Source organism: Rhinolophus sinicus, linkage group LG01 (assembly GCF_036562045.2).
Source record: "Rhinolophus sinicus isolate RSC01 linkage group LG01, ASM3656204v1, whole genome shotgun sequence".
Taxonomy (NCBI): domain Eukaryota; kingdom Metazoa; phylum Chordata; class Mammalia; order Chiroptera; family Rhinolophidae; genus Rhinolophus; species Rhinolophus sinicus.
The window spans coordinates 55939946-56011391 of NC_133751.1; the positions used below are offsets into that span (position 1 = coordinate 55939946).

At 45.6% G+C, this 71446-nt stretch overlaps 1 protein-coding gene and 2 long non-coding RNA genes across 5 annotated transcripts; 2 read left to right on the plus strand and 1 right to left on the minus strand.

Annotated features, from left to right (window-relative positions):
- Positions 1-8887: 8887 nt before the first annotated feature.
- Positions 8888-21053, minus strand: LOC109442976 (uncharacterized). Of its 2 annotated transcripts, XR_002136646.2 has the most exons (4): positions 20835-21053; positions 18258-18347; positions 17026-17101; positions 8888-9479 (listed from the first exon to the last, which is right to left on the minus strand). It is a non-coding gene; the product is annotated as an uncharacterized LOC109442976 (long non-coding RNA). The 2 variants fall into 2 exon arrangements; XR_002136645.2 differs by lacking the exon at positions 18258-18347 and having other exon boundaries at positions 20835-21027.
- Positions 21054-21998: 945 nt separating this feature from the next.
- HES1 (hes family bHLH transcription factor 1) lies at positions 21999-24527 on the plus strand. Its single transcript, XM_019723255.2, has 4 exons — positions 21999-22361; positions 22520-22615; positions 22857-22944; positions 23607-24527. The coding sequence occupies exons 1-4, from the start codon at positions 22254-22256 to the stop codon at positions 24158-24160; spliced, it is 846 nt and encodes a 281-aa protein (XP_019578814.1). The 5' UTR covers positions 21999-22253; the 3' UTR covers positions 24161-24527.
- Positions 24528-27555: 3028 nt separating this feature from the next.
- On the plus strand, positions 27556-37361 carry LOC141571032 (uncharacterized). Of its 2 annotated transcripts, none has more exons than XR_012495504.1 (3): positions 27556-27952; positions 30529-30597; positions 35784-37361. It is a non-coding gene; the product is annotated as an uncharacterized LOC141571032 (long non-coding RNA). The 2 variants fall into 2 exon arrangements; XR_012495509.1 differs by lacking the exon at positions 35784-37361 and adding an exon at positions 32427-32936.
- Positions 37362-71446: the final 34085 nt, after the last annotated feature.

Sequence of the window (71446 nt, forward strand, 5' to 3'; positions counted from 1 at the left end):
CTGGTTGATCTAATATTTCATCTAGCTGGTTCGCTAAGACTATCATAGGTACTCAATCTGTAGTCACTGAATGGTGATAGGTCAGTTCACCTGACTGGGAAGTACCGAAAGAATACAGCACTCCTGCATATGCTTCCAGGTCCAGCTCAGTGGTCCCTGCCTAACCACTGTGCCCTTGCTGGAGCCCACCCCACCCCACCTTCCTCCGTGGCCTTGTGCTGACTATAGCTGCACCACAACTGCCATTCTCCCAGCCTTGATGCAATGTACTTGTCTGGCACCTCACTTCACTCTGAGCTCCTTGGGACAAGGTTTTGCATGTTGTTCATTTTTTAAAATCTGCCTTATTAGCACCGAGTTTGGGACATAATTCCTTCAACATGACACATAATAGGGGTTCAGCAAATGTTTGTGAATGAAGCAACAAACGAATGCAGGATATCTCAAGTACCAACGAGCCATCCAGCCCTGGGCCAGGTGCAGTGTGCCGGCATGGAGGAACCACGGGACAATGAGTGTAACTCTCACCACACTTCACTGCAATCCATCGCTTACTTGTTTCTCTTCCCTTATGGATCATAAACACCATGAGGGCAGGGGCTCTGTCTGTCTTATTTACTCAAACTCCCGGAACACACACAATGCCATGGAAGGGACTCGATAGATTTCTGTGGAAGGAATAAATGGATGGCAAGGGAAAGCCAATTTTCAGTTTTGCTTTCCTCTGTGATTACGCCCTGAACAAAATGGCACATTACATGTGTTTTTTTACAGCCTGCCCCATTCAATGCCCTTTCTCTCTCCCTCTCCCCACCCCCCCACCCCTTAAACTGATAACTAGGGAGAACTGTTGGAGCTTTCTCTCTTCAGTTGAAGATCACCTGGAGACCTAAGCAAGAGCTATGGCAGGTCCTCCACAAACAGGGCCTCAAAGATAAATGTTAATCCTCCCTGAGCAGGTGGCTGAGCAACAGGCAACAGAAACGATTCACCCCAGTAATCTCCTCGGAATTGAACTGTATGTCTTCAAACCTCCTTACACACTTTCCTTAGAAAATACAGGGAGAAACAGTGAAAAAAAGTGTTTGCCGGTTCCTGAAGTTTTGAGACAAAATCGGTTATGGGACATAGAGCTCCATCCTTATATTTTGCAAAAAGTTGTCACAGGCTGTCCCTTGCTCAGCTCTACCTCAGCCAAGTTCTCAGTTATAAATGAATGTACAGCTCTCTGGAGCTCTGGGCCTCTCCCCCAAGGTCAGACTTCCTTACTCACTCACGTACTCACTGGTCCCAACACTCACTGGAAACATCCTTTTTGATGTTGAAGCCTAAAGCATTCTAAATTAGACATTTTCCAACTTAGATTCTGGCTCACTAGGTTTGGGGTGAGAGTCTGGAATCTGCATTTTAACAAACTCTCCCAGGTAATTCTGATGCTGAGTACCCAAGGCCTATGCATTGAAAAATCACTATTCTAGTCCCAGAATACAACTCTCCTCCCTGCTTGCCCAGGCCACTGGTTGAGCTCTCTACTTCCCCATGACTCTCTCAGCTCCCTGGACAAACCTATCCTTAGTCATACTAGTATCACCAAACTGTGACATTGTCTCTATTTCCCCAGCATATCTCACAGTATATGGCCTCTAATAGGCATTCAGAAAATGTCTGTTGAATTAATGAATGAATAGGTGAATAAGTGAATGAGCAAATGAATTTAACATCGCCACAGAATAATTGCTTCCATTTCAGTTTCCCCCCAATTCTTCCAACTCTAACTTGAGAGAACCGTGACTTGCTATTTGAGACCATTTGTCATTCTCTTTGTCTTGGCGGCACTCTCTCAGAGACACTGACTGGGGAGTCAGCATCAGTGGAGAAAAGCAGTTCCACACATACGTCTTAAGGGAGGCCATCTGGTCATTTGCTAAAGCCCAGAGAATATTGTCTTCCTCAAAGATGTGTGCATCAAAGACATCCCCAAGTGTTGCTGCTGTGGTGCCCATGCCAGAGAGATGGCACCAGAACCTTCTCTCCCTCGCAGGAAAGCACTACTGAGCCAGGTCAGATCGGGGAAAGAACTGAGGGTCCAGTGGCTTGCTCTTCTCCACATCTGCTGCTAAGGAAAGACTTGCGCTGGAAACCCAGGATGGGAGGTTAATTGGGAAGTTTGAATTTAAACACGATAAGCTCCTCTTTCCTTCCCCATTCACATCTTCCATTCTCAAGGCTGGAAATAAAAGGACCCTCCCCCCTTGTACACGACTGCCTGACTTAATCAAAACCCTAAGCTGCTGTCATTCACCTGTGTTGGCAGCACAGTGACAATGATCAGCTTAGGTGTTTAGAAAAGTATGAGGTAAGTGGGGCTTGTGATGAAAGACTCACTGACAAGCTGACACCATGACAACAGCTTGGGGAATGAGGTCATTTGGTCCAACAGGTAGGCCTTTCTGTTTTCTTCACCCTGACAGTCGATGCCCCGCCAGTTATTCAGTAACCAGAAATGAGGTGGGTCCTACAAATTCCTGAATCTCCTTGGGGATGGAGGGGGAGGGGCTGTGCCTTCTTGATCAAGGGCACCTTAGAAGCTAGAGCTGGAAATTTGTCCCCAGGAGGAGGGGTTGATGAAACAAAACGTGAGGAAATATTTAGAAACAAGTAGCATCATTTCTGTGAAGAGATGAACAACGATGCTGCATCCCGTTTAATTCAGACAATTATGTCCTGCTCCTAGAGGGGCAAGTGAGACTCGCTCGCAGGCTGAACAAGTGCGCAAACGTGCAGGTCAAATGAAGAAGACAATTCTCAGCAAATTTGCTGTAAAAAGATGAGGGAGGGAGTTTTTGTTTGTTAGGGAAGAGGCTGTTCACTTTTTGATTTGTTTATCTTACTACTCATTTTACACCACATATATGATCCAAATACAAAGGATTTATAACTCTAAATACATGACATATTTTTGATGTGAGGCTATAATTAATGTTTGAAAAATGTACGTTCAAGCCAAACATATTTTCCTGTGAACATTTCATAGAGGTTAAAGGAAAAAGAGATTATAGATTTTCCTTTTCAGCCATAATATTGGGGGTGGGATAATGTATTCACTTCCCAGGGCTGCCATTAACAAAGTACCACAAACTGTGTAACCACCACTTTTCTGGATAAAACAATAGAAATTTATGCCTCAGTTTTGGAGGCCACAAGTCTGAAATCAAGGTGTCAGCAGGACCATGTTCCCTCTGAAAGCTGTAGGGGAGGGTCCTTCCTTGCTTCTTCTAGTTTCTGGGGGTGGCTGGCAAACCTTACTGTTTCTTGGCTTGTAGATGCATCACTCCCATCTGCCTCCATCATCACGTGGCCATCTTCTCCCCTGGGTGTCTCTGTGCCCAGTTTATTGAATTAAGGACCCATCCTACTCCAGGATGACCTCATCTTAACTAATTCCATCTGTAACCACCCTACGTCTAAATCAGGTCCCATGCTAAGGCACAGGAGGTTAGGATTTCAACTTTTTTTTTTAAGGGATCTCAATTCAACCCATAACAGGTGACACCCCCATCAGCTGTAATCAGCCCAGCTCATAAAAGGAAAACATGGAGCCCACAGCGTCCACAAGCTCCAGGCAGTCCTAGGAAGGCCCTTAGCTATGGCTACACCTATGATTCCTCCCAAACATGGAAGCAAGCCATTCATTCATCAATTCTTTCAGCAAATATTTACTGCGTCCTATATACACTAGCTACGGTGAGAGAGATAAGACAAGTTTCCAGTTATTGGTGAAGAATATTAGGAGTAAGCCATTAAGTAGTTCTTTGTTCAACTGTCTCCAGCCCACCCCGTTTAAATCTGAGCAGTTTGAGGGCCAGGTAACCTGTTCCAGGCAGCCTTTGAAACGGGTCCCACATACTCATAACAATTTGTGGGACTGGGCACTGAGGAGTCTTTGGGGAGACAAAAACAAGCACACAAGTGGTTAAAGCACAACATGCTACCAATTAGAAGAGAAAAAGTCCAAAAGCCAGGGAGGCATAGGGAACAATCATAAGATTTTAGAGCTGGAGAGAATTTTTGAGAGCATCTTGGTAGTTTTCAAATTTAACCACATAAACCAGAACACTTGCTTTGAAATAAATCATATGAGGACATGCAATGCGTGAGCTGGTAAAAGCCCAACTGTTCTTACGGGATGAGCGGGTTTGCAAGCGCCTGTCCTGCTCAGTATCAGCTCCAGGCTCTGCCCGCACTCCCTGGAGAGGAAAGTCCTCCGAGGCATTGGGTGAAAACCATTAGACTACGGATGGGGAAACTAAGGCCCAGAGCGGAGACAATGAATGCCATCTTCAGGGACATACACTGTGTGTCTACAGCAGAGGCAGGACCAGAACGTGGATCCTTCCCTGACGTCCAGTCCAAATCTTTCTGCACGACCTTGTGTTCTCAGGGCTAAGTGGACGAGAAGACAGTTTCCACTGTCCGGTCGCTCTTTTCATCCCAACTCTCCTTTTCTGCAGGCTACTCCTTGCCCCCACATTGCACTTCCCAGCAGGGACAAATCCAGGGCCAGCCCCGGAACATGTGCTCTCATCCTCTTTCCGTGGAGACCAGGAAAGGGACTAAATGACTTTTTGGTTCTCTTCCAGCTCAGTGATGCTACAGCTCCGATTGGGCTTCCTAGCTCTGTAGCCCAGGTGAAGCCTTTGAAACTCCCTGGGACTTACCCCACTCTATCCCTCTGTGTGAGGGAAAAATCAAGGTTAATGAGACAAACTGGGAGCCATCTCTTCACAAGTTTGTTCTGAATCCAGCTTTTTCTGGCCCACACAATTGAGAGGGACAGAATGAGTCAGGAAGGTGCATACACTTCCACCAAGCCATGTCCACCTCACTTTGGGACCACTTAGACGGCCATACCCCAAGAACAACACCCACTGCCCAGGTTTCTTAGCCAATCAACTCAACGCTGGGAGAACTTCCAAAGAGGCCAGGTGTCCTCATGAGGCATCCTGTCTACAGTTGTGGTCAGTTTGGCCTCCATTCATTGAATTACTCTCCAAAGACTAACTACAACCTCCAGAGTAACTCTCCTCTCCTGCCAGTCAAAGGAAGGGCAGTAGTTTGGGGAAATCTTCAGAGTGGTGTCTCTAGAGGTAATGATGGGAACTGTGTGTATTCAAGACTTGAGTTCAAGTCCAGACTCTGCCACTTACTACCAGTTGACTCAGGATCAATCTCTTGATTACTCTTGTATCTGCCGTGTAAATTGGGGGTTTACTCAACATTCATTCAACACTCATGTAGCACCGAGCACGAGCCAGATGCAATATAGAGCTGTGGTGACTGTTGCCCCTCCCCACTTCCCAGTCCTGTGTGAGTATCAGACCCTTAGGGATTTGAAAGTGCTCGTCAGTGGTGGTGATATTTACATGTCGTTTCTATTCTAAGACCCTTGATGGAGTGGAAGACAGTTATTTCCTCAGCATGTCCTTTAGTCCTCCAGACCACATTCTCTGATTTTATGCCAAAACAATGTGATTCGATCTCACATTTTTCATGATTTTCCATCACACCACCTGTTTTGAGGGCTGAGTTGGCACCTGAAAAACTGTGATCCATGAAAACAGGATGTCATGTGGGGTGACATGCAGGGTCTCAGCTCCCGCTCCCCACATAAGAATGCAGGACATGGCGAGGCCAAAACGAACACCCACGGAGCCACAGATAGGGAGTCATACCGCCATATTCTCACTGGCAGCCGGGCAAGACACAGGAAGCAGTATCCACATGATCCGCAATCCGCCGTCCACTTCCCTGCTGCCAACCAACCCCTGCTAACTGCAATCCGCGCTTGCTAGCTCAGCCACGGCAGTTATATCAGTGGCCAATGGCTCACTGGTTACAGCTGACGGCCAACTAGCCACAGCTAATGGCCATCCAATCACAGTTGACGGCCATTTACTACCTAAGCCAACACCTTTCCACATGAGGCCGAGAGCCTGGAAACTGCACTCCTGGCTCTGTCCCCACACAGGTATTCTACAATTTTCCTTTAAAAATGGTGAATGGCATGAATTTTGTCTTACGCACCCTCTATTCCTAGCAGAGCCAGGCACATAGTAGGTGCTCAATATGTCAAATAAATTAATGAATGAATGGGCAATCTTGCCTCCAAAGAGAATTAGTAAAATTGGAATTAATAAGAAGGAAAACTTTTCTATGAATCCTGTGTGTGTGTGTTTTTGTTTTTTACCAGTATATAAGCATCCTCTCTATACTTTCCTGACTACAATGAATGACCCCACATTGCATGGTCCCTCTCTGGCTATGGCATAAAAACCCTTCAGTCTAGTGGACATTGCACTGTCCAGCAGCCAGTCCCAGCTTCAATCTCCTGCCGTCTTCCTAGTACACCAGTTACACAAAAGGGAGTAGGCGATGTGTGTGTCCCCTGCCACCCTCATGCTAACTGCCGGGGGCAAGTGGAATATTTTCATCCAGCCTACTCCCCCTTTCTTTTTTCTTTTAAGCTTCTTCTAGTGATAAAAGCTGAAGCAAATTGAAATTGGCAGCTCCGTGGTCTTCAAGCAATAGGAAAAGTACTAGAGATCATGTGAACCACACTTTGAAAACTTAAAAAAAAAAAAAAATCTAATCTTGCCTCAATAAAAACGACATCATGTCACTGTAATCGGCAGGGGAAAAGGCTTGAAAGTTGCTGGCAGTGGCCCAGCAGAGTTCAGGGGTTCTGTTGGCTTGTGCTGAATTCCCACGGGAAAGGTAGAGGGAGAGTTTTGCCTTTCAGGTGAGCTTCTGAGGCACAAGGAGGGGTGGGGGGGAAATGATAACGCTCCCCCGGAAAACTCACTGTGATGTCCTGCATTGCTGTAATCACGGCTCAGGGACTGGCTCTGTCCACTCCCTCTCCCACTGGCCTTTCTTCCTGATACAGCTTTTGGCTGTGCTCCTCCCTCTGGCTGACATGGAGGGAGAGACAACAGCCAACCTGGGAAATCTCAATGACAATGAATCTCCCTGTCAGGGCACAGACCTACAGCCAAAGAGGGTGGTACCAAATGCCCAATTCCATTGAGTGCGGTGTCTCTGCAAATTCACCGCTGTGTGGTCTGAGCCAAAAACAACTATAAAAATGGTAGGTTGGCTGTGCTATAGCCAGCCCTTCTGCATGAGAGCTGCGTTAGCCCTGGGAAGTGCAGAGCTGGGGGCTGGTTTTCACAGCGCCTCAATTTACCTGCCATTGGTAGTTACTGTCTACTACCAGCCATTGACTGTACTTCAGCCATCCCCGGATGGGTATATAAGGGGTGAGTAGTAGTGACTCTTGGACAAGACTTGGGGGCTGGGGCCACAGGGGGAAGGGTTACTTTTGAGGATCTGCCCTTTCATACTGCTTCAAATTTTTAATCATATGCATTTTAAGTTAAATCAATCAGTAGATAAAGAGATGAAAATTCATCAGCAGTAAATGAAAACTCAGTGATGCCTGCTTCTCCCTATACCCCTCATCTGACTTCCCAAACTGGAGTACACAGGACTCCCAGGGGTACAGAGTGGCCCAACAAGAGGAAATCTGGAATTTTAATTTTACTTGAAGGGCTGGGCAGAGGGAGAGGCAGAAACACCATTTTTACATGAAAACAAATAGGACTATATGAAGTAAAATGCAACATGCACTTAGATGATTACAAAGAAACACAATATTTTTATTCAACCATGTGCCATTTACCAGCACACCAACCACCAGGCTGATGAAATATCCGGGTGCCGGTCTTCGTGTTTAAGGGGCCCCGAGGCCTCAGGAGTGTTTGAGGGCGTGTCTGTCCCAGGGGCTGCACATCTGAAGCAGAGTCAATTAGTGTTCCCAGCCAAGAGGGAAGGTATTCCTAGAGTGGGGCTGGGTGTGGCAAAGCTGAGCCTTGGAGGATGGGAAGGATCTCGTTTGGCAGAGGAAGGGTAGGAGACTGTGAGCAAATGTGGTGGGTTGGTCTGAGCAGAAGGTTGGCCCTGGGAGAGAGAGAAGTGTGTGGTGCAGTATAGAGAGGGAAGGAAGGCAGACTGAGACAACAGAAGGCTCTGATGAGGGGCTGGGGAGCTTAGACTTGAGGTGGCCCGCCAGTGCTTCTCAATCTTGTTCTTGAAGCCCCACTTCAAAGCAGAAGAGAGAGGATACATGTCCTTGGGGTTTCAGGAAGCTGCTGGCCACCAGGGAGACCTTTCTTAGCACTATTCGTTCTACTTTCAAAAGACATCCAAAGTTCCCCACCACCTCTTGGCTGCCATTCTGGTCCAAGACACTTATCACTCTTACCTGGATGAATGTCATAGTTTCCTAAACATGGTTTCCTTGCACCCATCCTTGCTAACCACAGAGCAGTCAAAGTGATCTTTTAATAATATGAAGCCATCATGGGACCCCTTTGCTCAAAATCTTGCAACGGCTCCTGCCTTCTTCAGATGAATAGCCAGGTCATTAGAATGTCCCCACAATGGCACCATCTGGCTCTGTCACTCTTTGCTTCGTACTCTCATCCCCGTTCTCCCGTTGCTCACTACGCACCAGTCACTCCGGCCTCCTGGCTTTCCTAGAGCACTTAGGCTAAACGTGGTCCTGTCTTAGAGCCTTTGCACTTGCTGTTTCTTCTCTTTAGAAGCCAGATATTCACATGCTGGCTCCCTCCTCTACTTCAAGTCTTCTCTCTAAGTCCTTCCCTGACCATGCCATTGATACTTGCACTGCCAGAGCCGTCCCTTCTCCCCTCCCTTACTTGATTTCTCTCTGTAGTCCTTGTCACCATTTAAAATACTATCTAAGTCATGTGTTTATTTTGCTTACCTATCCCCCCATCAAAAATTTAGGCTCCAAAAGAGTATGGATTTTTTTTTAAATTTCTGCTTTATTACACTGTAACATCATGCAATTCCTCCTTAAGAAGACTTCCAATTAATGTAGAGACAACGAGGGGCATAAGAAAATCACTATTAGATTACCACAGTTATTCATTGGCACGAGTGAGATCCTTCAATAGATTCTAAATTTAGTGGGCAGAAGTGGGAGCAGAAAAGCACATTTACATCATCTTGAAGTATCACTTCCCCCTCAAAAAAACATTTAGGAAATACAAAAAGAAAAGTTGTAGCTTTAGAGTGGACAACCCTGGAGAAACCATCTTAACCTCACGATCATGGTTAAAACTACAGCAGTGAAATACAACAACGTCACACAGCCCCCGACCTGCTGCCCTGGGAGGGCACACACCTCTGGGGGCTCTTCACAATAATGCAGTTCCTCTCTACCCCCGTGAGAAAACATCAGACAGACCCCAGTGGGGGACATTCTATGAAACGACTGACTAGTACACTTAGAAGTGTCATGAAAAACAAGGCAAGATGGTGGACCTGTCACAGAGTGAAGGAGACTAAGGAGACAAGACAACCAAATGCACTGTGGAATCCTGGATGGGATCCTGGAACAGAAAGAGAAACAAAAATACATTAATAGAAAAAATGGTGAAATCTGAATGAAGTCGGCAGTCTCTAGTAGTGTACCAGATTACTTTCTTAGTTTTGATGATCGCTCCATGTTTGTGTAAGATGGTAATGTAGGGGACCCTGGTTAAGTGAGCTCTCTGTACTCTTTTTGCAACTTTTCTGTAAGTCTAAAGTTATTTCCAAATAAAACAAAATGTAAGGGTCACCAGGGCCAATTTGGCAGTCTTCTTTCACTGAACTTTAGGCTGTGGGGCAGGAAGAAGGGAAAATAAGTCTAGGAGTTATTAAGAGTGGGACTGTGGAAGCAGGGTCCACACAGTTAGTTGTTCAAACAACAAACCAGATGTCACCTTTTAACTCCTCCTTCCCCATCATGGTCCAGTCAGTCACCAAAGCCTGGCAGGTCTCTTGATCATTTGAATCCATTCTCTTCAACCCACCAGCCCCACCTAAATTAAGGCAGGGCTCCACCCTCTAGATTACTGCCTGAGACTCTCCTTCTATCAATGAAAACGAAGAGTGAGGCTCCAGGGAAAAGGGTCCCTAAAGACCCATAAAGAGACTCTCTTGCAGACTACTGACATGGAGTGACTAGACAGGTGGGAAGAAAATGAATGCACATGACAGGGGAAATGTTGCCTCAAACCTATCAGCAAGTAAAAGGAAAAATCTATAAAACTCAAAAGCCCCAATGTTGGTCATTCTACACAATCTTTATTCTGTGAGAGAAAGCGGTGGGCCCCACACAGGGTATCAAAGACTGAGATCCCACGTTATCTCCAGTTTTTACTCAAAGAATTCAGCATATTTAGGTGTGTGTTTTTTTTAAATCTCCCCCTTTCATTTATTGTCTCAGGGTAAACACTTGTGATTCATAAATGCCTTGAGAGTGAATCAGTATTCTCCTGTTCAAACCAGCAGAGGCCACATCAAACAATAGCCCACGAGGTGTTATTAATCATTAAATAGGCACATATAAGAACACTCAGGCAAGGGAGCCATTTTTCTTTTATTTTTCTTTCTTTCTTTTTTTTTTTTTTAAGAAAATTAACAAAGAGCAAACCTTGACTTTGACCTATTCAGAAAAAAGGTGTTTTCTGTTTGGTTGGGTGTTTGTTTGGTTTTCACTATTAAAGATTTAGTCAAATTCAAGGCTAAAAGGGCAAATATTTCACGTGGGAAAATGCTCCTTCCTTTGGGGGTCTTCCTTCAGCCATTTAAGAAATGGACTGAATTCAAATTTTAGCACTCACTTTTTCCACATTCATATGCCTGAGAAAGACAGATCTGCTCAGCCATGGTCAGTAGGTGCAAAAGTCCCTGGCAGCCTTACTCTGCTGTAGCCACAACGTGGGTGCAAACAGGCAGAGAGAGAAGTTTGGAGCACTCATGCTCTATTGAAGAAGAAATCAATACCGTAGAAACATACCATATTTTGCCAGGTATAATGCGTGCGTTTTTGCCCAAATTTGTGAGGGAAAAATAAGGATGTGCATTATACATGGGTAGTACTAATTCTGTTTCCCTGAAAGTTTGGGCCAAAAACGTGGGAACGCATTATACACAGCAAAATATGGTACCTTGAATACAACCATCCAACCACCATGGGGCCTTCCTCTGACCCTCCTGTCTCCTACACACACTAAGGTCCACTGCATTAAAAAAAATGGGGCTCCTCCCTCTGTGGAAGGTAGATCAATGGCATCACCCTCCACAGATATAGAAGTGCTAAAACATTAGTGACTTAAAAATATTTCTTCTTAGGCAGCATCTCTGATGAAAAGATAGCTGAGCGGACAGCTGAACAATGTAGCACGCAGGACCACAGAACTAGGATGGCCGTGTGTCCCAGTTTATGCCAGTTGTCCCGACATAGTTGTTGACAGCACTACCACCTTTCACTCTCAAAAGTGTCCCAGTTTGAATCATACATTCTATGGTTATCTACAAGCACGTGCTAGAGCAGGAAAGTTCTCAGACATTCACGTTTCCCATCAATCTTATCTCATACAAATGGGACTGGGATTCAGGAAAGGCCTGCCCATGATTACTCTTCTGGATTAAATGTCCCTGTACAGCCCTTCCCATTCCTTCCTACTGGGGAAGAAGGGAGGAGTTGCCCACACGTGCTGTGTGCTAGGCCCCTGCTGATGCCCCTGCCTCCATCCAGAACTCTCCTTTCTGTGGGCCTGAGGCTCATTTCAATTATCAAGGCAGGACCACACCATGCTCCACATCTGCCCACAGACAAAGCTACAACCCTAGTGCTTGGGTGGTAGAGACCCTCCTCCCTGGAAAAGGAGCCATATCAGTTTGGGGGGCTGCTCCCTGAGATTCATAAAAGACTGGCTGAAGCTTCTGCTTTGTCAAAGACTCATGGACCAATTTATCACAGTGGTTGTCCATCATTTCTCTGAGAATATTAACATCTTGTGGCTTTTTTTTAGGTGAATGAGGATATCTGTCTTACATGTCACAGACATATGTAGCAATGATAAAAGCAGATGAGAACTTATATTGTATTGACAATATGGCAGGCACTGCTCTAAGCATATTTTATATATATTTGTCCTCCTAATAATCCTATAAATGCTATGGATATCACCTCATTAACAGGTAAGTAAATTGAGGTACAGAATGGTTATGTCACATAGCTAGAAAGCAAACAAGCTGGAATATGAACCCAAGCAGTCTGGCTCCAGTCTTTCCTTTTTCACCACCTTGCTATAATTTTTCCTGAACATACATAGAGATATGTGTTCAACATTCCTATAAGCAATAATCACCAGGTCAGTCAAATCTCAGCTGTAAAACACTTGAAGTTCATAGAGGAAGGCGCTATTTAAATATAACAGGCCATTTCACCTCGACTTTACAGCCCCCTTTATCAATACCACTCAACATTGTAAAACAATGGGAGTGTTGGGGTGCTCTATAAAAACAGGTGTTTTTCTGTTCTGTATTTACGCTTATTTAACCCAGTTTGTCTGGGCATGATTACTATGTATTTCTTGGTTATGCAGAATCTTCCCTGAGGGGCTGGCACGAAAAGAGTGAGGGCAGGAGAAGAGGTAAGCAGTGGTCCTTGCCAAGGCCGTCTGTGGGCTCCTGCTCTACCTCAGTGACTGCCCACCAAGTACACCCTTCTTAAGTTTCTTTCCTGGTTTTCCAGAAGAACCGATGATCTCCCCACTAGCCTTTTTCCCCTTTCCATTTGCTGCCCAGTGGTGGAAGCTGCCTGCTGAAATCTTACTTATTAACTATACATAGATATGGCAGACCGTGATTACAGTAGAATTGTTTGGGAGCCCAGTATCTCACTTCTTCCCATGAACCTTACCCTGGGAATTGCTTTGTACTTTCGTACTGCCATGTGGTGGTGTGTCTTTAATAACCATCAATAAAGATAGGCCTGGGAAAACTCGGACAGCCACAGACTCCTCTAAATTCACCTGATTGCAGGGGTATCCTGGCTGCCCAGAGGTGGTTACTGGGAGTGGTCAATGTAAACCCATCCCTGATTCAGCAACCGAAGAAAACTTAGAAAAATATGCTGACCTTCTGAGGGTTCTTTAAATTGCTAATAAAATATACTTCTTTAAGTCAAAATTCAGTTATGCATTTATTCTCTAAATATTTGAAAGATAAGTTCAGGAAATTGGAAATTGGATGGTTTTAACCCTTGATTATTTTGTCTACCATCAACACAAGTTCACTGGATACAAAGAAAATACACAGAGACTCCTCCTCTCTGTCCAGATGACAGGTACTCCTAGATACCCAGTCTAGGTTTGTCCCAGGTGCCAGACTTCCATGGCAGGTGAGGAGGGTGCAGAGGGTTGAATAGCCACCCAGGATGAGGAGATCAAATACTTGAACGTGATTACTTGGTCTCTCCGTAACTGTGGCAGCCTAGCAAGATAAGGGCCACAGCTAGATACGCGTGTGATACCTGCACAGCTGGGACTTTATCAAGAGCCCTCTGTGGATCAGGAAAACTGCCGCCACATACTAGCACGTCACATCTGAGCTCCCCTCCCTGGCTCCTCTCAGATTTCAGTCAAGGCTGGCCGTGGAAGTCTAACGCTGCAAAAGGAGAGGTTCCCTTTCTCTGCTGTACATAACGTCGCACCCCAAGCAATCCCCCCAACCTTTTCCAGTCTGTGGGATTTTATGTTATGCTTACAGCAATACAGACAGCATGGAATAAAACTTACTAGTGAGGAAAAGTGATGCGGGTTCCAGAGTTCTACAAGGACCCAGTCACAGACCTGGTTGCCCTTCTTGTGATCTTCCCAGGAAACCTCTCAGAGGGCACTGGATGCTGAACTAAGCAGCTCTAGCCTTAGCCCAGGACACACTATGGTCATCACCTTTCCATGTATTTTCCAGAACCTGCTTAATCATCTTCTTGCTAAGTGAGATTCTTTCCCCTCACTTCTTCCTTCCTCCTGGCTTCCTGCCATGAGAAAGGACCTCTTTGCTCCAAAGATGTGTCCTCTGGATTACTAATATTCTGTACCAAAGTGTCCCCTCTTTTCCAGTTTCTGGAAGTCTTATTGTTGCCTGTGACTCAAAAAGAAAAGTTGGTTCTCTCCTGGCCTCCCAGCAACCTACCTTGTCTCTCTAGAGATACTATTTTCCTGAAAACTCGTATGTCCTATACCCTGTATCCCCAGTAGCCCAGGGCCCAGCCAAATATCTCTTGCACTGACCACTTGAATCCTCTCTCTCCCTCCCTGGACTTCCCACCAAAGTCCCTCTAGTCTAGATCATAAGGCTATACAGATAAGGAAAAAACGCCGGTATGTACTAGAAAGTGCTTCGTCAACTGTCAAGTACTACAAGACAGGGGAACTCTGTGGAAGACAGCAGAAGTCCTAACCATACTAGAACCCACCGAGTCTTAAGCTGCAGCTGTCTGGACTATCTTTTCTTGTTCCTGAAGCCTGATATCTAAAAGGAAAATATATATTTCACATGCAAATACCATCTATCAACCACTTGGAGAATCCCTTATTTTTCTCATCTTTCCCTGTTAAATCAGCCAGCAAAATGTGTTCTTGCCCCAATGCCTTCACTATATTACTAGTATCACACCTTCTCTGGTCTAATAAAAGCCTAGTACTGATGGAGCACAGATTCAGGTGCTGGAAATAGTATCTTTCCCAGTCTTCCTTTTAGAGCACAAACAAGGGAAACAGGTTGGCAATGACAAGAAAGAAGGGATGACATGTGGCTTGGCTTAGGTTGGTTGACTGAGAAGCAGGCTGACTGTCCTGTGTGGACCCTGCGAGCGCCTTCCTATCTCCTGGAATTCAGAAATCAATACCCCTTCTTTACTAGAAGTTATAGGGTAATGAGCAAATCCAAGAGAGAATGACAATGCAACAAAGCTGGAATTTAACCATGCTCTGTGCTGGGCATATTCTGTCATACTACCAAAATCTCTCATCAGCATGTAGCTCAAGTTTTCAACAGGCAAACCCATCTTTGATGGTAATGTTAGTTACATGCTGTAGATATTTCAAAACGTTCTTCTCATATATAGAGTGGGGTTGGTTTCTGGACTGGTGGACAGGAAACCTGAGCCTATCCTGGCTTTGTTATACCCTCTCTGAGGAGGCTGTTTGACCTTGGGCGAGTCACTTCTTCCTGGGCTCAGCTTTCCCAAGCATTCAATGAATGGATCGATTCAGCCACCTTTTAGGTCACTTCCGCTGCCTCCTGCTACCCATTTCCTCTAAGTTGAGATGCAAGGATAATAATGATGGTGACTTAAATTAAAAGTATGTTGTATACATTCATCTCATACCACTTTCAGATTCTAAGTTTTACCTAAGTGGTTTTCCTGGCTAGCTGAGATTTTTGTTTGGATTTTTTTGAGAAATTTGATCAGATATCACCATTTGAGCAGCTATCAGCAAGCCAAACAAATGCATGTTCTGGGCTGAAAAGGACTAGGCTTCACCCCACCTCCCTGAGCCTTCCAGAAGCCCCCCACAGGCACCAGCCCTGATGCAGTTCTGAGCCGTTCACACACCAGGGTGCAAGTTCTGTCCCTCTGGAATGCGCTCCTACATCCCTGGCTTGCAGGCTTGCCTCACTGCAGTGCTGCTCAGAGGGTAAAAGGTTAGCCAAGAGCGCATTTACAGCCTTCCCACCACGCTGCTGTGGCCAGACCAAATGTGGGAGTTAAGCCATTCCAGGGTGCCCTGCCCCCTCTCTACTGGGAAAGGCTTTCTTGGCAACCATCCTCTTTCAGAGCCCATTAGAAAGTGCACATTCCCGTGGTCTCACTGGCTCTAGTCAAGTTTTCCAAGAGGAGGTGGGGGTGGCGGAAGGCACTACAGGCTGCTATTAGCCTATGTTGAAAGCTTCTGTCTTCCGCCCCCACCCCCAGTTTGCAGTTTGAGGTCCCAGCTTGGCCAGGAACCAACTAGGCAGTTTTGTTCAGAAGTAGTGACTTATTTTTATCAAAGGTGGAATGCAGAGTTGCAGTTGTTTATAATGTCTCTGCATGGCAACTAGGACTCCTGCTCCAAGCACTCTGGAATTCTCTCCGTAGACACTTGGCTTTCTTGCCTACCTCTTTCTCCATCCAAAAACTGGATGCAGAACAGCTCCTGTGCCTCAGAATTAAGGGGCAAAATTCTGGAAATTCAAAGTGTCTTTATTAATGTGTTACTTTAAATCCAGGCTTTGGTGGTGATCACAGCCCTATAAACCCCACCCTAAATTTACCCAGGACCACAAAGCCAGCTCCCAGCTGGCTTTTGCCCCCCACTCTGGCAGGATGTTGCTGTGGGCCTTTGAGTCAATCCCTTGCCCTCTCTGAGGCTTAGAATACTCGTTTGTAAGTGGAGATTGCTTAGATCATTTTCCTCAATCTTTTGGGGTCACAAAATGCTTTGAGATTCTGCTGGGAAAAAATAATGCATTCTCTTCTCCTCCCGAAAAAATAATGTACTTGTTCATTCTCTCAAAAGGTATTTCTTAAGCTCTTGCTAAAGATGCATGTAGAGAGATCATTTTGAGTCCTATTTCATGGGCTGTATAGACTTCCTGGGGGTTCATCCACGAACCTTAAGGTAAGAAGTCCTGGTTATGAATTCTGCAGTGAGGAGCATATATAGATTCTTATCTAGAAGAACCATAATAATGATTCTAGTACAGGATCATAAAACTACCAGTCAGACAGATGCCAGAATGCGGAGGCACCCAGGCAGTCATTAAGAAGGTCATCTCTGGTTTCCCTCCCCCTCCCGGTGGCCCCACCCCGCACACGCGCCGGCAAACACGCGTGCACAACCGGCCTGGAATGTGCTGTTTCTGGGCACTCAGACGGCAGGGAGCCGGCTGCAGCCCTGGAGAGACGACAAACATCTCTTCTATCCTGGACTTGATTTTTCTCACGGTGTCTGAAAGGACTGAGATCAGGTGATATGTGTGGGACTGCTCCCGGTACAGGTGCGGAGCAGGTACCAAGGGGAGGAGAAAATCCGCCCAGTGTGTACTTACTCAAGGCTCTTTCAATAGCCCTCCAGGATAGCTCTTGGCAGGCCAGCTACCACGTCTCTGGCAGGCTGCAGGGAATCTGAGTGTGAGAAAGTCAGTCAAGCGGAGGAAAAGGGGGGGAGGGGGGAAGCTCCAGGTCCTCAGGCAAAATGCCTTTTTTAAACCCTTCTCTCTTGCGCTCTCTCTTTTCTGTAGCTTTAAACCAAACCCACAAACCATTCCGATACCTCAGGACAAAGGGGAGTCTCACTAGAGATGCATTATTTGTTTTATGGTTTAAAGCAAACAGGTGAAGCAATAAGACATAGCAAATCACCCTTCTTGAGGGCAGAAGGAGGGAGGTTGTACTCACTGGGCATGATACAGTGGCAAAGATGCCTTGTGTCTTGCTGGTCTCACAATGGGATCAAAGAAGTGACCGCTGATGAACAGGGTTCAATTTTCTCTTTGCTTTGAGAGAGTGGGGAGGATGACTGAAAAATAAAGGCTGTTTCTACTCTTTAAGAGAAGCCTCCCGACTCCAAAAGTCTTTTCTTGAGTTTAGGAGCTTAATTCCCCATTTGATAAGGGGTGGAGAGAGTGTCAACTTGGTGCTATTTTCACTGCCCAGGATAAGGACACTGAAAAATAGTCTGTGAGCACATTGCAAAGCTTGCTTCTTAAATGGTTAGAGTGGAGGGTTGTTGTTTTTTTGTTTTTTTGTTTGTTTGGCCCCCACACGAATTCATGGCAAGTTTTTTGTTAACCAATCCCTCTATCTAAAAATATGTGTGTGCAACGTATTTGCGCATTCTACCAGTCTAAGCACCCCTAAAGTGGTCGCAAACCAGTTGCTAATTAACTATCTGACTGAGGAGGCTGCTAACATGACTATATTCAACATTCTCCAATGAAACTTCAGAGCGCCAAATCTTGAAGCGATGACAGAATCAGACAAAAAAGACTCAGGCTAGAAGGGACAGGGGGTGGCACACCCAGCTAGTTAATTAGGGCCCAAGAGCAAACAGCAGTCAATGTCATAATAGAGCTTACTGGAGGAAGTCCCTGGCTCTCATAGATTTGGGGGGAACCTAGAAAGGGTTAACAGGCTTCCCTGGGAAGAGTTTAGTTCCTTGGAAGAATCTGGGTCAGAGTATTTAGGCAGTTTTTTAAAAGTCAGATGCTGAGCAGAAGCATTTTAAGAAGCTTGCAAAGTCTGCATTTCAAAAAGGAGGGTAACTTCATAGGCTCATCACCTTTCACCAAGAGGATTTCAAACACACAGGAAAACTCCACTTTTTTTTCCAAAAGCAACAGACAATTTTCTGTCATCACCACGTTTCCATCTGTTCAAAATAAGAAAGAAAAGTCCTACCCCACTGGCCCAGGGTGCAGGTCAACAAAGGAGGCATTGTTCATCATTTCTTCAGAACATGATAGGGCACAGCCCGCTCTGCAGTGTGTTAAGAAAACACACACACACACACACACACACACACACACACATCCCAGCGAGTAGCCCCAGGGGCAAGCGTGAGTAAACCAAGCCTGCAATGAGGTAAAAGTTTGGCTGCAGACTTGAGGGCTGTCCTGGAAGGTGGAAATGAGGCTTGAAAGGTAAATATGGTCAGAATCACAATGATTCCTTAGACTCCAGGTGGTGGTGGTGGTGGTGGCGGCATTTCATTAAAAGGTAGGCAGGTTTCTGCTGAACTTGATCACTGGACAGTGTATATAGTCAATACCCAGGTGAGCTGGTTCTGTGCAGGTACTTCTGGATGATTATCAGCCTATACTTGTCACTTAGGAACCTCTTTCGCTGGCTTGAACCACCTAACTGGGCTGTCTGCCTCCAAACCCTTCAAGCCACTCTCCGCACTTTTGCCAGAGCTATCTTTCTATTGGAAAACACTAATGTCCCTTCTCTGCTCAAGAGCATTTCATAGCTCTCCATTGTCTAAAGATAAATCCAAAGTCCTTTAGCAAAATGTCTAAGGGTCTTGTGACATGGCCTGAAGCCTCCTTCTTCAGTCCCCTCTTATATGCCTTCCAGTCACACACCCTGGGCTCCAGATTATGCTCCCTGAATAAGGACCTCAAGTTCCAGAGTCTTGGCCTTTAGCAATGGGTACCTAGCCCCATGACTCACATTTCCAATGCCCCAATCCTATTTTTTTAAGATACAAAGCACAGACCACTTCCTCCAGGAAGTTTTCCAGGATACCCCAACTTATGAATAATTTAATTATCCTAAAACTTTTCAGCATTTTACTTCTATCTAGTTATATAACTGTCTATTGAACGTAGGGCCTACCAGAGGAATATATGGCGAAATAGATAGACCACCACTGGCACTCATGACTATAGTATCTCTAGGCTGGGGGTTCCTGAGAGCAATAACTATTTTACTCATCCCTGTTTCCCTCACGTAGACCAATACTGTTGCCCGTACAGGAGGTGTGCTTTAGTGTTTCTTTTAGATTCTGCTGATCTCTCAGGCCATCATCTAAGCCCTAAAGTAAAGGGATAATGAAGGAATGCCAGGTCATTAATCAGAAAATCAGGGTCTGTCTGCCTCCCCAGTAGACGGGAAACTCCTTGCAGGCTGCCACTGTATCTCTCATCGTGGTAATCCCTGGGTTTAACACAGTGTCTGGCACAGGGCAGGCACTCCATAATGAAAGAGGGGCTTGCACAAGGTCACCCAGAGTCAGGAACCGCTGACTCTCATCCGGGAGATCTGGGGAAATCATTTACAACATTATCCCAGTGGGGAGCTCAGAAGAAGGACTGAAGTGTCTGATAAATGTGTGCCAGGCCTCCGGAGGCCTCCAAGCCTGGGTAAGGGCTAGGAGGGCGGGGGCGACATCAAACAAGATGCTAGGCTCCTGGGCTGCCGCGAGCCGCCCCAGCAGTTCGTCGAGCTCCGGGAAGACCGGAAGGGTGGAGGAGGTGGGGGCACGGGGGCGGCGACCCGGGCAGGCTGGCGGGAGGGAGAGAGAGCTGCAGCAGTGGCGGCCAGCCGGCCGGGGCAGAGCGCGACGCCCGCCCTGCGCGGCAAATCCCCCAGGGAGGCCGCCGCCAGAGCCCTGGCGCTCCCGGCCCGGCGCCCGCCACGTGGCACCCGGCGGCGGCGGCGGCGGCTCCTCCCGGCGCGCGGCCCGGCCAGCCGGCAGCACGCAGCCGCCCGCGCCGCCCGCCTCCTCCCGGCCGCCCGCCGGCGGCCTCCCGGGCACTGTAAGGGGGAGCTGCCCGGCCGCCCTGGACCCCGGGAAGGGGCGGGCGGCGAGAAGCCGCTTTAACCGCAGCCGCCAAGCGGAGGCAGGAGGCTGACCCGGCCGCTTCCTAAGTGCGGTCAGGCATCTCGTGACCGCGGCGGGCGCCGGGGACCTCGCGGGGGGAGGGAAGGAAGGCTGGCCGGGACAAGGAGCAATCTAAAAGGCCCCCACCCCTCCCCCGGGCTGTGCTAGTGAGGCTTTCGGACAAGTTAAAACCCCAAGCCTGAAATCAGGGGTGGAGTGGGGGTTTGGAATAATTCCCCACTCTCCACCCTGGGGCGTGCGCTCCCCGCCCGGAAGGGCTGACCTTGGCTGGGGGAGGCGGGAGGGGGGAATAGTGAGCGCCTGGGCTCGGCTCCCAGCCCACCGCCCCCTCGGATTCCTAGCCCGGCGGGGGCTGGAGGAGGGGGCCCCGGACACACACACACACACACACACACACACACTCACACACACACACACACACACCCCACACACACAGCGCTCGCCAATGAGCCCCGGCCAGGCGCAGGGGGCGGGGTTTTCCCAGGCTCGAGCACAGCAGCTGCTATTTACCTTCTTGGCTTCTCCGGAGGACCAGGAACCAGCCCCCGCGCTCCGCCGCCGGCCGCCGCCCCCCGCCTCCCTGCCCCCAGGGCGCGCGCACACACACTCACACACGCACGCACACACACATCCTCCCGGCCGGGCCGCAGCCGCGGCGGCAATAAAACATCCTGGCACGTGCTCCGGCTCCAGGCGCGCCCTCGCCGGCCGGCTGATGTCAAACTGCAGCTCGGCTGGTGTAGCTCTTAAAGGGCCCGTGCGTGCCGGATGCTGAGGTGCGCCGGCCGCCCGCGGGGCGAGAAGGAGGGGAGAGGCTGCAGCCCGGCTTGCCACCTCTACTTGCCGCAGAACTGAGAGCCCGCGGGGAAAAAAAGGGTGTCGAGGGCGCGCGCGCGTCCCTGAGGCATTGCCATCAAAGCCCCCCTTGTTCATCTTTCATTTGAAATTCCATTTCCTTTCTGCCCAGTGGGAAATTATTCTGATTGTTTCCTGGGGAAGTGCGGGTCCAAGGCCCCAACTACCGAAGAGGAATGGGGGCGGGGATCAAAAACCACCTTGCTCTGAACAACCTGCAAATGTTAGGTGGGAGGCATTTTTTTCCTTTTTCTACATGCAAAAAGGAATTTTTTTGTTCTTTTTCTGCATGGTCGACTTTCACACGCCCCTCCCCCCAATGTATAGTCTGAGCAGGAAATTTAGGTGTTTTGGTAACTCACACCCTTGCACACGTTTCCCCTTTTAACCACTGCAAATATAATCTTTTATCCCTGTCCTAAACCTTTTAAAAAATATTTTTCAAATGAAATTCTTATTAGTGTCAAAGCAGCTCTATTACACATATGAAAGAAAATAAAGAGCAAAGACCTTAGCCCCAAAAGAAATAAACTAGACTAGAGCAAAACTAATGCGGAAAAAATCCTCTCTAAAGCAAAGCCCAGCAGGGAGAGTAGCAAAGGGTTAAAATCCTTTTGATTGACGTTGTAGCCTCTGGTGCCCCAGGCTCAGGCGCGCGCCATTGGCCGCCAGGCCTTGTGCCTGGCGGCCAATGGGGGGGCGCGGTCCACGAGCAGTGCCGCGTGTCTCCTCCTCCCATTGGCTGAAAGTTACTGTGGGAAAGAAAGTTTGGGAAGTTTCACACGAGCCGTTCGCGTGCAGTCCCAGATATATATAGAGGCCGCCAGGGCCTGGGGATCACACAGGATCCGGAGCTGGTGCTGATAACAGCGGAATCCCCCATCTACCTCTCTCCTTGGTCCTGGAATAGCGCTGCCGATCACTAAGTAGCCATAAGATATTGTAATAAAACCCTCAGCACTTGCTCAGTAGTTTTGTGAAAGTCTCGAATAAAAGGGACATAAAACAATTTTTTGTGTGAAGGACTCCAAAAATAAAGTTATCTAGGGATTAAAAAAAAACAAAAACCAGAAAATGCCGGCTGATATAATGGAGAAAAATTCCTCGTCCCCGGTGGCTGCTACCCCAGCTAGTGTCAACACGACACCGGATAAACCAAAGACAGCATCTGAGCACAGAAAGGTAAGGGCAATCAATAGCTGTATCTTTCTCCAGCCCCAAGAAATTAAGCCGGGGTTGGGGATTCTTTTATCCCTTAAAACCTCCGGGTGAAATGGCAGATCCCATGGGAACTCAGGACTTTTTTTTTTTTTTTTTTTTAATTATTTATTTCTTTGCAGTCATCAAAGCCTATCATGGAGAAAAGACGAAGAGCAAGAATAAATGAAAGTCTAAGCCAGCTGAAAACACTGATTTTGGATGCTCTTAAGAAAGATGTAAGTGGATAATGCTGCTTTTCTAATTTAAAAAATGAAGTCTTATTTCTCTATTACTAAGAATGAAACACTCTCGCTGGCTGATCTTCCCCGCCAGCACTGCGTTTTCTGAGGAGGGAGGGCTTGGGCCCCTTTCGCCCGGGTCTGGGGAAGTCGGGGCCGCGGCAGGCGGGAGGGACCCCCAGCATTCCGAGGCTGCTGGTGGGGGGTCTCACTTTCCTTGCTTGCCTCTTCTGTGCAGAGTTCGCGTCATTCCAAACTGGAGAAGGCAGACATTCTGGAAATGACAGTGAAACACCTCCGGAACCTGCAGCGGGCACAGATGACGGGTAAGTGCGGCTTGCGGCGTCCCCCTCTGCGGGCGTCCCTCTCGGCCCGCGGTGATTTCTTCCAGACTTCCGCCCGTGGTTGTGAGAGGCATTCAGCTACATTTTACTGCCTTGGCTCACTCTTGCGTTCCCACGGTCTGGGGCTTATTTATAGCCACAACTCCAAGTTGTTACTGTTCCGGAAAGGGAGGGAGAGAGGTTGTAGCAGCGAGGGCGGCGGGCGGCTTGGCAGTGAGGGAAGCGGGTGGGGGCGAAAGGACTTAGAACTGTGGCGGTTTTGAGCTGCGTGGAGCCTGGAGGTCATCTGGTTTAGCACTCCCTCCTCCCCCATTACAGAAGGGGAAATGAGGCTCGGATGGCGGGGAAGGGGGGAAGGGCATTACCCAAGGTCACATCGCGCGTGCTGGGGGCTGGGAGGCAGATCTAGGACCGAGATTGGTTTAAATGGAGCGACAGGGAATGGAGAGAAGGGAGCGTCTTGGCTTAGGTCGCCAAGCTAGTGTGTAGAGGTGGATGGTTTTTCTAAACCCACCCCCGTAACCGGAGGCAGTTCTGCGGGCCAAGTGGTCAGGGAGGCGCGCCCGGGGGACCTCCCAGGGCGGAGGTGGTGGCCTCCAGGCCAGGGCCTTTCTGTGACCCTTCTGTCTCCTTCTGGCCTGCAGCCGCACTAAGCACAGACCCGAGCGTGCTGGGGAAGTACCGCGCGGGCTTCAGCGAGTGCATGAACGAGGTGACCCGCTTCCTGTCCACGTGCGAGGGCGTTAACACGGAGGTGCGCACCAGGCTGCTCGGCCACCTGGCCAACTGCATGACCCAGATCAACGCCATGACCTACCCCGGGCAGCCGCACCCAGCCTTGCAGGCGCCGCCGCCGCCGCCGCCGCCAGGACCAGGAGGTCCGCAGCACGCGCCGTTCGCGCCACCGCCGCCGCTCGTGCCCATCCCCGGGGGCGCGGCGCCCCCTCCCGGCGGCGCGCCCTGCAAACTGGGAAGCCCGGCGGGAGAGGCGGCTAAGGTTTTTGGCGGCTTCCAGGTGGTGCCGGCTCCTGACGGCCAGTTTGCCTTCCTCATCCCCAACGGGGCATTCGCTCACAGCGGCCCTGTCATCCCAGTCTACACCACCAACAGCGGGACCTCCGTGGGCCCCAATGCAGTGTCGCCGTCCAGCGGCCCCTCGCTGACGGCGGACTCCATGTGGAGGCCGTGGCGGAACTGAGGGGCTCAAGCCATCCCTCCCCTCTAAACTCCCCAACCTATCTCTCTTCCCTCGGGACACTGAACAGGAACTTGGACGCTGGGAGAGAAGAGGAGTTTTGTGGTTAAGTGGTTACTTTGGATTTTTTAATTTCTAAAAAGTTACTTTTTTGTAGAGAGCTGTATTAAGTGACTGACCATGCACTATATTTGTATATATTTTATATGTTCATATTGGATTGCGCCTTTGTATTATAAAAGTTCAGATGACATTTCGTTTTTTACACGAGATTTCTTTTTTTATGTGATGCCAAAGATGTTTGAAAATGCTCTTAAAATATCTTCCTTTTGGGAAGTTTATTTGAGAAAATAAAAGAAAAAAGTGAAGACTTTTGTCTTATAACTGATTATTTCATTATTTCAGAATGTGTAATAAAAAGAGGCTCTTGGCAGAATTTGAATTATATGTAATCTGAGAATTCAGGAATTGGCTCTTTTGTTACTCAAAGAACTTTTTTTTTAAATCCCTCAAACCTTTCACCAACCCTCCATGAATTAAATTCCATTTAATTTGCAAGAACCCATCTGATAGGGCTTTTCTGATCAATTTGTGGTCAAGCTCTTAAAGGATTTCAAACATTATTTTAGTTGCAGTTGGGTAAGTCATTCAGGCCTGGGTGTCAGACTAACTCCTGAGGAAAGTTGAACAGGACTGAATTCATGAAGTTAATGGATCCAGGACCATTGCTTATGGTGCATTAAGGAAGGTTCCTGCAGCATTACTCCCCTGGGGTAGCTCACCAACATTCAAAGCAAAACTCTTAATTGCTGCAAGTGTTGGAGTTGTCCTTTAATTAGTCAATTCTTAGGTACATTCCCTCCTATCAGTATCCAAAAGTTTGAAATACCTCTCTGCACCCTCTTCAAGCAAGCTGAGAAGGTCAACAGATTCCTTCTGCCAAGGGACAGCTAGTTAGACTCCCATGTGGAGGCAGAGTCCAGATGATTAACACCAGACATATGTTTTTGATAAGTTTCTATGCTTGGCTCTAATAGAGAAAGCATGTGGGGGCCGCGCTGGCAGGCACACAGGCCATCTTCCCCTTTTAATACAAACAGCAAGCGACCCCTTTGCTTGGTCATGCCCCATTTCCAGGCAAGATGTGGGCTCCAGATAGGAGCAAAAGACTTGTCTCGGGTTTCAGCTCACATAACCCTCCTTAACAAGTCCTAACTCAAAGCGGACAGCTTTAAACTGTGCCAGGATCTGCAGGGAATTTCTTCCAAATCCCATCACAAAGGCTTGTCAGATTTTGTCAGATTTGGCCAGGTGTTTGACTGCATCCAGGTGTTGGGGAAATGAAAACCACGAGCCCTGCGAGACCAGACACATCAGCCCCGCTGTGGGTCTGGCGGGCGCGCCCTCCTCCCGCACCGCCGGCCAGTCCTCCCTGCCCTGGCCCCTCCCGCTGGCCTCCTCTCACCCCCCCTTCCTTTAGAGCGGCCTCTGGGAGGAGAAGGATGAGGCGGGAGATCAATCTTTGAAGCCTTCCTAACAAAGATAAAGCCAACGATTTTCTGTCTTGTTTCAAAAGCTTTACTTCTCCCCCGCCTTGCTCTGGCCTTTCCCACAGGCCAGTGTAGAGAGAGGCTCTATCACAGCAATGATCTAGCAGACAGCAGTCAGTTTTCTAGTTAAATACCTTCCACCCAGCTTTGGAGAGGTTTAAATGATACTTTTTAAAATGTGGCTCCTACTTGCCTCATTTAGAATATATGAAAGGGGTCCAACACACGCGCGCGGGTACACACACACCCTTCTTTACCATATTTTTCCATGATTTCTCTCTTGTTTGGACACAAACATACCAAGACCCAACCCAAGCTCAAATACTTCATTTGGTAAACCTGTCCTCTGGCCCCATTAAAAGTCCTTAACTGTCCTGGCAGCAGTAATGGAGACAGCATGGTCTCATTTTTATAAAAGTACATTTATGTTCTTAAAAATTCACACACACGTGCGCGTGCACACGCACAAAAATCCCGGTGCAATCTCCATACCAACTTAAAACTAAGTCTCTTTGTCTTTCCCTGTGCTGAAGGGAAACAACTGAAAAAGTGAACTTTTATTAATATCAACAAAAGTACATAGATATCTTGGGGGGAGTCATATATTTAAGGAAAAGAAGTGAACAATTGTTCACTTGAAAATAATTGGTAGTTTGAAAATGGTCTTTTATCCTGAAATAGAGGTTTTGGATTATTAGATGAGGCATTTGTCTCTGTACAATATGGGGGGCAGATCCTAAGCCCCAGTGGAGATTTTTCAGTCTCCTGTGCCAGGTATGCCACTAAACTCACTGTGTCACTTTGAATGAGTCATTTCCCTTTTCTGGGACAATTCCACGTCCTAAAATGAGTGGGTTTATTTCTAAGACCTTGTGCCCTCCCGCACCCAGTCTGCTTCTGGAGTAATTAGTTGGAGAGGCCAAGAATCAAAGAAGACTTCAATCCTGCCCCACCCCCCAGCCCCCACCCGGATCCCTCCGGCCTGGCCTAATGATACCGCCTCGGGGCACACCCAACAGCTCCTCTCCCCCGCCCGGGGCAGTGCCGATGGCTCCAGGAGATAAGGCACAACTCCAAGCTCCAAGTCCGGATGCGGGCCGAGGGTCTCCGCAGCCGCGGGTATGAGCCTCTCAATGGAGACCCTCCCAGGCCCGGGCCCCCCGCTGTCCCCGGCAGCTTCCGGAGCGGGAAAGGCGCTGAACTGGAAGGCGGGGGTCTTTCCTCGATCGAGAAGGGAGACTTGCCTAAATGGTGAATAAGCGCGACTCGGAGGCGTGCCTCCTCTTCGCGCCCCATTCCACACCACGTTTGTGGAGTGGGGACCCAGGGGTTAAACTGGACCCCCTCATCGTCACCACCGTCCCGGGAAACCTGTCATTAAAGTCAATTAACTTTTCCCACACCCCTTGGCCGGTAACAACTCGCTGCTAGCTTCCTCCCCGGCTCCTAAGTGCAACCAGATGGGCCGCCGAGCTGCCCCCGCCGCGCGCCCGCCGAGGCGGCCCGGGGGTTCCAGGGAGGCAGCCGGAGCCCGCGGCCCGGGCGGGAGCAGGCCAGGGCGGCCACGCTGGGCCAGCCCCGGCGGCCCTGCGGCCAAGGTGGTTTGCTTAGCAGGCCCGGCTGCTTTCTGGCAGGAAATGAATAGCTCCCAGATGAGCTCAGGCAACCTGAGAGGTCGTGAGAACGGCGCGAACCCCCGCCTGTGCAGCCGGCAGCCTGCCAGGCCGCGGGGGGAGCGGGCGGCGGCGGCGGCGGCGGGAGGCCGGGAGGCCCCGCGGGCGGGCGGACGGGCGGGCGCGCGGGCGGGCGGCGGCGGGGAGAGGGAGGAGGGAGCCGCTGACACACGAGCCCGCGCCCGCTCCCGCTGACAGGCAGGCAGCCGCCCGCGCCCGGCCGCCTCCCCCGCTTCCCCCGCCCCAGGCCCCAGCGCCTCCCAAGCAGCAGGCCTTAGCCGCAGAAATGCGGCCGCCCGGCCCCGCCAGGGCCTGGGGGTGGGGCCGCCTGCCAGTGTTTTTCCAGTTCCCCCGGTAGCTCCGGGCCGCGTTTAGAAGCTGGGGAAACTGGGCCGAGGCCAGTGTCAGGACACCAGAGGCCCTCGCAGCCTGCCGAGCACTGCCAAGACTTGAGGCCAAGCCAGGGCAGGAGTAGGCAGGGAGGGCGGGGGACAGGGCAAGGGCATCTCAGCCCACAGAGCCTTTCCAAAAACGACGGAGTCACCAGACAGCAGCTCTGGACTCCTGAAAAAGTGAGTATCATTTCCAAAAACCAACTAAATGCCCCGCAAGCCCACTGGAAGCACGAAAGAGATTCCACTAATTCCCACAGAGCCCCTGCCCTCACAGCTCTCAGTTTAGCTAGGGAGATAAACACTAAAGTGACTCATCCCAGGCACGATGTGGTAAGTGCCAAAAATGAAGTTTAAACAAAAGGCACCTCAGATTAATTCTGATTTGAGAGGAAACCAGGTAAGTTTTTCAGAGAATTGGCACTTGAAGCAGAGAGGTGAAAGATGAGTTCAACAAGAGGAGATAGGACTAGGAAGGGGTAGGAAAACACAGAGACTGGTAAATAGAGAGGTCCAGTTTAGGAAAATTTCAGGAAGTTCGCCTTGGTTGTATTTCAATTTTCAAATACATAAATTGGCTTAGAGGTCAAAAAGAGAGGGCTAAGTTGTCTGCATCAGTCCTTGGCTTAGTGCAGTATAGCCCCGGGGTTAAAAGCGCATGATCTGGCTTCAGATTGCTTAGGTTGTAAAACCGAGGCAAATTACTTCACTTCTCCCTGCCTCAGTTTTGTAATTCTGTCACATTTAGATCTTAGGGCTCTTTGGCTAGTATTTCATAGGGTTGAGAGGATAAAATGAGTAAATGTGCATAAAGCATTTAGAATGGTGCTTGGCACATAAGCCCTCGATGCACGTCAGCTATTTTGATTCCTAAACAACCACAGCGAGGTATGTTCACCAAACAAGAAAGCCAGCCCTGGCCTTTGCCCAGTAATTTCAGGATCTACTTGTAATTGCACCAGGCCCCATGTGATAGGACCACAGCTTCTTCCTTAGTTTCTGAATTTCTGAATTTCATGTACTCATTTGATAATTATTCACAGCCTAGTAGGCAAGACAGACCAGTAAAAAAAAAAAAAAAGAATTACTCTGTTAAATGCCATAAAAGAGTAGTGTACATGGTGGTACAAAAGAAGGGCACATGTCATAACAGATAACTTTCTGTTCCTCCAAATTATAATGAATCCTTGTGAATTCTTGTGATCCTATAAATTGCTAGCACAGTAAATAACCAGTCAAATTTCACCTAAGAAAAAGTTGTTAAATGGTTAATTTCAAGATGAATCATTTTACAACACTAACCTCTTTTGAAGGAGCACAGTCACCTTCGTGTGGTCAAGGAACTGGACCAGGGTCACAAAATCCTGGTTCCAAACTGGCCACTACCTGTGAGGTGCTGAGCAAGTCCCCATAAGCCTTTGGGCTTTAGTTTCCTCACTGACACAGTGAGATTAGACCAGAAGTCCTTTTCAACTCCACAATCTGTGATTCTCTCTGCTCAGCATGCTTCTGTGTGCCTCTCACAGTTGAACACTTGCTCTGTGGCTATAAGAACTATATGGGGCATATTTCAAAACTTTCGGCCAAGTCCAGGGACAATTTTACAACCACGTATTTTCACCTGCAGTTAAAGATGTAGAAACAGACCTGAAGGGTGTGCATTGTAGTTCCACTGTTGCAGGAAAATAGGCCACATGCTATATTCTTGGAGACCTGCTGTGTTAGTGAGAATTGTGCCCACTGCGTGGCACATCCAAGGAAGTCTGCATCTGACAGGATTTGCTCACATATCTGCTACTCAGACCCTGTCCTTTGCTGTAATATCTTATTATCTTGCTTGGAAAACAGAATAACAAGAGTTAAAAATACCATCACTTTCCTTCTTCATCCTAAAAAATGTCTTCCCACCCTTTTCACTTGCCCACTTCTTTTCTGAAAAGGTAATGTGATCTGTTGGTTGTCAGAACTCTTTCCCTTAGGAAACATTTCCCCAACTGGCTAGAGTTTTTCCACTAGTACACTAACTGAATTAAGTAAACTTACTGAATTAGTCTAGTTAAACAAGAATGTCAGTCTGAATTAGTGAAAAATCTGAATTTTAAATATCCAACAGGAAAAGCAGTAAACTTTGCAAATACTTGTAGTGAGTCTGAATTCACAGTTTACAAAAGCACTTGCTCTCATAAAACTCATGCATTAAAATCATGTAAAGAACTTATTCTCTTAAGCGGGTCAAACATAGCCCTTTAATATTATTTATACGAAACGTTTCTTTATTGTAAGAATAAGAGGAGCCACGATTGCAGTCCACGTAAATAATTTGAGTCTAAATTAATACTAAGGCTGTAGTGTCACTGTTCTTTCTATGTCCAGATATATTTTCAGTTGCAGTTTGCTTTTAGTCAAGCAGGAGTTAATGCATGTTCCCCCTTAGAACTGCAAATATCACTTAATGATAAGTATGGTAAGGAGCACTATTTGTGACTTGCTGTTTTGCTATTCACAAATGTGACCTGTTTTCATGTGAAACTAACTTTACTGGTTTAGTCATCAATGTGAGACCTGAGATTTAGAAATCCAGTTTTCAAAAAACTCCAGCGTAGGGGAAAACTACTGGTGTTAATATTGACAAACACCATCACCCAAAACTTCAAGTTTTCTGCTACACAGTTCTTTTTTTATCAACTATTTCCCTGAGTCATAAAATGTGTCCCTAAGGCATCAAAATGTAAAACGGGAATATTGTTCCTTAACAGGGCCATCAGAGGGCAAATGCCATGTCAAATCAGTTTCAGAAGCAACTGCCATGTGTGACGGGAGTGAAAGTAAGTGTAAAAGTTCTTAAGGCATTTCTTCATTTTAGTGACTACCCAATAGATACCTGGGGTCAAAGATAGGATATGAAACTTGAAGGAAGGTTTCCCACACCTCAGATTTGTAAAGAACAAATATTCTTGAGCACACAAAGTTATTCTTTCCTGTTTTCTGTTCTATAATTAGGACACAGGATTATTTTCATACGACTAGAATCTTGCAGGATTAGATAGGTGTTTCCCTTAAAACTCTACAAAACAAAGTAATTGTGAAATTGGTCATTAATACCTTGCAGAGGAGAGCAAGCCTCTAAAGAACCCTGACACCAGACTCATTTGTGTTATTTGTGTTTTATTGTTATGGAGTTGAGGGCCAGGGCTCAATGGGGAGGCCCAGTCTGGAGGGGGAACATAGTGTCTGATCATGTAGAGAACTTTGAAACTACTGTCGTGTGATCTCTTTGAGATCTCATTTTAAGTTCAAAGCAGGGAGTATCCATCCAAAGAAGAGACAATTCGAAACAGTTTAATGCTGGGAGCAGTTCAAAAAGAATAACTTAAAATGTTGTTCTTGCCTCAGATATTTGCACAGCTCCCATATCAAAGACCTAAGGCTATCATCATATTTACACACATACACTGGCTTAAAACTGAAAGTTGGATTTCAAACAATCGATTGTATCGAGATATAGCAATCAGTTTCTAACCTGACGTTGGGCTGAATTCAAATTAATTTTTAAAAAGCCAAGTTTTCATGTTTAGCGTACAACCTCTAGCCACAGGTCCAGATCTCAGCTGTGCTTTCCTTTCTCTGATGGGTCCCTCCTTGGCCTTTCCATTGTACTCAGGAAACTTGTTCTGTTTTAAATAAATGCCCTTCTATTTGCAGCCTCGGTAGGAAGCCCCTCATTGGCTGGTTCTGCTTCTTCTGAGCCTTGGGGATTGACGACTCTGCATTTTCCCCACCCCAGATGTGTGTGTATGGGGGTGAGGTGTAGGAGGGAGAGTATGGGTGCTTGTGCTGGGGAGGGGGATACTTTGAGTTGGCATTTGCACCTGGGCCCCGGAGCATGGGTACCAGGAACCAGGAAGTGTGGTATTGGGCTGGGGAATGATCCCCATACCCTTGTGAAAACAAGACTCCTTCTTGGAGTAAAAAAATCTGTCCTCGGGCCATCCAGCTCCCACTCCTTAGCCTTCCCAGTCCTTGTCAGCTCCTGACTTCTCTCCTTAAGCTTATCTTCACCTGGCTCCATCCTTCCCTCCCTTCTCAGGGACCATGCTCAGCATACCATCCCTTTCCCCTTCATCAGGGAGGTGGCCCACAAAAACATCTGCTTGTATTCCTGAATTTTCAACCTCCCTTACGCTTTTTTACTTTTTTCCTCAGCATATAAACACATTTATTTCTCTACAATCTTCAAGAACCAACTTCTCCAACCCTGTACCCCTCTCTCTCTCTCTACGACTTCTCTTCCCCCTTCTCACCATGGACTCCTGAATTCTTGCTGACGGCTTGCACTGCCTCACTTCTCTCTCCCCGCCACCCTTGCGACCAGGCTTCTGTGCCCTCCTCTCTACTGACGCGCTCTGGCCAGGGCAACTCAGTGAATAAACCAGAAGGTTACTTTCCTATTTTTTCCTCTGTCAACATTTGTGAGGTTTTGACCACGTGCAAACCCCATCCTTGAAATGCCTTCCTTTCTTAGTCCCTGTGGCATCTCCTGATTTCTTCCAACCCTCTGATGGCTTTTCAACATCCATCATGCGATTCTTTCCCTCTATCCACCCCATTAAGTTCACTGTCCCTGAAATTCTGTCCTTTTTCTCTTGTCATTCAGCCACCCATGGCAGTGAGGTGCATCTACATGGATACCAGCAAATCTGGAATCATCAATCCAGAATGCTATCTTGAGCCCAGCTGACCGCAGGATATTTCCACATGGAAGTCAGTAGGTCTCAAACTCAATTCAAGACCCTGGTCCCCATCTCTACAAGGTACCCTATCTCGGTTTACTCAGGCTCAATGGGTCTTTCAAAACCCCACCACGTATCTTGTCCCTGTATCTCCCAGGTCACCAGGAACCAACATAAGACAGCCTTCCCTGTCTTATGAATCTTAACCCCCATCATCATTGCCTTCAGCAGGAGTTTAAAATTTTTTGCTTTCACCTCTTTCAGACTGATTCCCTCACTTTTACTCTTGCTTCCCTCCAATCCATCAGCCATACTCTATTCACATATCCAAACAGCCATGTCTCTGAGAAAACTTCCAAAAGCTTACGATTGCCTCGAGGACTGGAGAAACACGGTTCGCCCTGGCCTACTCTCCTGCCTTACTCCCTATAAGAAAGCCGCATCCTGTCCATGCTCTACCCACATGCAAAGCTGCTCTCGTGCCCGAGCCCTCCATGCTCTCCCTGGTTTCTACCCCTTTGCACACATTGTTCCTGTGCTGGAGGTGTCTCTCCTTCACTTCTCCATTCAGAGACCTCCTACATTATGTGTCCTTCAAGATGGTCAGTTCACCTGCTTCCGGAAGCCCATCCTGATGCCTCCGGTTCCCTGCTCTGAGCCCTCCACGCCCTTCTTGCCCTCTCCTGGGGTATCTAACACAGCACTGATGATGTTGGAGAATAGTGACTATTTATCTGTCTCCCCAACCCAAGCTGTGCAAGTTTTGGAGGCAAAAATGATGTATTTTGTCTGTACCCCCCACATATGGCATAGCGCCTGCCATACAAAAGCTATATATTTTTGGTACAGCAAGGAGAGCATCAATACAAACAGCAACTCACATGTGAACACTGCGTTAAGGTTCACAAAATGCTTTCATAAACACGATCTCATGTAATCCCCCAAACAATTAATGTAGGTAAGCAGGCCTGGTATTGATATCCTCGTAGCAAACATGGAGAGTTTCACATAAAGTGTGTAGGTCATTTGGCCAAAGTGACAGCTAGAAAGTGACAAACGTTAAGTCTCTGGAACCCACATATTCTGCTGTAGTGCCATGCTTCCCTCATTCTCTGCCGAGTGGGGCAGGCCTAAGCACCACTCTCTAGAGCCTGTTTCTCTGATTGTGTGAGTACCTCTTTCCTGCTGACCGCCCAGGGCAAGGAAACCCAGATTTAGTCTCCGTGGTCCTGCACTTTTGCTACATGTATAACCAGAACCAATTGGGAGCAGTTGGAAATCTGTTTTCTTCACTCCCGTGTTGCTGCCTTAACATACATAAATAAAATCTCTCCGGGCATGAGAACTGCAGGGACCTTCCTTCCTCCTGTCTCCCAGTGGCATAAGAATTCATGTAACTGAAGGCAAGTTTTTTTGTTGTTGTTTTCAACACAAAGATCCGTGATCCTCAGCACAAATGAATCACAAATTATATAGTGAGAATGGGAAAATAAATCCTAAACTTTAAGAAGCAGGAAAAGTATCACATTTTAAAGGTCATATTTCTGTGGCTGGTTTGAAAAAGAGTGGTCCTTTAATAGGTGAATGAGTCACACTGTGACCCAGAGAAACCAGTGGGTAAAAGCACGTGAGGGTTTAACAAGTGACTCCAAAGTGCTCGCTGCGGGGTCAGACCACACCAGCAAAGCCACCACTACAATATTGTCATCTGCAACAAGGTCAGTACAGCCTCTGTCAGCAGCATGTCCCCTAGCCACAAAACAGTGGCTGACTTGCCATGTATAACTCATTTGGGCTTTTCTTTCCTGTCTGTGATGACCAGTGCTTTGCATTCCAATTTTGTGGTAAGTAAAAAAGCATTTATTACCTGAGGGGTGTCTTTAGAAGAGATGCTGCTGTTTCTTCAGGTCACCTGCAGCACAGGATGCGGTCCCCGAGGCAAGGGGCATCTTGCAGCAGTGTGGGTCCCAGTGGAGGCTGGCTCGTCAGTCACTCAGCAGGGGTTAGTGCAGAACTTACTCTATGCCAGGCCGTGTTCCAGGTACCAGACAGGCAAGGCCACAGCTCTCAGAGAGTACACATTGCTAGCACAGAGAAGACAATAAAAAAGAAAATACATAAATGAAGGAGAGAATGTCAGCTCATGGTAGAGACTATAAAGAAACAAAAGTCGGGTGCTGTGAGAGGAGGGGACCTTAGTGGGGCCGGGGTCTAATTTACAATGGGTGGTCAGGGAAGGCCCCGCTGAAGAGGAGACTCCTGAAGCCAGGAAAGCAAGTAAAACAAAAGCCCAACCTAATTTTGCAGGTCCAGTCAGTGGAGGGGCAAAATGTTATCTCTGGCTATCCTGAGTGGCTGACCAGAGATATAAGTGGCTGACCGTGGTACCCAGGGCCATTAATAGGACCAGTGTCATTTGCTGCTGTTTTTACGATAAATACTATTACCGAAAACTTCTCTACAGTTTGCAAAGCATTTAAGTATTCAAAGTAGAAGCTCATTTAGAGGTAACTAATTCAACCTCTTTGTTTCCCACATGAAGACATGGGAGTCTGGGGCACTGGGTGGCTTTGCATTCATTTGTTCATCCCATAGACATCCTCTGAGAGCTCGCCTTGTGCGTGGCGGTGGCCTGGGGACCCTAGGGATGCAGAGATGAGCAAAATGTGAAAGGCCTCCAAGGAGCTCACAGTCTAGGAGTAGCATGATGTGTAGACCACAGAGGAGGAAACATGGTAAAAATGGTCATCCCATGACCCCACCTGGATGTAGTCAGGGGCCGGGCCAGGGCTAGAACCCCAGGCTTTAGAAGTCCAGTCGAAAGCTTTTCCTGCTTCACTTATTTTGTTTTCCCTCTCCCAAATCTCTCAGCTTTGTATTTACTGTTTCTTCCACCGGGAAAAACTCCCCCTATCGCCAGCACTCTCACCAGTTCATTTGGTTAACAGTCTTCAGCTCTCACCCTAGACTCTACCTCCTCAGAAGTCTTGCGGCAGCCTCCTCCCCCTGAATTATTTTGTTGTGTTCTACGTGCTCTGCTGCCATTGGTGTTTTCCCCACCAGTCTGCTTATCACATGGGCTGTGATCTGTCCTTCATAATCACACTTCAACCTCAGGAACTTTACAATGCCTGATACACCGTAAAGTTCTGTTGAATAAGTAGGCAAATAGACAAATATATTGAGCATGTTTCCCCCACACTGCAACCTGAAGCAATATTTATCTTTGCTTGACCTCCCTTCTTTCTCGCCTCCTTCTTTCTCTCCTTTCCCACCTCCAGGCATCACCCCAGACTCCAGCACACCTGCTTGCCCCACCAGGGCTCCACTGTGACCTGCCTTCCATGAAGTACTGGGAGACTATTCATACCACGCGCACCCAATCTGGGCACTCTGGTTTGATGAGTGGACAGAAGACCCAGGAAAAGCCCTGACAGAGCCCACTTCTCCCAACTGCATTTCTTTGCAAAGGACTAGCAAGTCCTCTCTGTAACCCTGGAAGTAGGCACAGGTCAGCCCCACAAAGCCACCCATTCCTCGGCAGTTTCCCAAGAACCCCAACAGTCCCCACTCACAGAGTGAGACTGAGAGGGAACACACTGGAACCGTCAGGGTGACTATGCTGAAGAAGAATATGGATGGGTTTTCTCTTTCCTTTCCCCATTTTCCAAGTACTCTGTAAAGTGGTTGTGCTACTTTTATAGCTGAGATGTTTACATTTTTTAAAATGAGTCTTGGACAACAGCTTAGAGAAAACATTTCCCTTTTCTGAATGGCAGCTATGCCAATAGTCGATGCAGTTTGGCTCAACATTTAATTATTAGGTTCCTGAGTCCTGTGTGTGTTTGTTGGTTCTCTCACAGCTAGATTGGCACACAGAGACAAGCTGATGCTTTTCTCTGCCTCCTTCTGCTAATATCAGCACAGGGTCTGCCTGGCATGTTGCAGCTGCTCAGACTGAGGCCAGCCTCATGGCTTCAGCCTGAGGACTGAGAAGAAAGCTCCCCTCCTTCTCGGCCCAGCCTGACCACTCTCTTCCCCTATCATGATGGGGCTAACGAATGTCTAAGTGTCTGAATTCAGCTCTCTGGCAGATTAAGGTGGAGGCATTTTTTCTTCTCATTCTCCTAGTGGAGAAGTGGAGTTTTTTTTCTCCTCCCCTTGATTCTGATCTGGCCCTGTGACTGTTTCAATGAACAGAGAGCAGTAGAGTTGCCACTGTGCCAGTTCTAGTTCTAAGCCTTAAGAAGGGCAGGCAGCCTCTGCTTTAGCACACTGCAGAGCCCTAAGCTGCCATGTAAGAAGTCAGCTACACTGATGGAGAGGACAGGTGGAATAGCCACATAAGAGAGCACGGCCTCAAGACTACATGGAGAGGGAGAGGCACTGCCCAGTCAGCACCCCAAATGAGCCCAGCCTTCCCACCATCACCACCAAGGCACCAGCCATGTGAGGACTCCATCTTGGTGTTGCAGTTGGTGGAATCCTGGGATGAATGCAGCACAGCCAAAAGCCTATGGAGCAGAAGAGCTGCCTAGCTGAGTTTAATCAACCCACAGAATGATGAGAGAAAATACAATGTTCTTTTAAGCCTATCAAGCTGGTTCCCAAATGAAACCAACACAACATATAGATAAGACAAAGCTAACTTTATTGCTTACTGTAGTAAGGGAGAATACCCCATGGCCAAGCTTTGTTATTGTGTCCAAGGAGGAGAAAGTAAGGTCAGAATTGATTGATAACTGGAAGTTTGGTTTAAGGCAATCTTTCAGTATAAGGACGTGATTAGATTCAGGCAAGAATCACCATGTGACAGTCCTTGACTGGTGGAAACAGCAAGACAAGGATTTCTAGCAAAAGAATGAAAAGAATCTTAGAGCACAGACTGTTGATGTTTCCCATTGAAGATTTGATGGGAAGTTCCTTTAATGAGAAATCAAACCATTTCCCTGGGCAGGAAACTCCTGAAGAAATAAAGTCATACTAATGGAGACAGCGGAATATTAAAATTCTGCTAATGAAAATAGAGAAATAGCACAAAGTCATGTTAATATAGACAATAAGATGTGTTCCCATCTCCAGGCTAAATGTGGGGCTGGCTGGTTTGGTTCTCAAGGCACTATGTTTGTGGATCGTTTGTTACACAGCAGTTAACCATTGAGATACCCCCCAACCTTTCACTTCTCAATGTTTCTGTATTTCTTAATTCATTTGTTCATCAAGTATTGTATACTCATTATGTGACCAGCATGGTGCTAGGAACTGAAGATACAAAGGAGAATAAGATAGACAGGATCCCTGTTTTCTTGGAGTTTAAATTATAGTCAGGAAGAGATAGACAGTGAAATATGAAACCCAAAAAAATTAACAAGGTAATTTCTATAGTGATGAAGTGTTCTGAGGAAAATAAAATAGGGCAATGGGATAGAGTGTTGTTGGGAAGGGAGATAGAGCTGTTTTAGAAATAGTGGTCAAAGAGATCTTCTTGAGAAAATGACATCTGCACTGGATGACATGTGAATGGTGGAAGGATCCAACAGTCAAGCTCTCAGAAGAGAACATTACACACAGGGGTACGGCCAGGGCGTAATCTGTGAGGCAGGAAAGGGCACTGGCATGCTGTGGGGGATAGAAAGGCCAGCACGCCTGAAACATGCTGACCAAAAGGGGTGTGGCCCACTTGACAGAAAGGCTGGCAGAGGTCAGATCACACAGGGCCTTGGTGGTCATGGTGAGGAGTTTGGGTTTGAATCTAAGGACAGTGGGAAGCCACTGGAGCAGGGGTGCCCAATGGAGATCAAATGTGAGTTACGTATGCAATTTAACATTTTCTGATAGCCACATTTTTAAAAAGTAAAAAGAAATAGGTATTCAAATATATGGTGATGGAAGGAGAACTGACTCTGGGTGGTGAGCACACAATGTGATATACAGATGATGTATTATACAATTGTACACTTGAAACCTATGTAATTTTACTAACCACTGTCACCCCAATAAATTAATTTAAAAAAGAAATAGGTATTAACTGGAATTAATTTAAAATTTTTATTTAATGCAATATGTCTAAAATATTGTATATGTAATTCATACGTAAAATCAACATGTAATCTATATGTAAAATTATTAATGGGATATTTTTACATTTTTTGGTACTAAGTTTTTCAAATAGGTATATATGAGCTCTGACAATTAAGTCTGCGGACTTATTACAGCGATGTTGCTAACCTTTTTTGATATCAGAGGGATTATTCATTATGAATTTGTACCAACTGGACAAACAGTTAACCAAGTTTACTATTTGGAAGTGCTGAAAAGGCTACATGAAAAAGTTAGACGACCTGAACTTTTCACCACCATTTCATGGCTCTTGTATCACGACAATGCCCCAGCTCACATGGCACTGTCTGTGAGGGAGTTTTTAGCCAGTAAACAAATAACTGTATTGGAACACCCTCCCTACTCACCTGATCTGGCTCCAATTACTTCTTTCTTTACCGGAAGATAAAGGAAATATTGAAAGGAAGACATTTTTGATGACATTCAGAACATCAAAAGTAATACAACAGCTCTGATGGCCATTCCAGAAAAAGAGTTCCAAAATTGCTTTGAAGGGTAGAGTAGGTGCTGGCATCAGTGCATAGCTTCCCAAGGGGAGTACTTCGAAGATGATTGTAGTGATATTCAGCAATGAGGTATGTAGCACTTTTTCTAGGATGAGTTCACGACCTTAATTGTCAGACCTCGTATGTGGTACTGATAGCACATCTCAATTCAGACTAGCCACATTTTAAGTGCTCAATAGACACCTGTGACCAGTGGCTACCAGTCTGGCCAGAGCAGGACTGGAGGGTCTAATAATTATTGTCCTTCCAGATATCCAGGCTCAGAGCTATCTTTCATTTCTCCCTTCCCCTCACACCGACCTGCCATCATCATCCATCAAGAACTTAGATAATTCCATCTAAATACAGTCACGTCCCTCCTGTCATCTTTACTCCATCTGAAGTGTCTTCAATATTTTGCACATCAGTTTTTGCTACGTCTGAACTGGGCCTTCTGCGTCCACCAATCTCTCTCCACCAGGCTACTGATTTATTCTGCTAAAGCACAGCTTCCATCTTCTCCCTTCTCCCCTTCAAAATCTTCCATAGCTCCCACTGTCCCCTGATGTTCAAACTCCTTTGGAAGGCCTATAAGATCACTCATAAAACAGTCCCACCCCTCCTTTTAGACTTCTTTCCCACCAGTCCCTTTTATAACACAGTTAAAACTCAGCTCCCAGCTTGGTCTACTTCATCATACTTGCCCTAGGGACTTGTGAAATAGTGTAATTTTATTTCCCAAAATATCCTTAAACACCATGGATCAATGGTAATGAAACACTGAAAGTTTTCAGGGTTTGTTCCTGTTTATTCTTTTCCTTTAGTAGTAATTTTCTTCCTTGTACAAAGTGTTTTCTATTTTTCATTTGATAGTTTTTATTTTGTAAAGTTATCATTTTTTTAAAGGCAATTCCAGTGCCCTGCAGCGTTTGGATATGAGTTGCCTGCTTATTGTTTGATTTCTTATTTGTTCTTATCCCACAAGCCAACTCTTAGCAAAAGTGATGCATGTACATAACCAGGCATCATACATGATTGTGAATGGGTGTGTGTGTGTGTGTGTGTGTGTGTGTTAAATTTTAAGCTAACGTATACTTAATTGTATTTTGAACAACCTATGACATTACTTAAAATTACAAGAAACACTATGGGATATAACAAGTCCAGACTTGTAATCTCTGAAATTCCCCTTGACTTTGGTTATGACCTTATAAGAGCATCTTAGCTGCCATCTTTGAAGTATGGTTGAAGGACATTCATGTTTTTATTTTTCCCCTTGGTTAAAACATTCAAGCAACTGAATATGTAATTCTTGCAGACCCCACTCCAAAAGAGCCATCAAAACAAAATCCACATGATGGCCACATGCCGGTGCAAGACACACAGCTGCTCTTGACTATTTATGGCTGTGAGATATTAACTCCAGAGTTAGACTGGAAATGAACTGAGTCATAACTTGTTACTGAAGGAAGCTTACTTGCATCACTGAAAATTAATATTAAAAGGCAGGGGGCTCATGAGCCTGTTGCAGCTGGAGTCTCCATTCCCTAAGTCTTGTCTATCAGCTTGGTTTGGCTTGATTCTAATTTGGTTTGGGAGCCTACTTCAGTCCTTTGCATATATTTCGGAATAAATGAAGGTCTAATAGCAACCACTTTCTGCTTGTCTAACATGTACATGAAGGCCCTTCTGCTTATCAGACCACAGGGTCCAAGGCTTTACTGAGAAAACCCACAAACAAATCTGTTGACCAAAATTAATTTTAGACAGTAATAAAGAATAAAAGCATTTATCTGAGCAAAAAGAGCTGCAGCCCAGAGACATAGATTCAGGTAGCAACCTAAAGTGTGCTCCCCTGAGACAAAGGAGAAGCCACCTTTTATAGAGAAGCTTCCTGCCCATAGTTCCTATTTTGCTCTGTTTCATGCAAATAAGGCTTCCAAATTGTGCAGTTCTGATTGGTCGGGGCAGGTCACAGTCTATTGGCTGGATGGTAGCATGGTGACAGAAGCAGGAACTTCCCTACAGAGGTGGACTCAGTGTAAACAGATAGGATGGTGCAGGAAGTTAGAAGTTCAGTTTGTTCTTCCTGGGGTGCAAGGTTGGTGAGAGGTCCCTATCAGCACTAGGCTGCTAGGCTCTAGTTTAAATTTAGGCTCATTTAACCACAAGGAGTCTTGGCAGGTAAATTTCTTCTTGGAGTTCAGAAATCTCATAGCTCTCCAGGCTGCATAGAGTTCTGGTCTCCATCTTTTCCTACCTCCTCATACTAAACTCTTACTGAGCACCTACTAAGTGCTATCACTGCGGAGAGACAAAATGAATGAGGTACCCGCCTCTCACTCTCTGGGGAATCTAGGTGTAAATAAAAAATATTTTAAAGGAGTCCCTTACGGTGATTCACGCAAAACGAGTGCTTCTTTTTTTTTTTTTTTTTTAAGGCTGTGGATTCCAGGCTTCTTGATAGGTAAGAGCAGGAGAAGTGGAGAAGAGGTTAGAAGAGGCTCCAGAGCTGGGGTGTGATTTAGAGAAGGAGGGCAGAGAAAGGCCAGGTTTGACTGGTTTCATGTGCTAATGAGTCACAGCCATCTGTCAGTGTCGTCCAGGTAAAGCTGCCTCTTTAAATCCCCCAGAATGGCCCAGGTGGAACCAGAAGAACCTGACCTGGAAGTGGGTCCTGCCCCAACTCACCTAGACCTTGGCAATGTCACTTGCGCTCATATAACTCTAGTTTCTTTATCTGTATAATGGAAGCGTTGGATCATTTGGTCCCAGGGGTCCTCCAAATTTGAGACCACAATCCCCTGAATTGTCCTCCCCATAGGCCTGCTCCCTGAATGGGGGTCAATGTGTGCAGACAATGTGAACTACGGAACTGTTTACGCCAGATGTTGCAGTTAGAAGCTGATGGTTATGATTCATGAATTGCAAGTACACCTTATCTGCCGAGGACAAAACACCCCTTTCAACTCTCATTTATCCCCCCTTGTCCCCAATCTCTGCTCACTCCTGATTTCTACTTCCTTCGTCTTTCTCTACTCCCCTCTCTGTTTGGTTTATGTTTGAATCACTCATTCATTCAATGAATACGTTTAGCGCCTGCTAAGTACTGGGCACTACATTAGGTACCACAATGATCCCAGTCCCACTCTGGGTAAGGAGCAAAGAGAAGACCGCCCTCCTGTGCTGTCAGGTTGGCCCCAGGAATCTGATGTTGAGTTTTTGAGCTCTGGGGATTTCCTGGAATGGAGAATGAGGAGAGTGACTGAACACGAGTGTCCTGCCACACTTCAGACTCAGGATTCCTAAGTGAAACTCGAGAGTCCCTGCCCCCTCACATCACTCTTCTGCCCTCAGTTAACAGGATACCCTTCCTTACCTCCTCCAGTTAAAGATAGTTCAGTCTCTTTGGCCTCCTTACACACCTTGCACAGAGGAGGCAAGTGACCCTAAGAAGTGGAAGGGCAAGTGTGGTCATGACAAGCAAGTGATGAGAGGACACTGGTCCACTAGCAAAAGACTAATGCAGCAGAGAAAACAACGTGCTCAGAGAGGGATTAGGCCCAGGCTTGTCGTAGAGAGTCCCCTGGCAAAGCCCCAGATTAGCTGAGTGATCTGGGTTTCAGGGTTCAGGGTACCTGACAGCAGCTGGCATTTCTCTGCCACCTCCAAGTCACCTTCTTTCCCCTCCCTGTGGCTCCTTATTTGCTTTGAATTAGGAGGGCCTGTTCTGGAATCTAACTGATGCTCACCATTGGCAAACACCTACCTCAAGGGAGATGGGGCAAGCCTCTCACTGGCCATGGACAGAGCAGGCAGGCCTGGGCTTCTGCTGGGGTAAGGCCCTCCCTCCATCCCCAGCCTGACCTGGAGATTAACACCTCCCATGGGAACAGGAGCTATAGCCTTTCCTTCTGTCCTCTGGGAGGCCACATCTCACCCTCAATCTTCTTTGTTCTGAAGAATGTTCATATTTATAATTAAGGAGGTGGTGAAGTCGGGAAGAGGGAGTGTTGAACTGGGAACCCAGGGCAGCCCACAGTCATTGCAACCTTGGAATGAAAGAAGAAAAAAAAAATCTCTGAGCTGGTATAGAGAGGGTTGTTTAAAGGCAGAAATGAACTGGGGTGAGAGAGTAGGGTGCTGGGTATGGAGAGAGAGAGAGAGAGAGAGAGAGAGAGAGAGAGAGAGAGAGAGAAAACAAGACTGATTTATAGAATTCTGAGGGCAAAATTCTTTCCTCTCCACAGCAGGATGTCAGGGCTCAGCGTGAGAATCTCAGTATTTCAATCTCTCTCTCCCATTCCTCCGCCACCTCCCCCCTCCCCCCTGCCCTTCTCCCTCTCTTCTTTCGCTTCAGCGATTTGCATTATCATTTGCCAAGCTCAAACAGCCTCAGGACCTGTATCTACTTCAGCCCCAGCTGTAAGTCTTCCGCCCCACTCCAGGAATTTCACAAATAAATCACTGAGAACAGAGCCTGCCTCACCACAAACGGCACACAGGCTTCTGCTTAGCCTTTGTGGCCTTGGACCAGCTCCTGGGAAGGGCCCCTGCCTGGTAACAGGCAGTGACACAGCCTGCTTCTGCCTCTCACAAACACTTAACCATGGGGAGCCCCTACCTCCCAGGTGACCAGAAAACTCAGAGGGAACCTGCAAGGTCACTGTGCAGTTCACAGCCACCCTTACCCTGGGCTAAGCTGGGTCCAAGGCACAAGGCTTCTCTCCCAGGGGACCATCCACACAACTCTGCGACCTTGAGAAAGTTATTTTAGCCTCTGCAGACTTCCCTTTCCCTGTTTTTAAATAGATCAGAGGTTTATACTGCTTAATTCACAAAGAAGCTGCCTGGGAAAAGACTGATTTATTCTGAAGTGTTTTTGCTTCCTGAGAGGAACCCAAGGTTCTGGGAAACCTCGTTGAGCCGGCACAGACACAGGTGTCCACACATGCGTGATACGCAAATCCACCCACAGGCTCACACCACATCCATTCATGGACTGGGCTGCAACCCCCAGGACAGAGATACGATTTTGTGCACTGCTGGTTCCCCTGCAACGCACTGCTTGGAATAGGGTTCATGCTCAACGAATATTTATTGAATGAATACACTTGACAATTATTTCCTGTGTCCCCTCCTTGTACCAGTCACTGTGCTGGTAGCTTAGGGACAGCCCTGGCCCTCAAGTTGCTCACAGTCCAGGAGGGAGACAAACCCGTAAACAAATACAGCCGATATAAGGTGTTGATGGGTACCGGGACAGAAGAGAAAGCAGGGCACAGGGAAGCTCAGCAGAGGGGAGTTCAGCTCTGCCCAGACGAGGAGGTGGGGACAGGCGAAAGGCAGCTCTGCGCATTGAAGGAAGGCTGGGAGTTCATTAGTTGAACAACAGGAAAGGTGGAAGTGGGGTGGGGAGGGGCAGATATCTTCCAGCTGAGGGAAAACGTTTTCACAAGCACAGAGCCCCGGAACAGCATGGCAGAGTTATCCTCTGAGCATCCAGAGTTACAGGTGAATTATCCTCCCTCGGGGCAGGACCCCAGGAAGGAGGCAGAGCATTAGGAAACGAGCCGGGGAGGAGGGAGGCTCGGTAAGGAGGGCTGGATCCTGTAGGTCACTATGGGCCAGTATTTTCAAGCGGTTCCTATACTTAACTTCAACATTCTTATGAGACCCTTAAAATGTAATTGTCTTACTTTTCTCTCTGTTGATTGAGAAACTATATAAGCATGATGGGCTTACAAACACCCCACAGAAACTCTGAGAGTCCCCCACCATCATGCCTGTCTCCACACCTGGGCCCATATGTTGAAAAGCATTACTTAGGGGGACCACATACAGTAATTTATCATCCAAAGTGGTTAATTTCAGGGAGTGAAAGGGTCACTATAAAAGGGTAACAAGAGAAAACTAGGACCATTCTGGGCACACCAGGACCTATGGTCTCTCTAGCTAAGATCTTGGGCTGCCATTAAAGGTTTTTATAGAGCCAAATGGTGTGATCACATTTACGTTATTGGAACTAAATTACTCTCTCCCTTCATTTCTTCACAAAACAAAGGGAGTAAGAATAAGGATGGAAGCCCTTTTCAGCTGCGGCATTCTATAAATCTATGTTTGCTAGACATTTGAAGGGTTAGATAAAATGTAACCTCAAGGAAGTTTTGAGGGTGGACTGCAATTCGACCTAAACCTTGAGGATCCATACCAATATCCTGTGATTGTAGTTGAAACCCAATACAAGTGCCCAAGAAAAACACTCCCAAGGAAACGCCACTCATCCACCCACCCAGGAAGGGAAAGGCGATGCCCATGAAAACATTCCATTGAAATTAAAGCCTTGCTGCCAACCCACCTCTCCCACAAGTCCTAGCCCTCCCTTTCCTCCCTACCCCGACTCCAGGAGCCTGTACCCAGGTGAGAGGTTTGATGGTAAGAGGATGCAAGCATGAAGAGGTTAAGTTAGTGCTGTTGTTTCAACTCCTGTAACAATCCTCTCCCTTTTAAAAACCCTCTCTCACAAAAAGAAAAAAAAAAAAAATCTACCCACTCCCCCACTCTCTTAAAAAAGAAAACTTCATGGCGCCTCATTGCCCAGAGAATTAAGCATAGACTCTTGAACCTCCATTTCAAGACCTTCTACAACACGAAGACAACCCCCTTCCTTCATCCACCCTGTCCTATAATCTAATTGGAATTCATACTGTGCATACTGTATATTATTCTTTCTAGATGCTCATTCATGTTCTATCTACTCCTTACTCATCAAAATCCTACCAATAAATTGTATCTCTTTCATGAAGCTCGTCTTCCTCCCTCTCTTCCTTTCTTTAAAGTTATGTAAACACTTATCTTTCAAGATACTTATATACGGTACTTCTACATAAAGGTATAATTAATCAGTGCTGGTATTTATTTCTGAGTGCTCTTTCCTAAGGAACTGGTAACCAGTGTGGTTTAAAGAAGTTTACATTCTCTTCTCTATGTCACATAGTTGGCTAATTCTGTCCAATTTGGAAATATAGAGGAACTAGGAGAGCCAAAACACTTTTGAAAAAGAACAAAGTTGGAGACATACATTATCTGATTTCAAGAATTATTTGAAAGCTACAGTAATCAAGACATGTGATACTGGTGTAGCAATGGGCAAATATATCAATGGAGTGGTACAGAGAGTCCAGAAATAGACCCTGCATATATACTCAATTGATTTTTGACAGACATGTAAAAACAATTTAGTGGAAAAAGATGATCTATTCAACAAACTGTGCTGGAATAATTGGATAAACAATTCAAAAAGAAAACTTTGATCTATACCTCACATCATATTCAAGAAATAACCCAAAATAAATCTTAGACCTAAATATAAAACCTAAAACAATAAAACTACTAGAAGACCCATAGGAGAAAATCCTTGTGACCCAGGATTAGGCAAAGATTTCTTAGATACAACACCAAAATCATAGTATATTACAAAAAAAATTAATAAATTAGATTTCACCAAAATTAAGAACTTTTCAAAAGAGACTGTTTTAAGAAGAAACACTTTGAAGAAAAAGAGAAAAAAGAATTGGGATAAAATATTTGCAAATCACAGATCTGATAAGAGAATTCTATCCGAATTATATAAAGAACTTTCAAAACTCAACAATCAGAAAACAAACAAACCAATTACAAAATGGGCAAAAGAGTTAAACAGTTATTTCATCCAAGAAGAATATGAATGGCAAACAAGTACATGAAAACATGTATGTTATTAATATTAGGGAAATGCAAATTAAAATCACGAGATCCACACCCATGAGAAACCCACTAAAACTAGTCTAAAACTTAAAAGACTAACTATTAATATATTGAGTGGTGTCAGTGACACAGAGTAATCAGAATTCTCACACAACACTGGTGGGAATGGGAAGTGGTACAATCATTTTGGAAAACAGTTTTTTAAAAATTTAAACATTTGCCTAACATATGATCAAGCCATTCCACTCGTAAGTATGTACCCAACAGATACGAAAGCAAATAGCCATACAAAAATTTACATATGAATATTCAAGTCAGCTTTATTTGTAATAGCTCACAAGTGGAAACAATACAAATTTCTATGAATAAGTGAATGCATAAACAACTTGTAGTATATCTATACCATAGATTATTGCTTAGCAATAAAATGGAATAAATTATTAATATATGCAATATGGAAGAATTTCAAAATAATTATGCTTAGTGAAGAAGCCAGAAAAAAAGAGTGCATCCTTTATGATTCCATTTGCACAAAATTCTGCAAAATACAAAGTAATCTATAGTGACATATGGCAAACCAGTGGTTGCCGAGGGACTAGGGGACAGCAGCAGATAGGGTGCTGGAGAGGGCTAAGAAGGGTCACAAAGAGAGATGAGGAAACTTTTGAGGTTGATGGATATATTCACTATCTTGATTGTGGTGATGGTTTCATGGGTGTACACATGTGTCAAAACTTATCAAATACTTTAAATATATGCAGTTTATCTTATGTCAATGTATCTCAATAAAGCTTAATTTTAAAAATTAGACATAGTCTGTCATTTAGGAGCTCAGAGTCATGGTTTCACTGAAGAGATATCACTCGAAGGAGAGAAGGATTTTCGTTTGTTTGTCTATTTTGTTTTAACATCACCAATTCAGCATTCTCCACAATCACTCCACACCTGGCCAAACAAACTTAAAATGTGCTGCTGTCCCCTCTAAACATTTACATCTGCTGTTTGAGCATCTGATAGGGGGAGGGGTAAATACCTTAAGTCTGATTTCTTGAGACCTGCACCCATTGCTCCTGAACCACAGTGGCCCTCTGGGATACAAGTGAGGGACTGACCCCCGGGGCCTCAGCACTGGAAGAGGCCTTAGGGACTTCCGGTCCCACCTCCATCCAGTGCAGGAATCACCTCTACTTTGGAGTCTCCATCATCTACTCTCTGACAATATCACTGGGATGGGAAACTCCCACTGTTTACAGCATATAAAGCAACCAGCTACATTCCAATGGGAAAAAACCAGAGCAGGACAAGAGGAAGAGAGAAAACTGTCCCTGAAAACCATCAAGACCCCTTTCCTTTCTTTCAGTGCGGTTCTTTAGGAATCTTAAATTTGGGAGGAAATCAGCTGTTTTCAATAGGTGAATACATTTCTTTTGAACTGTGATGGAGGCGGGAGGGAAGGAAGAGAAGATGGATGGATTTGAGAAATGAGACTTAAGTTACCAATAAATGTGTTTTTAAAAATTGCATTTCAGACACAATGGGCTATTTCTGTTTGGTTGGAGGGGTTTGTATGTTAGTTATCTGACTTTGAGCACATCTCTTAATGTTTCATTCCCTTGACTTTTTCCACTTGGTATACTTAGCATCAAGAGCCTGGGTCTGCCTCCCACCCGATCAGCAACAAAACTCCTAAGAACTTTGGGGTCTGAGGAGAAGAAAAAACTCTGTATAGAAAGACCAGGACTGTATCATTTCTATTTCTCCTTGACATCTTTTCAAACTTGGTGATTTCGGCTACTTCTCTGAAAGGAATAATCTTTTAAGCTTTCCATCCGATCTGTTCTCAGACAGGAGTTTAAACTCCCCCATTCGAAGTTTATCAGACAGATCTACGGAGACTTTTCCGGGAGGATGTTTACAAAGGACTTTTAGTGTTGCCAAGAAAAGAGAGAGCAAGAAAGATAGGGTTTCTGAAGGGCAGTTTCAGAGGCAGGGAGATTTAAACATAAAAGGGCCTTTCTTTCCATTACTAACAGGTTGTCCAAGGGCCAGTGGTGGGCAAAATGGTTTGCAAGGTGCAAATGGCTTCCCTATTGGAGAGGGTCCCTCAAAATCACATGAGCCAGTGTAGTTTGCCTCTTAGGGTCGTCTTGCTTTCTCTTGTTGCAGAGTTGGAATTATTCCAGAGATTAAAGCCCATAGTTCTATTTTCCCCCACTCCTCTACTTTCTATAGAAACACTTTATTTTTCTGGGGGGAGGGCTTCTTAAAAGGGGACGTCTTGCTTAGTAATGCTGTCATATCTACATGACTGTGTAGCAGGAACCATGCAAAAATAAACTAATCTCCTTTGGGGAGAAGGGAATTCTAGAACATGGTAACTTATATCTAATAAATCATGTGATACGGGCACAGAGCACTTTAAGTATGGCTTCAGTAATCTCAGAATTATTTTGAAATTGTGTACCTGTTCAGGTATTTCTATAGAATCCAATTGTAGAAATCTAAATGTGTATGGCTTATTAAGTTGGGGTTCATTGTGTGAGAAATTTCCCCTTATATTCAAACATACAATAATACATAGTTGGGGTTTGGAGAACAACCATTTAACATATAAGATTAGGAGCATTTTTATTTTTTAATTCTAGAAAAATAAACACTTCTGCAGCCAATTTTTGGAAACAATTTTTCTCCTTAATAAAGACAACTTCATTTTATCCTAGTGAAAGATAAGTTCATCATCATAATCAAACAGGAGTGAAATGATTCCCAGTGAGCTGCCTGACAAATTATATAATTGTGGTTCATTCTAATTAACAAGCTCCATTTTTGAATTGTTAATCTCCATTCCTTTCATTTTAGTCAAAACTAGAATGAAGTGGATTTCAACCGTGAGTTTCCCCCTCCCCTTCAATGAACTATTGCATTTCAAGGGTCTTATAGAGAAGAAAATGAATTTATCCCATTTGTCACAAAGCTAAAATCCTCAATTGTAGGAAGAACTTGTTATTCGTGGCAACATCCTTATGTGATGAAAAAGAAAACCTAAGAGACCTTCTAAAGAACATCTATGGCCAAGGGAATGGGTGGGAGGGCTGTGTGTTGGGAAGGGAGGGCGGGGGAGAAGGCTGGCATTCCTCAGGAGATTTCCACATAGGCTCAATAAATAGGGAAATCATAATATTAGGTACAAAGCTCTAGTCTTTAACATACTAACATGAAGAAAAGTTGGGAATCAAATTTTGTTTCATGGCTGTTTTCAGCACAACACACACACATACATTTTCAAAAATTGTCTTTTTCTAAAGAACAGTTTTAGGTTTACAGTATATTTTTTAAGAGAAAACCATGGGTCTCAACATATTGCCAAGAAAGATTTCCAAGAACAAAGCATAGCCATAATATTATTGAGAATTAAGCAAAATCCTAGAACAGCCTTCATTTATCCAAGTTACTTTCACCTACCACTGGGTGGTAGTATGATTGAAACCTTCATTCTCAGGTAAATGGTCCTCAACTCTCCCCCATTCTCCCTAGGTCACTGATGTCACCATCTGGGAAGAGTGTGTGTGTGTGTGTGTGTGTGTGTGTGTGTGTGTGTGTCTTTTGAATCAATAGAATGCTATCCTGATTGAATGTGATCTGCAGCCATCATGACAGAGGGTATTGTTCTGTCCTTTTCAATCAACAGTTTTCCATCTAGAGGACACAGAGGTGGCTTACAAAGAGGTCACCACCGGGCATGTGGCCTGCATTATGGTCCTGGGCTTGTTTTATGACACCAGAAAATATGCACAGTCAGCCCAAGGGAACGAAATGAAAGTCCTTCAATTAAATTTTAATCATCCACTGCCTGAATGAAAATAAAAAACCTTACAGTCGCCTGTTGTAAAGGGTCTCAACTTTTGTCAACTACAGCCCCTCCTAGCTACAAGTTTTGAAAGATATTTACCGAACAATGTGCTGCTTTTATTAAATAATAATTCAATTTCTAGTTTTTCATTAATCACAGTTACTACTAACAATAACAGCTACCTTTAACCGAGGGCTTATTATGGACCAATTCCAAGAGATCTGTGAGGTCGTTGTCCTTACTTTACAGAGAACACTGAGGTTCAGAGAGATCAAGTAGCTCCATCAACGTCATTCGGCTAGAGGTGGAAGCACATAGCATGATCCCCAGATCTGTCTGCTGTCAAAGCCCAGGTGATTCATCACAATTCTATTTGGCACAGCAGAGCTTCTGGTTTGTTTGAGACAGCCCCTGGTATAACCACACAGCCAAAAGCAAAGAAAGGGGGTGTCTTGATGAGATTGCAACCCATATCCAGGCAAATGTGGAATTCTCGTCGAGCTCTTTGAAATATTGAAAATTGTTCACAGACCTCCTCTCATCTTCCACACCATTAACACCTTTAAATGTTCCGAGAAGTCTGTGGGCTCAGAAGTAACCATTTGCTAAGTCCCATCCACTCACATAAGAGGCAGTTTGATTGTCAGTAAGATTGTGAGGTAGATGTATGTGCAAGCACATGGAAAGCATGGTTCCCAGCTTCCCTCCACTACTGGGGACTCCTGGGAAAGCAGAAATGGTATATGGCCTTAGGCGAAACATCACTCCTTATTTTCCTTTTTTTTTTTTTCCCCTCTGCAATATTGCTTTTCCTGGGATTCTGTTCCTCACTGCCCAAGAAGTAAAGGCTTCAGCCTCCACTAACAAACATCAGAGAATTCTATTTATTTATTTTTTTTTAAATAATTCCTTCAGTTGTATGATATTACTAGCGTGTGACCTGGTGTCTCCAAGATTTCAGAGATACCACATGTTGACTGCTTCTAGCCATTTTGAAACAATCTGAGACCTAAACCTACAGGCCAACAAATACAAAGAGAGAGCTGGGCCATCAATCATTAGCAGACATCCTGAAGTGTGTTTTCTCACACTTCAGAGGTGGGGGTGCGGGTGGCAGCAGAAGAATGTGAACATTTAAGTAGATCTTGCTGGGACTTAAAGAATGAATTAGTATCAAAAAGGCTTTGAGACAAGCCGAGTCAATGTTGACAATAATATTTGAGGAGCACCGTGAACCCAGCTTCTCTTTCAGGTGAAGCAGCCTAGGATTTCACATTTCTGTTGACTATGAGCCACTGGGGGCCTGGCATGAGGCTATTCATCTCTGTGTCCCCACAGTGCCTCATATACAACTTGGCACACTGGAGCATTAAGGAAACACTGGCTTTATTACTAAAAATAAATCCCAGACCCTCCAGGATTGGCACTGAGAGGAGACTGACTAGGGGGCAGAATGGGGGCTTGACAAAGGCAACTCCAGAGACCCTCATTCCATATCTAGCATTTGCTTTCTCCCTGGAGTGATCTTAGTAGGTCCACCACTCCCACCTCCACAGTGGTTTTGGGGTAGGGCTATACTTCCTCCAACATGTCGGTCCCGCCATCTTTCCAGGTGAGGTCTAGAGCCTGCTGAGGGGAGGCAGGAGCATTAAAAAAAACTCCACCAAGCAAATAGGAAAGGGAACACAAAAGGCAGGGAACTGAGAGATACAGCAAGTCTTGAGAACCTGGCTTTGAAACACAGTTTTACATAGCAGCAGCTTGCAGTTCGCCATGGGCTCTTTCCCCTGCGGCTCTGTGTGGCAAAAAACATAGTTCACCCGTATTTCCAAATAGGCCCCCAGAATTCTCCATGTCCATTGCCCAGAGACATTCCATGCAAGTGACTTGGAAATTCTACAAGCATTACAGTTAAATCTTTATTTTTATAATGTAGTTAGAAATATTTTAAAAATTAAAACAAGAAATAATATGCACATTCCATAAATTATACTACATTAACACATTACAGACCACTAACAGAAATCTCTAACTCATTTTAGGGCCAATCTCAGAATAAAAAGTTTTTCTATCTCTATACACCTGAGAAGTGTTCCCTGATAGCAATGCTACCCTCAAAAGAAATTCCCATTTGCAACCTGGGAACAGTTAACGTAAAAATAAAATGTCAGAATGAGAGGCAACAAGCGTTTGTTTGAGATCCAAGAATTGCAATTTGGGGGGAACAAATTAGGGCAGAAATTCAAATAGTGTCCTCTAGTACAGGAGAGGGACTCAAGGTTTTTATGTGGAAAAGGGAAGAAGATGAGGTAAGTTGTATTAAAGTAGAGTTCATTGGTGCGAGATGAGGTAAGGTTAGATTTGTACTTCGCGGATTGGCCTGTGTGGTCATCAGGCCAAAGGCTAGATTTCTCCTTCATTGATTGGTTAGTGATTCAGTCATCGGGAAAGTCCAATTTTGTCCATCCTTATAAACAGGGTATTCTTGTTCTGATTGACTTCTTGGAATGCTGGTGGTCTGGTACAGTTCAAAATATAAAGAAAAACAAAGATTACAGGGCAGTTCCTCCTGCTATATTTTAACGTGGCTCCAATCATGCCATCTTTCACCAAAAAAACAACAACGATGCAGTAAAATAGAGAAGTTTATCAGAAGCAGAAGCTGATAAGACAGCAACTGTCATCTGTATTCTCCAATTTTAAAATGTTGTGCTAGTGAAAACAATCTCTCATTACGTTTATAGTAAGTGTCACAAATGTGAACATACAAAATAAATTTATGCCAGCTAAACACCAGTGTTATTCATTTTGTATATTGGGTTCCACATTAGATTTCATTTTTTAAAAAAGTCTGTGTCTCAAAAAGTTTGCAAGCCCCTCTCTAAACCATTAAAGGGAGGATGAGCGTTTTCAGCTGTTCCCCAGGACCTACATTTGCATTTCCTGCTCCCTGGACCCTGAGACCTATCTACCTACAGAGATGTCCTCATTCCTGCAGGAATAGGAAAACCAGGTCTCAAGGCAATCCCACCAGGAAGCTGTTGGGCGTGCAGAGGGGATACTCATAATTAAAGCCCTTTGCTGACTCCCCACTTTTCTCCATTATGGTGGCTTTCTTGGGTCACAGGAACCATTTTCCCCCTCTAAAGCCACGGGATGGTCCACTATGTCCCAGCATAACCTGAGGGAGGGGCTATTATCAGAAATACTTTAAAGGGTAATATTCTTATGCATAACAGCCCAACCACAGCTAAAATGATTGCAGAACATCCTTGCACATCAGCACCAAAGGGCGCTTTGGAGCGATCTAGACCAACCCCACCTTTCCATAGGAGGAAACTGAGGCCCAGAAAGGGAAGTGACATAGCCGAAGTCACACCATTCCTGCTCCCTTGCCTCTGTGCACCCTCCCCCCTCACCTTTGCACAAGGCCCCATCTCCTCACTTGCCATGGTGATCAGCTCTCAGGTGAGAGTGTTAACCTTCATTCTGAAAGATGTTAGTAGTGATTTATATTTTTAAATGTGGCTAATGGCAGAAATAAAATGATAATGAGAAAGTAACACATGCTTTCAACGTGACTGTTCACCAGAGTGGACATTAAATCTGATTTGATCACACCCATTACAGATTTCATCTGAACATTACAGGGATGTTTCCTGGGAATTTGTCTGATAAATGGAGCAGGGTCAGCTGCCAGGGATAAAGAACCATCATTGAAATGTCCAACTAGACAAAAATTTATCAATTATAGGTATGAGAGACTTTGAAATGCTACACGTAAATCAATTTATTTCTAAAATGAAGCAGCTGTTTAAAAAAAATTTTTTTTTATAGTGTCAGCATTTTCACCTTTATTGGACTGTTTCATAAGTCAAAAGGTGTTTTGGGAGGGGGGATTTTATTTATTGTTTCAGATGTTGGGTTTTAAAAAGTGAAAGACACCTTTATGGAGAGCTTTAAGTCTGGAAGGTACCTTATAGACTATCTGGTCCATCCCTTTCTTTTCCAATTAGGCAGCTGTAGTCCAGAGAGGAGAAGTGATTGTTCCAAGGTCACACAGCAACCAGTATCAGAGCTAGAACTACGAAAATGCCTCCAGATCCAAGTCAAGGAGTTATTTGATTAACAGCCAGCAGGAACAAGATTAAAGTAGTAAAAATACAAAGGAACACTGTCCACTTCCTTTATAAGTCATTTTTTTACTTTTAAAAATATAATATTTTCACTTACTCAATTGCAAAAAAGAAATTTAAATAGTGTATAATAAAACACTTGCATTTGAGAGAGAGAGAGAGAGAGAGAGAGAGAGAGAAGAAAGGAAGAGAAGGAAGAAAAGGGAGAAAGGGAGGAAGGAACAGAGAAAGGAAAGCAGAAATAAGTGTGCGGTCTGTGGGGGGAGGGGTGGTCAAAGAGTAATTTTGGGGCGGGGTATGTGTGAAATCTAAACCTCTAATAAGAATGGTCACTAAAATTGATTTAGATCTGAGTTTCCTCAAAATAAAGTTTTCATTTGCTTATTTATTGATACAAACAAAACAAAACAAAACAAAAAAAACCCTTCAATAGAGGTGTAACTAGAGATTCTTCCTTTCTCCCCTCCAACCCCATCACATTTTCCTACACACCAGCCTTAGAACAATGGAGCAGAATTGCAGCACTTTGGAGTTAAAAGTTTCCTTAGACACCATCAAGTCCAACCCTTGACAGAGGGACAACTGGAAACCCAGAGAGGGAAGTAATTTGCCACAGTAATGGCAGAGTCCAAGAAAAAGTAAGGGGGAGTGCCAGAGGACACTGGACACCTCCTGTCTGAGTTTCAAGAACGTTAATGATTAAAAAAAATTTTAGCTTGTTTTTACAAATATCCCCATTGTATAGCAACAGACAATGTCTCTGATCCCCTTTAGCCACCTCCCCAAGAAGCTTGAACCAGATTGGTTACAGAACTTTTTACTTCCACGGTGTTTTATTAGGTACAATATTCTTTCATGCCTGGCATGTCCCATGGAACCTCAGCTTATCCCTGTGAGGTAAGAGGGCAGGAGAGGAAATCGGGCCTCAGAGAGTCAGGCTCAGTCAAGGTCACACAGCTAGGCAGTGCTGCTTGACTCGAATAGGGCTCCTGAAAGCAAGACCACTCTTTCCTCTCCATGCTGTGGCCTCCGTGGAAGAGTGGCAGTGACAGATGAACCAATGCACCCCACTGCCCACTCACAAACGCCTGCAAGGACATTGTGACAGCTAGTAGGGGCGCCAGCTCCATGGTCAAAGTACTACCTTTTATAAGTAGTAAACATCTAACACAAGGGGATTTAAGTGAAGTGATGGGGGGGGGGAGAGAGAGAGAGAGAGAGAGAGAGAGAGAGAGAGAGAGAGATGAAGCCCTTGAATCTTTCACCTTGGGGGAGAATACATATATACATTTTTTTTTTTCGCCCCCAAGGTGAAAGATTCAAGGGCTTCATGTTTCAAGGTTTGCAGAACACTAATGGGCACCTTAACAGATGACCTGCAAACCTCATGGCCACCCAGGGGCTTCTGGACACTAGGTTAACACTGTTCATGATTCAAGGGAATTAAAAGAAACTTTAAAATAAGATTCCCTGGATCTGGATGGGTCAAGAACTGAGGAAAACATAGAGAAAAGTAAAGCAATTGCCAAGCATGGGGAGAAAACATGAACTTTGCAGTCAGGATCCCATCTCTGGACCTGAGGCTTAAAGTTAAAAACAATAATAATAGCTTGGCATCTTGATTCGATTTAAGTATGAAAAACCAGTGTCTACAAGCAGCTGCTGAGCTGGACACTCGTCCTGCCGGGGCAGCCACGGAGCCTTCATCAGAGACACGGGATAACTCGGAGCAGACAGCCCAGCTGGGGCGTCCCTCCCCGCCTTTGAATTCGCAATGCCAGCGGTTAGAAAAAGTGTCTCCATCTTGTAAACACAGCAAATTTGATCTGGAAGTCATTGAAAAAACATAAACATGGAGCTTCATGCGGTCCTGTTTACACTGCTCCAGCCCCGGTGAAAGACGAGCCCAGTTATGGAAGGATTGCGTGTCGTTTTTTTTTTTTCCAAAGGCGTTTTTCTTTTTTAAAATGAAAATCCCAAGACGTGCGCATTACCACGAAGAGCCAAATCCTGACAGAGAAACCACAAGTGCATGAACAAGTGTTGCTTTAGCAGGTAACAGAACGTCACACTCATTTGGTCTGTCTTCTGCAATTGCAGAAACTGCTTTTCTGAAGTCAATTATTTTCGAAGTAGAAATATGAACAGTGTTGAAAGTTTCTAAACTATATCCTTAGTTAAGAATATGGTCTCATGACTATTTTGGGCTTCCCAAATCCATTCCAAATCTGCAGTAACATGGACCAGGAATTTACTCCAGTTCCCTTCATTGAACAATAAATAAATGGAGGCACAGATAGAGGAAATGACTGGTTTAAGGTCACAGAGCTATTAGTACCAGAGGCAAAAATGAAACAGTGATTTCCTGCTTTCTACTTTTCTTTCAGGACATGTCTTTTCCAGGTGTTGTTATTTACCTAACATTTTTGTCCAAGGGTATTTATTAGAAATTGTGTTTTATGTGGAGCAGTTAAATGGGTCTTATTGCACCATGGAAAGCATGACAGAAATGTCACGTTTTCTAAAAGCGAATTAATTCTGATTAAGAGCATCAGTTCATTGGGTTGGTGGAGACATTCACCCAGTCAGTCATGAGTGAATGGGGCTCATCCTGGAAGCTGCAGCTGCACCACTACCTGGAGCTCTGGAAGGGCCCAGGGTGTGGACGTGAGGCAGCTATAAGGGCCTCTGGTTATTCATGTCCTCACAGCCCTGTAGGCCAGCAGCTCACCTGCTCCTGGGCCACAGCCTCTGCAGAAGATGGCAATTACTGGGCCCACCAAAGCTCTGCTTCTGCCCTGGGACCCTAAGAAGGAAGGAAGGAAGGAAGGGCCTGAAACCCCAAACCACTTCTCTTTTAGGTCTGGGAAAACCTCTCCAGCCCACTTTCCCATCCCCTCACCTTCTGCCTCCCAGCCTCCCGGCTGCCTACCCCTGTTAGCACAACGTCCTCTAAAGCCTGGACAGAAAGTGAGAGAGAATAATCTTGAAGAACTACAGTTTTCAATTCTGTGCCCCAAAGAGTCCTTAAACAGAGAAACCCAAAGGTCTAACTACTTAGATGAGAGGGAGAAATACAGTAAGAACAAAGTCCAAATGGATACCTCAATAAATTATCCTGCCGCTGGTATATGCTACCTTTACCATGCAGAATTCAGATCCTGTCATAATGAAAACAAGACTGCACTTGTACTGCACCTACTAGTCTGCAAGTCACTTCCATACTCACCAGCTCGCTACACCCTCCACTAGCACTGCAAGCTAGTTGTCACCCAATTCCAGACGAGGAGACAAAGGCTTAGTGAAGGGATGAGATATTTGCAGTTCCTCTTTGCTGGTCCTGAGAAGAGGGTGGCAAGCCATGTGTGTCAAAAATCCTCTGAACTTGGCCGAACTCTTAGTCAACCAACACTTGTCAATACCGCTCCATGATATATTTCCTCCTTCACTTCTAAACAGCCTGATGGACTTAGGTGAGATGGCCAGATGCAGCTTCCAATCGTCTTCCGGGGCAAGCTCCATTGTTTTTGTTCACTCAGCTTTAAGGTTACGAAAAAAAAGGTCCAAAGATCATACACAATCTTAGCATTTGGAGGTTTGGGGAAGCAATCCAATGAATGATGAAAAGAATGGTTTAAATTCCTGAGGGCTATTTGTCTGAGGTCTTTGTGCCCTGGTACCAAGAGTCCTGAGACTGTGCCCTCACCCTCCGTTGGTCTCCACACCCTGCCCTAACTCCCACCTCAACAGGGCTGTGGCACTGACTGCTGTCAACTTCTTCCTCTCCCTGGAGAAACAGGCTACAAACCCACAAGAGCTTCCCTCAGTCGCTGTTATAGTCTGAATGTTTATTTCTCCCCAAAATTCATATGTTAAAACCCTAACCCCCAATGTGATGGTATTAGGAGGTGGGGACTTGGGGGTGACTAAATCATGAGGGTAGAGCCCCCATGATGGGATTAGTGTCCTTAGGAAAGGGACCTGGGAAAGCTCCCTCGCTCTTTCCACCCTATGAGGACACAGTGAGAAGATGGCCATCTGATAACCAGGAAACAGGCCCTTACCAGACATCGAATCTGCTGGTGCCTTGATCTTGAACTCCCAGCCCCCAGAACTATGAGAAATAAACTCTGTTGTTTATATAAGCCACTCGGTCTATGGTATTCTGTTATTGCAGCCAAACTAAAGTCTCACTCAGGGCACCCAGTCACAAAACAAACATTTACTGAGCAGCTACTATGTGCCAGGCATTGTTCTAGGCACATGGGGATATAGTCACTAACAAAACAATATCCCTGCTCCCATGGACCTCCTATTCTGGGGGAGAGAGGGCGTGACAGATGGTAAAGAGAAATAAATAAATAATATCCCAGCTAATCATAGCGGTCTGACGAAATAGCAGGATAAGGGTGATCTTCTAAAGAATAATGTCTCCAGAAGTGCCTGAGGGGACACTTATTGACTCAGACACTTTCCACCACCATCTCACCTCTCTTTACTACGTCTGTGAGCAGGCAGGGCACATGAAATAATCAGCTCAAATGTGCCCTGAAAGCTGTAAAGGGCCGTGCCCATCACAAAAGCACCATGACACACAGGCCACCTGATCTGGGACAGGTGGGTGTGGGGCGTGCTGCTCTGGGTTGAAGGGCAGCAGCCTTGAGGCCCGTCTCCCCATCTGCTACCCGCTCTCTGTGTGGTCTTCCCTGGATCCAAGTGTTCTCATTTGTAAAATGGGGCACAGCAGGCGGAGAAGTGCCTCTTTCCGTACACCCTTGTCCCCCAGCACTGCAGTCGCATATTTTTATTCGCCATTGCCACTTTATTCTTGGTTCTAACTAGTTAGCTCAGATAACTGACCTAAAGAATGGCTAGTAGACCTGGTCACAGATCTGCCTCAGGAAGGGATGGTATATTCTTTTCAGCAAAGGATGAAATTAGCCATCTAGAAATCAGAGTTTTTTGCACAAACTTCATCTGAGAGAGACAATGTGAAAAAATAGTTAAGAGAATTTTGAAAAGGAATAACGAAGAGAGGCTTATCTCAGCAAACATCACAACTTACTATCCAGCTAGGCCGTTTAGGACAATATTTCTTATTGGTGCAGGAATAGGCAAATATATCAATGTACTCAAGGACTTCCATGGTAGCTGGCAAACAGCTACTGACCCGAACCCTCTCAGTTTCTGTCAAAATAAAAGTATGCATACCCTTCAGCCCACTGATTCCACTTCTAGTTGTTTTTTCTACAAACATAGAGCAAATATATATTCATAAGTGTACAAATGCATACCTGTAATTTCTGGAAGGATATACCCAAACCATTGACAGAGGTGTCATCTGGGAGTAGAAGAGGGTGAATAAGATTGGGGTTGGCGTAGGGACAAATGAAAGGAGGCGGCGGGGGTGGGGGTGGGGTGGGGGGAGAGAGGCTTTTGCTTTTAACTCTAAATTTACATGTTGCTCAAATTTTTTAAAATTAAAAAAATGTTTATGTATTGTGTAGATTTTTAAAAATTCAACAAAAAACAATATGACTTGTGCAGGCCCTGGCTGTCTCCTGACAAAAGTCTCGGCTCTCACCTCTGTGCGTGATGTGGCCTTGGCCACCTCCTCTTGTGCCTCAGTCTGCAATCTGGCTCAGCACGGCACGGAATGTAGGATGATCCCAGGTTACAAAATTGTGATGCTTCAAAAAATAGCTAGTGAGAGAAGAAATTGGCTTGGGGTAGAAGTTGGTGGGTTTTATTTGAGTATGTTCCTACCCCTCAAGCTGCAGCTGAGGTCCGTGTAGTGCAGAAATAAAAAACAATCTCTGAGATTCAGTGGTAGGAGAGGGAGAAGAGAATTTTGGCTCAGTATCGAGATTATCAAATCAATCTCCTCTCAAAATGAACGCTAACCTTTACTTAGCATCCCCACACCAAATGGAATGCGTCAGGAGGGAGTTCCAGAAAAAAAGCCCATTGCTTAAGCAGTTCAATTGTGGAGGACACCATCCCAGACCTCCACTCAGGTGCCCGAGCCGGAGCTGTGATAATCATAATTATACTCTGGGATTCATTCATTCACCAATTTCTTCTTCTCCTCCCATCCCCCTTCTCCTCTTTCTTCTGTGTGCCAGGTCTAGGGTAGGAAATGATGATGAGGAGGAGGAAGAGGAGGAGGAGGAGGAGGACGATGGGGGACAAGAAAGAGAAGGAGGCAAATGACAGTGGAAGATGAAGAAAAGAAACAAAAAGGCTGAGAGGAAGAAAGGAGAGAAAAGAAAAAGAAGGGGAAAGAGAGAAGGTGATGAAAAAGAGAAATAGTACTAAGTAAGATCTCCGGTTTTCTAAATTACGTCTGAACTATTTCTCGTGAACGTTAGAGTTGAAAACTGCCCCGCAGACTGCAGTGACAAACTGAAGAGTGATGACAGATTGATTAAAACTTTGTGTTTTGCTTTTTAGTAAGAAAAGGAGGCACCAACCCATGGCATACAGCTGCCCTCAACTGATGTCCCCAACAAGGGCAGGGTAGGAGGCAGTGCCCGGGCACAGAGGTGCTGTCTGCACTCGGCCTCGAGACTCTGCCACTCAGCTCTGCGGACGCTCATGAAGTGCCAGTGCATAAAAATACTCGCAGGATTAGTGGCTAAAGAAAATAACTGCTTTCTCTTCTTTAAAAGGAAAGGAAGGAAGAAAGGGAGGAAGGGAGAGAGGGAGAATTGAGAATGTCACATTCAGCTACAAGGACCAGTCTTGGACAAACGCATCAGACAAGAGCAATGATCAGAGGAGGACACTGAGCCAGATGGAGTGAGTTGGGCAAGGAACTGAGTTTCTTCTGAGTGAGGTTTCAGTGATGTGAATGTAGCTGCCAAGAGAGTCAACTTCCCTGTAAATTCAAAGTATGCTGGCCCTCCCAGTCATGGTCCCTTCCTGGGCCCTGGAGTCACAACTGATATGCACACAGTTGCTAGGGAAATGTCCCAGGCCTCAGTGGGCCGATGAGGAGAACTTTTCAGGGGATTGACAGGCCATGGAAACAGTTTTGGACATAGTCAGGAGACCCCTGCCACTAACTTATCAGATGACGTTGGACAGATCATTATCTCTTTCTGGAACTCAGTTTTCACATCTGTAAATTGGGGGTAATGGGGTGGGGGGAGTAGATTTAGACCTCCTGCGGTTCTCAGGAGTCACCAATAAACCACCAATAAACCACATCAGATTCACAAAGGGAAGGATGAGTGGCAGGGCATTTAAAAACACTTTCTGGGACAATCCCCAGATTCTGATTCCATAGGTCCAGGAACTTCCAGGCTGGTGCTGATAACTAGCTTGTTATCATTTCACATTACTGTTAGGTAATCACTGGACGTGAATGAACTCTGAAGTCCTTTCTGGCCCAGAGACAACCACTAAAAAGGTTACTATAAATTACATCAAAGTCTTTTGGAGAGGGAACTTTCTTTTAAGTAATATGGAAAAGGAAAGCAGGATAGCTTAGAGATTTAAGAAGATTCCAAAACGTAATGCCCATGATGGGAAATACAATCCACATAAATAAATGAAATTGAAAAGGTAATAAAAAAAATTTCCTCTCAACTTCAAACCCTTGAATATAATCTCAAGGCGGCGTAGGAGTGGCAGGGAGCGAAGGGAAGTCTCTAGCTCCTGATGATTTATTAACGTGATTTATTGTGGAGGTCACAGCGGCGCCTGTTTGGGCCTGTTACAGTTCGCTAAGCTCCACTGAGCTCAGGTATTAGGGGTCCTTCATTGGTACATTTGTGCTGAAGGAAGGAGGAGGAAGGCAGGAAGCTTTATTTACTTATTTATTTATTTAGCATGGGAGCTGCCTGAGGCCTAGTGGAAATCTGGGGACACCACTCTGTTTGTATTCCTTTTCTATTCACGTTGCTGATGTTCCAGGCCTTCTCTGCCCCATTGCTCAGTGTTTGTTTATGGCAGCGAAGTAGAAAATTGTAATGTCTGTAATTGTTACTGGTTTGCTGATTGTGTGGCCACCTGGTTTGCTGGATCCAGGACAAAGGCAGTAAGTCCCCCTTTAAAGCTAAAGCTGTGTACTTTAGAAGGAGGAAGGGGAGAAGGGGATGTTTGGATGGCTTTTGTTTGTGTCTGTGTGTTGTTTTGTAAAGAATCATTCAAAGTTGAAATTATTTTAATTAAAACAATAAAACCCCCTTTCGTACACTTTTCATGGCACGAGTTTGCACCAGAAGGCCTTATTCTTTTTTCAAGGAAATGTCCTGAAATGGAGGAATGCCTCAATAAACAACTTTATACTTGACTTGCTGTATTGGAGTTAGATGTGCAGGTTCCAGATGTTTCCCAACAAGCCCCGTGCCCTGAGGTACACTGACTGCTTCGAGACATCCCTCTGGTCTGCAGAGACCCTACAGCTGCTTTAGCAGAAAATTGTTTTCTTTTAATTTCATAAAATGCCACATTCAACATGCACCTTTCATCCAGACAGGCCGCTAAGATGTTCAAAGGATTCAGAATTACCGACCCACCCCCTATCCTCTGGAGTCACACACAGAAAATATTTAACATCTGTAGTGCTGTACCACCCAAAAGCTTTAAATTGAAGGAAGATGTGTTTCTCGTACTAAATTACCAAAGGAATTTTCAGAGTAGAGCTCAGTTACCTAGGTTGGTCAGGACATCACTGCAGGAAAACCCTTCTGTTTATTATTCCGAGCTCTGGGCACTATGAATGGTCAGACACAAACCCCTTACCTGTGCATCTTGCCTCGATATGGCACCAGAGGCAACACCTGTTTGCTCGCCCTCAACAGCCTCAGGTATGGTAATAATAGCAATAACTGGTTTCGCTGGGTGCTTACTATACACTAGGCCTTGAGTTCAATGCTTATTATACATGATTTCATTTAACCTCCATAGCAACACGATTACCATCCCCATTTTACAGAAGGAAAAAAGAAAACTGAGGCTCCGAGAGTTTGTCTAGTCAAAGATCACAAAGCTGGTAAATTAGAATTTGAATCCAGGTTTGCTGTCTTGGTGCCCCCCACAGTCTTAGCCAATATGCCCACTTGTCCCAACACTGCATGGCACCGATGCATATAGAAAAGCATCAGCTGCCTTGTCACGCAGATACAGTGCATCTAACCAAGAACCTATTATGTGCAGAGCCGTGGGTTAGGGTCAGAAGTGAAGACAAGTGACGAATAAGCACTGACCGCCCTGCTGAACTTGCTAACAGAGTGCCAACAACTCCCAGCTTGCCCAGGACTCTCCCCGTTTTAGCACCAAGCGTCATTTATCCCAGATGGTGTGGACAGAATTCTAGGATGACTCCTAAAATTCCTGGTCCCTGCTGTATCCACAGCTTCACCAAATTTTTCAATGAAACATTAAATGTAGCTGTTGTTGTAAAAGGATTTTGCAGGTGTAGATTGACTTTAAGATAGAGAAATTAGCTGGGTGGGCCTGACCTTATCAGAGGAGCCCTTTAAATCTGGAGGTCGGAAAGGGAGAAGTCAGAGATTTGAAGCACAAGAGAATTTAAGGAGGCTTTGAAGATGGAGGGAGTCACATAGCAAGGAATAAAGTGGCCTCTAGGAGCTGAGTGGCCTCCAGCTGACAGCTGGCAAGGAAATGGGGACCTCAGCCCTACACTATAAGAAACTGAATTCTGCCAACCATCTGAGTGAGCTTGGAAAGGGATTTTTAGCCAGAGCCTCCAGATGAGAACTCAGACTGGGGGACACCTGAATTTCAGGCTTTGAGACTCTGAGCAGAAAAACCAGCCTGGACTCCAACCTACAGCTCTGTAAGCTAATATGGGTGTTGTCTGAGCTGCTAAGTTTGTGGTGATTTGTTATGCAGCAATAGAAATGCAATACCCCAGGAAATTCTTCAGGTCTGGGCAAACTGGGACAACTGGTCACCCTAGATGAGTGCAGGCCCATGTGACTCGGGTTGCTGGGGGATCTAAAAAGCTTTTGTGGAGGAAGTGGCCTGTCCCTGGGGTAGGATTTAAACAAAAGGGAAGGAGCTGAAAGGTACTTTAGAAGGAAGACACAGCATAAGCAAAGACAGACAGAAATGAGCAAAGGGTGTCAACCAAGAGGCCACCAAGGCACCAAATAAATCCTTGAGAGAGGTAAGTGTTTGGGGAAGAGACTTTGAAACTTTAGCATGTGAAAGTGTCTATTCCAAGGTCATGAAAATGGCAATGAGATTAGCAGCCTGTGGTTGCATGATTTTGTTTCTGTCACCCCGGCACTGATGCAGTTTAACCTCCTCTAGGAAACTCTGAATCGGGGATAAGGCTTATTCTGCTGGGTTATCCTATCGCCTAATGCAGGGGCTGGTACATCACAGCATGTTCAGGAAACACTAAATAAAGAAATGGTGTGAATAGGTCAATGTGGACAAAATAGTATCACTTTAGGCTACACATGTAGCCACACTGTCTCTGGAAATACAGAGGTTGGTGAGGCTGACCCATCATATCTGCTCCTGCCACCTCTAGGAGTTGACCCTCCTGCTACGTACAGGGGTATCCTGTGTCCTCCTCCTCAGAATCTGGGGTGCCAGTGTCAGACAGCCAATCTCAGCACTGCTCCACATCAGCTGTTGAACCTTGGGCAAGGAACTTAACTGTTCCTTGCCTCGGTTTCCTCATCTGTAGAAGGGCACAATGAGACCCACCTCACAGGTGATTGTAAGGATTAGAGGAGTTGATACAACACGCAAAGCCTTTAGCATGGAGCCCAGCAAAGGGTAAATTTCAAGAATAATTTTAGTTGTTATTATGATCAATTTTTATTTTAAATAGCAGTGACATTTACTGACCAAATTCAGGTTATCCCTTCCCAAACCAAGGGCATTTTCGTTTCACTAGAAGATTCCTGAAATTAAAAAAAAAAAAAAAAGAAAAAGAAAAAGAAAGAACAACTTTGAGCCCCAATGGGAGGATTGCCCAATGGAGGTGGGTCAGCCAGGTCCTCCAGAAGGCGGCTCCTCAAAGTGCAGTCGGTGGACCCACATGGGCTGCACCTGGGAGCAGGTGAGAATGCAGCGTCTCAGCTCTCCTCCAGATGTCTGAGTCGGAATCTGCCTTTTCACAAGCTCCCGGCTGGGAGAGGCACTGGTCTAGATAAAGTCCTATCAGCCCTGCATCTGGACAACACAACATTTCCCTGACCTTTCCTTACGATGTGCTTTAAAAGTTAAGTGTTCAGGCACAAAGGCTAGCCAGACCACAAAACTCTCAGCTGGCAAGAGAGAACTGCATTTCTAGGGACAGCTGGCTTTCTACATGTTTCAACAAACTGGCATTCTCCGGGAGCTCTACTGGTCTAAAGTCAAGCTTAAAACTCAGCAAAAATAAACCTTCCAGGAAATTTCTGGCACACGCACTTTTCAAACCCATCATCTCAGGAACGTTATCCAAGCAGTGGCCTCTTTTCCCACATCTAACTCCATTTCCCAGCTTGGGACAGTTCTGTTTCTAGTCTTGAAGTGACAAAACACATACACACACCAATGAGAGAAAACAAGGAGGCCACATTTAGAGCGGAGCTTTCGATAAGTCTTTGGGAAAGTCCATGATCTCACTTTAGCACAATTAGTGTTCTACTTCTCAATGCAACTCTTATTTTAAAAGACTATCTTAAATCTGAGGAAAATCTGCTCCTGGTCACTGGGGTTCAAAGAGGCATATTTTTAAGTTCAAGAAGCAGAATCCATAGTCTGCCTTCACGTGCTCAGAAATGCAGTGTTCTCCATGTTCTGATTTCCCAGGTGAGCAGAACACTCCAATCTTCCTTGAGGATCAAAACTCAAATTAGCCACATCCTTTGGACCCATTCACACATATTCATGAATGGACTGTTGTGTGATCATTGCTCTAGGGAATATAATAAGGCACGATCCCTTCACGACAGGAAACTCACAGCTCAGAAGGAAGAGATGTTTATGTAACATATCTGTCAGGGTCTGTCCTAGTAATTTATTGCCAAATAACGATTCACTCCAATTTTAGCAGCTTAAAACAACAATCATTTTAGTATCTTTCACAGTATCTGTGGGACAGGAATTCAGGAAGGGTTCCGCTGGGTAATTCTGGCTCCAGCCTCTGCTGTAGTTGCAGTCAGATCGGGGATGCTAAAGCAGCTGGGGCTTGGCCAGGAATCTCTCTCTTCATGTAGTCCCAGGGCCTCTCCACGTTTTCTCTCTGCACAGACCAGCTTGGACTTCCTCACAGCATGGCAGCATGAGTACACACGGTTTACATAACAGCTCAGGGCTCCCAAGGTGCATGTCCCAAGAGAATCAGTAGAAACCGTATCATTTTTTAGGACTAGTTCAGAAGTCACAGTGTCACTTCCTATGAAGGGAGAACTGTCAAGGTCATGTAAGAAGAGCACGTGGGATGGGAGATACTGTTTTCACTGTCCTTGGAAAACATAACGTGGCACAGGGTTCCCGCAGAAAAGAGATCTCACATCCAAATTAGCATAATTCAAGGAGGCTTAACAGAGGCCCAGGTTATGAAGACATAGGCAGGGTGATTGTGGAAAGCAAGAGTTAAGTGCAATATCGCGATGAGGCTGGTAACAGAAAGGTTGTTACCACCCCGTTGTGGAGGAACTGAGAAGGGAAAGGTTACAGGAATTCAGGAGAGAAGAGCTCAGGAAGGTCTCCCTTGGGAGGACAACCAAGCAGAGAGGCAGGCAGCCAGGGAATAAATGCCCTGCCCTCATTCTCCCCTCCCTGCAGTTTCCTGCCAGGGACCCCATTGGGCTGAACCCAACAGGAGGCCCAAAGGCCTAAAGCCCACACTAACCAGCTTCTGGGGAAAACAGCAGACAGAGAAGACAGGAGAGTGCCTCTGGAGAAGCCAACAGAAGATGCCAGCAGTAACAAATATCTACAGTACAAGAAAGATTTTCATCGGATGGCAATAGATAAGTATGGGAGGGAGTGTATTTCTACAAGGGGGACATCTGAACTATGTCCATGTACTGTCATAGTTGGGGTGAGTATAGATGGGGTGAGGAAGAGTTCACATCACCCGCCGTCCTCTGGATATCTGGGATCGCACACTTCATCTTGGGGCTTAAGAGAGTTCTAGGCTGTTGGAAAGGGAGTTGTCCACAGGGGCAAGACCAACAGGGATGATATGAAGTCTCTGGGCAGTGACAGGAGTGCTTCTTGATGGATGGCCCACGGCAGCGGTCTAACAGGAAGGACAGCCATGTGGCTCCATGACACCACAATGTGGTGGCGGGATGGACATTGGCTGGGATGGAGACCGAGTGGTCTGCGGGTACCACTCTGGCTTCCAGTGCCAGCCAATGCCCACAAGAGCAGAGCCTGCGTGACGACTGGAGGCTAATTCCTCTTCTGTCGGAATGGTCCCTCTAAGCCTGGTTCTCCCATCCTGAGCCCCACAAATCTGTCTCCTTCATCGCATCCCTCCAATTCCCCTCTCTCCCAGCCTGGAGAATCTTTATCTAACCTGGGGGTAAGGAAACCTGGTTCTTACTCTGTTCTTCTAGATCTATTCTTTATCATATAAAAGGCAAAGTCCAAAGTCCAGGTTCTTGGAACTCCACATCCCTGATGTTTGAAAGTCAAAAGCCAAGATCGGACCCATTTGTCCTCCTCATGCTGCCCTTCCTTGAGACACAGGGTACGGAGGTGTTGGGAGCCAGGGCGGGTCACAGGTGTGTTCTGGTGGTGGGTAGAGTGGTGTCACAGAGCAAAAGTATTATCACAATTCAAACTAAGAGATATAAGAACCAAAAGACTACTTTTCTTATCTCAGAGGGAGAGATCAGTACCTCTCCCTCTGACAATGAGGGTGACCAGGAAAGATTTCCTTTGTTTCTTCGAAGAATGTGTAAGATTTCAACAGGAAGAGATGGAAGAAGCATTCCAGGCAGTCAGAAGACAATGAGCATGAGCATTAAAGCACATTCACGAAAACAGTTTAATTTATAAGGAGTGTAGGGCTATGTGCATGTGAGGAAATAATTCTAGTGGAGCAAGGTGAGGCCAGGTCATGAAGGGCCTTGACAGGGCTTTCATTTTTCATTTAAAAAGCCAGAGAAGGTTGTGTGTATCAGTAGGGTAATTGAGTCTGAGTTGTGCTTTAGAATGATTAACACAGAGACAGTGCAGCCTCAGACAAAGACACTATATTTAGGGTGTTGGACATTCATTTAGGCATAAACCCATCTGAGCCTCATGCTTATGGCTTTTCTCACCATTTGGCTTACAAGTCTGCATGTTCAGCTGCATTTCCTCCGTGATTCCAGATCTGTATTTCCAGGTCCCTATAGGGCATGTTCCACAAGCTCCTTAACTCAATGCACCCAAAGTGAAACTCATCATTCCCTCTCCCCCGCTGCCCCAATCCTGCCACACCTTTCTGACCCCCCATCTTGACCGCCCACCCCAGCTACTAGGTATGCTGTAGCTCCCAGGCCAGAATTCTCATTTTCTTTCACCTCCCCTCCCTCACTTTCTGCCCCCTACCTCATGGCCCCCTCCACTCTCCCTTCATCATAGATCCTTCCAAGCCTCCCTTCTATTTTTTTCTTCCTCTTGAATCCATCTCCTTTTTATCCTTAATGGATCTGCCTAAGGTCAAGACATCAGTACCTCGCCCTCTGACAATCCCAACAGCCTGGCAATTGGTTTCCCTGCCACTGAACTCTCTCTGCTACCTCCATCCTCCACAGTTAAACCATAGTCTTTTCTAAACTAAATCTAAATCTAATCATGGATTTCTTTTCCCCGTTTAAAGACCTCCTCTGGCCATCCCACAGCCTACAGGATCAAGAAAGAACTCTTTCATCTAGCATTTAAAGTCTTCATACGCTGATCCTGGTTACTCTTCCAGCTCTGTCCCCTGCTACTCCCTGGTGACAGGGGGAATGGACATCTTAGGAAGCAACAAGTGATGGGATTATGCCCCAGCTGTTTGGACTAGAGAGGAAGGGCCCCAGGGCAGACGGAAATCCTGTATGTGTCTGTCTGCTGGGGATGGGAGGGGAATGAGAATATAGCTAATTCCTCAAAAATGTAATCGTCACCCAGTCAGATAAACAGGCATATGCTACCTAAGAAATGTTTGAATTGTCCTATGTCTAAAATTTGAAGAAGAAAAAAAAAGGCTTCAGAAAAAACCAACAGATTGGGATAAAATCTTATTCTCTGAGAGGTTGCTCTGATGAGCCCTGAGGTGGGCGTTTTTACAGGTTCCTCTCAGGAGACAAGCAGAAGATTAGGGTTTCTTCCTCTTGCAAGACTTAGAGAAAGAAAGGGGAGAAGGAATTAAGGGTCAGTTGGTGAATCATAACTAATTAAATTGCTTTTTCTTCTTTGACTCTCTGGCTCTAAATAAACACAGATGATCTTAGTAAAAGAAGTTTCTGCTTACTTTATGGTGTCCTGTTACCAGCACTGGAGCCAGGAGACCTGAGTTCCAATTCCAAGTGTGTCTCTAACAAGCTGTGTGATTTTGGGCAGTCCTGGCCATCCTCTGAGCCTCAGGTGCCCCAGTTATGTAACCAGAGGACTGAACAAATTTGCCGAAGTCCCTATCTACTCAATTCTATATTTCTTCAATTGTAGACCAGTAAAATATTTCCTTTCTTTCTATTTATCTATTCCTGAATTTGACACCAGCCTTCATCTTCTCTTTATTTTTTCTTCTCATTCTCTCTGCTTCGCCAAGCAAGGCATAGCACTTGTCCAGCCATTTTCCAGACTCTTGACTTGGGTTTACAGAGTACGTTCTGCCCACTGAATCTGTTCTGGAATTGAGCCTCCTTCGCTAAGACTCCAGCAGCTAATAGACCTTGAACTTAGGCTGTCTAGGATTCTTTCTAGACCTGGAGAAGTCGAAACCTAAAGATTCTGATGCATGAGATATCATGCTAACTGTTATCAAAACTATAGCCTCCTCCAACAAAGTTTCCCATTTGCATGGTCCTATTTATGACATTAATTTTTCACAAGGAAAGTAAATCCAACAGTAATGCTGCCCTGAAAGAAAGCAGTGACCAAACTAAGACTATGGCTGTTGTTCTGATGTGAAGGAAACAGTCAGTCCCCTGCTCAGCAGTCTTGGCACAATCTCAACATTTTGTATCTACTTTCAGGATATTCCTGGACCCCATGATAAGGAGAGGCAAAACATAACCCAGACAAAACACCTGGAAGAATGACTGAGTTTTCCACTTAAGAAATGTTGTGTGGATGTCACCTGAGCTCAGGTGGAATGACGATACCCCAGCACTCCTGCATAAGCGACTAGGGGCCCATGAGCCGGCTCTTTTCCATCAGCCTGCAAAGCTGCTTATGAGGTTAAAATGTGTCAGACAGACGCCAGCTACATCTACAAGAAGTCAGAAAACTAATACAAACTGAAAATGCCATGTACAGTGGCGATGTGCTATTCTTTTAGCCGTGCGTATTCACCAACCTCAGATGACATGGGAAAGGATCCCTGAAGAACATTTCAGACCGATTGTTTAAAATGTTTTAAAAATAAACTCCTTTCCTTTACTGAGTGTTCAGTTTCATTCATTAGCCCAATTACCTGTCTT

Excerpts from the sequence above, each read along its gene's own strand:
- HES1 (XM_019723255.2), top strand. The coding sequence starts at position 22,254 with ATGCCGGCTGATATAATGGAGAAAAATTCCTCGTCCCCGGTGGCTGCT. Across the intron at positions 22,616-22,856 it reads TGGATGCTCTTAAGAAAGAT|AGTTCGCGTCATTCCAAACT; the intron begins GTAAGTGGATAA and ends TCTTCTGTGCAG. Across the intron at positions 22,945-23,606 it reads GCAGCGGGCACAGATGACGG|CCGCACTAAGCACAGACCCG; the intron begins GTAAGTGCGGCT and ends TCTGGCCTGCAG.